General features: G+C 38.2%; 1 protein-coding gene across 1 annotated transcript; it reads left to right on the forward strand.

The window, feature by feature from the left end:
• The first annotated feature begins 4,773 nt into the window (after positions 1-4,773).
• Positions 4,774-10,328, forward strand: LOC149175153 (pectinesterase-like). The gene is made up of 2 exons (XM_089419534.1): positions 4,774-6,016; positions 9,513-10,328. The coding sequence occupies exons 1-2, from the start codon at positions 5,023-5,025 to the stop codon at positions 10,208-10,210; spliced, it is 1,692 nt and encodes a 563-aa protein (XP_089275660.1). The 5' UTR covers positions 4,774-5,022; the 3' UTR covers positions 10,211-10,328.
• The last annotated feature ends 61,761 nt before the right edge of the window (positions 10,329-72,089 follow it).

Consider the following 72,089-nt stretch of genomic DNA (forward strand, 5'->3'; position numbering starts at 1 on the left):
AAGGGCAACATGACCTTTTCTAGATTTGGTTGAAAGGGTAACTTCTAAGAAAAGATAAATGCTACACTCGAGATAAGGTGGAGGAAAAATTTCATCACCTCATTCAATTGAAGTTTTTGGGAACCAAAAGGCTCCCAAAATGGGGAGGTTTGATTCTCGTTGGATCGTTATATTTTTTTCCATCCATTGTGATTCTTTTACAGTGGAAAAGGTGGAGGAATCAGGTCACAAGTTCATTTTTACTAGTGGTCCCAGTTTGGAAAAATTTAGGTCAAAAAATTCAAGAGTCATTCTGATGCCTTAAATGAATTTTTTGGTGGTCTCATCCTTACTATGAACTCATATTCCATAATATATGCATCGCTACCTTTATAACGGTGCAAAAATCACCTTAATTAGAGATTGTATGAGAAAGTTATGCCTCCCGAAAGTTGACCTATCAAAATTGGCCACCATAATTCTAGAGGATTCCACATCAGCCCCAATTACTCATGGAAAAGGGGCTAGTCACATGATCATGATGAAGAATACTCTAGAAGAGTCCATATTGCAACTTTAGTTAAGAATTGAAGGAGTCAAACCTAACCACTAGTAGGCAATTGAGTTTTGTTATAACCAAAGCACTAGGAGGAAAAAGGGTTTCATTCCTTTCAAGTGAATTTATTCCATAGATGAGAAAAGTAGCTAAAGAGGGATAGGGATAGAGCACACATAGTGGATTTATGCATTATAGTAGCCTACAGACCACAAGTGTTCTTTGTACTCACAACAATTTTCTATTCGGAGAAAGAGAGCAGAGCAACCTCATCTTCCAACTCAGTTTTCTCGTAAAAGGGTTTCCCAGGTATATCTTGTGCTAATCATGGTCTATGAGCTTTTATTTCATTTTTCTCTATTTACTGCATAATTATAATTAACAAACATACACAATAAACAATAATTCTAAATCTACAAATCTAAAGAGAAATAAACCCTCATAGTGTATATTTTAGACTTCTAAGTATAATTTTATCATATCTGTTGTGACAAACTATCTAGTGGAATATCCACAACAATTTACAGATCAATTATAGACTCCGTGCTGTGAACATTTATATTCAAGGGGAGTTCACTAAGAATTTGGATGGACCATGTACACGAGGGATTTCCTATTATAACAACTGTTGCAGTGGTTACATACCCATGCATTCGGATGGATGGTTGTCCCTTTATATGGACGTTGATAGTTTGATGATGTTTGAATGATCAAGTTATGAGGTGAAAGTGCCAAGTTGGACTAGAGGTAAATTTTGTTGAACAAGAGGATCTTCAGTGGGGTGTGTGCTACAGAGAAGATATAGATGAATACCTTAACAAATGAAGATGGAAAACAACTAATCGTTAAGGGCGGGGGTGGGTGTTAGAATATATAACCATTACTTGTATGTGTGATCATTACTGGTACAATTCTAGGCTGTATAAGGAGTCTCTTCCTATTGTTTTGGAGTTTGTTAAGACTAACTAATTGAGAAATTCTCTCCAACTAGTTAACCTCTTAGTTTGGAGTGTGATAGTTAACCTTTTAATTTGGAGTGTGATTGAGACATTTTTTCAATAAAATAATTAGATCCAAAATAATTCTCATTATCTTAACACTAAATACTAAATTTCTTATATTGATATTTATAACATTATTTAATTAAATCAACATCCACTCCATATGTAATATTCTTCAGATTTTTCCCCGGATGCGGGTGACACGACTGCGGAGAATGGAACGCCACCTGGTTACCATGGGCGGCCCCAAGCAGAGACGAGCATTAACTGCGATCCACCGCCCTGGATTGCAAGCGTGAGTGCAGATGTGCGAAGGGACAGCAATTCATTGCCTTGTCTAGGCTTCAATTACAATCTCAGGGTGCAGTTATGGCATACGAGGATTGAGAAAGAGCAGAGGAGCATAAAAATGGCAAGAGTTTGGAATGTTTTGCATCGGGTCGAGTTCGGATTTTGGAATTGGGATTTTGGTCGTCGGCTCTCAGAGCTCAGGTTCAAGAGGTCCCTTCGGCAATTGAAGGTGGTCTCAGAGCTGCAAAGGCGGGTGACGGCAGTCTCACACCCCCCATCTCCTCTTTCCCAGCTCTGTTACGCTTACCCGCTTTCAGGGAAAACATGGTCAAGCCTCGACAGCGTCTCATCAGCCGTCGAGGCTCTGGCAGAGGCAGAACTTCACGCCCATCAGTCGCAAATCCACCCTCACGCTGCTGCCGTTGTCTATGCCACCAAGTTGCTGAGGCTCATCCCATCCAGTCGAGCCAATTTATGGATACTAGTAATCCTGCTTCGGGCTCTGCCCCGCTACCTGCGTTTGGAACCACGGTATTCTCCTTCAGCAGCGCCCAGGGCAACTCTAATATTAACGCTCATGTCTCGGTCCTATTTCTGGAGGAACCGAAAGAGGAGATCGGGGAGCAACCCCGCACACAAGTTCATCAGGCTGAAAGCTCCAGGGATGCGGAGGGACAGTCAGAGGGACGCCCAGAGCCGGACATCGTCCCACCATCGATTCAACCAGCGTCTTCTTCAGGCAAGGCCAAGGTCGATTGGGGCCCTCCCCCGGAAGGTGCGTGCTGGATCTATGAAGAAGAGCCGGACGAATAGTCGTCCGCTCGATCAGGCTCTTCCCCTCAGACAATGCTCAGGTTTTTCTTCGAATTGCTACTTTCGCTACAACAGCTTAATGTATGTTTTGGGTGTCCTTGTTTGGTTCGAGAATTATATAGTTCAATGTCTGTCTATGCCCCTGCAAGGGATCTTGATGAAGGTCTTCTTTTTCTCTTATATGCCCCTGCGTGGGTTGACCAATTATGCTCTCACTATTCCTCAATGGTTTAAAGCCCCTGCGTGGGTAACCTGTCTCAGTAATGGTACCCCTGCGTGGGTGTTCGGTCTCAGTGTTGTTGCCCCTGTGTGGGTGTTTAGTCTCGGTGGTATTGCCCCTGCGCGGGTGAAGTGGTGGAGGGTACCCTGCATGGGAGGTTTTTTTTATCACTGTCAGTCCAGAGTGCCATCCTCGGCCTCTGGCAACTTGAACTCATGACTGTAATTGTTTTCCTGTTTATGTAAATAATAGAATAGCATAGTCTTAACGAGAAAAAAAAATATATTCTTTAGATTTTTAACCCTATAAATTTTATTTTAAGATACATAATATCTTTCTCTTAATTCATTAGTCCCTTTTCACATATATAAACAAACATGGACAAGCTGGTAAACATAAACAAAATGCTAGATGTACTATCAAACATTAAACCAAAATTGGGCCATTATGTAATTGGTACCATTCTAACATGACGATGGACACATATTTAACTATATACATAATATTTGGGTATCATATATGTTAACTACATCACTACAAGTGTTTGTATGAGCCACATAGGTTTTAGTTTTGTTCCATGAACCTAATTCACAATTTAGATAAAAAAGAGCATGGTAAATTTATAAATATGTGATAGATATAAATGTTTTTTTGGGATATATTATGTGCAACTTTTTGAAACATGTATCACTATGCATTAAATGAATTTGAAATCATTTCAATCGAGTGTTTATTTTAAATATGGAATATTTCAAACAAAAATTATATAGTTTATTTTTACACAAATTATATAATATCACTATAAGTGGTTGCGAAAAGGCGTTGAGAGGCACAAAAGTAACGATAAAAACTTAAAATAATATAAAATTAGAAAAAAATTCGTATGAGTAAACATTTAATTTTTTTCTATATTTAAATATAAATTTATGTAAGATATATATATATATATGGGGTTAGTTTATATATATATATATATATATAATTTTGTTTATATAAAAAAATGAAAATAATGTTTAGTTGAAAGTTTTATATTTGGGATTTAAGAAAATAGATTTATTGTTTATAGTTAGAGGTATTTGATAGGAGCTAAAATTTGTTTTTGGAAATTATTAATAAATAGGTAGTTTAATTTTCTTTAAATAATAAAGATAATGTAATTTATAGATAAAAATCTATAATAGCCTCGGCCTGGGGTATGCCGTAAAACTGCTTCTGCTTGGCTAAGAGCTCGTCTTCCTCGGACGTAAGGAAACAGGTTAACGGCCCAAGACCCAGAGGCATCTGGCAGGAGTGAAAGCCTGCTCCCTTAAGGACCACCAGCGGGTTATTACAGGTGGCGTGGTTTTCCTTGATAACGGTGATGAGTCAAATCGACATTCGCGGATAGCAGCCAGAGATGGTTGTCCTCACTGTTGGTTTGACACCTGAGTTTGATAGGTTTTGCCACCTTTGGAAAAAAAAAAAAAAATCTATAATAGCCAATAAAACAAGTGAGTTAAAACAAGTTTTCGGCCATTTGGAAAAAATGAAACAACATTATAATAGATTTCCCACCGTTTAAAAAAGACTTATTTTGAGTGGAGGAAAACGGGAGAAAAACAATCTTTTGAGTGGAGGAAAAAGGGAGAAAAACATGGCGTTCTGACATGAAAGATGATTGAAACACGCGATGTCAAACACGTTGATAGGTGTATATGAATTTGGATCCAAAAACATCAAACCAAGTCCACACCGCACCCACCATTTGCGACAGACGAAATCATCACCATGTGCGGATTCACTGTTTGCGCAGATTTTTAATCCTCATAAATGCGTAATGAATGCGAGCACGTATCTTCTGTTGGTTTCAGTGCAGACATTTGTTACAGGCGTGCATTATCCTTATCCTTGATTCCCTCTTTGTCATTTCGGGTTTCATACAAAATCGTTGCTTTCTCGATCGCGTGGGGACAGAGGGGAAAACTTGCCCACAACTGGCACGGTAAGCCATTTCCACCAGGACAATGGCCGCCTTTGGAATTTTAAGGGTATATACTGAAAATCAAATATCGACACAGGGGAGACTAAATGTGAATCCGATTCAGAAAATAATAGGGGAAAAATCCTCCCTATTAAAAAGGAAAACACATCGACCGGCAATGGTCCCAAATCTTTGCATCTGAATGCCTTCCATAGCCATGGAAGGAGAAACAAGAAGAAGAAATAGAGTCACGGCAATGGCTTCCCTGGTGCTTGTGGCGATCATTATTTGTGCCGCTGTGTTGATACTCCCTTTCAAGAATCAAGCTGAAGGTGTAGCAGCTGTAGAGCTGGAGAACCCAATCGATACGATCGCATACGTTTGTAACAGCACTCTCTATCCAGACCTCTGTTATTCGAGTCTCTCGCCTCATCTAGGATCGTCCCCTGCACAACCCATGAAGCTCCTTCACGTTGCTCTAACGGTGACCATGGAGGAATCGAACAAGGCTTTCGCCCTTGTTTCTAGATTCGTCAAGCAAAGCATGGCTCTTCAAGACTGCGTGCAGCTCATGGATATTACAAGGGACCAACTTGACAGCTCTATCTCTCTTTTAAAGCGCCACGATCTAAAAGCATTCACTCGTGAACAGTCCGACGATTTACAGACATGGCTCAGCGCCTCTATCACCAACCAGGACACCTGCTTAGACGGAATTTCAGATTACCCAAAAAGCGTGGCCAGAGTTCTTGTTGAGAGCAGCGTGCAAAACTTGAGGAAGCTCGTGAGTAATTCTTTGGCAATAGCAAAGGCGGCGCAGGAGTCAAGAAGGCCCGATCCATCCCCCGAGCTACGCCTCCCGTCCGATTCCATCAAGGATGATTTTCCTTCATGGCTATCTGCAGGAGATCGGAGGCTCCTACGTTCCTTTCCAAACGACGTCGTTGCTGACGTGATCGTGGCTCAGGATGGCTCTGGAAAATTCAAAACGATTACAGAAGCCATAGCTGCGGCCCCGGAGAAAAGCTCTAAGAGATACGTGATCAAGGTGAAGAAGGGGACGTACAAGGAGAACGTGGAAGTGGGCAAAAAGAAGACGAATATCATGCTGATCGGAGAAGGCATGGAAGCCACGATCGTTACAGGGAGCAGAAATGTTGTAGACGGTTCCACCACTTTCAATTCCTCTACATTAGGTAAATGGCTCCACCACTTTTAATTCCTTTTTGCTGACCGTAACCATTCTTAGGGAAGTGATTTTCAGAAAGAGGTCTCTGACTGCACTGTATTAGAGTGAATAGATTTTAGAATAGTCTGGAAATATAATGATTAACTGACATGAGCAAAATCAAAGATTTTGAAATGTTTTCTGCAATATTGTACACCATACAATCAACCTAATGAAATGACTCAAATCTGCAAGTTGAAATAAGGATAGCCTCAAATCTACACTAGCTTGGTTGATTCCTCTACATTAAGTAAATGGCTAGCCAACTTTTAATTCTTTAGTAAATCCATTTTGCGGACCTTAACCAGTAAGGAAGTGATTTTCAGAATGAAGTCTGTGAGTGCACTGTACTAGTTTGTGATTTTCAGGCAGAAGTCTGTGGCGCACTGCACTAGATTTATTCACACTGTACTAGATTTAAATTTGAATAGGAATTATTAGAATATTTTGGAAATATAATGGATATGTCCAAAAATCAATGGACATGACTTATTTTGGAATATTGTAGAATCTATTATCAACTTAAAAATGAGATGACTTGTGCATCATATTTTCAACATATTTAGGAATCTGTTATCTGACAAATGACCTCAAATCTGTGCTGGAAATGTCACTGCACAAGTAACTTTGCAATGACTTGTTCAGGAATATTTAGGAATCTGAAATAGTGTAAAGGGTCACAATTTTTGTGGGAGAACTATAAAAATTTTGATAGGCATTTGAAAAAATTTGGTAGAATTTTTTGGAAATGTGGGTAAAAATTGTTGAATTTCTATATTTTGGATGCAATTCATTTTTACCATAAAAAATGATTAAACACTCAGAGAATTAGATTTCCAGGAAAAAAATTTGTTAGGAATTTGAAAAAATTTGGTAGAAATTTTTGGAAATGTGGTTAAAAATTGTCAAATTTGTATATTTTGGATGTCCAGAATTTTTAATGGAACTGAATTCATTTCTACCATAAAAAGGATTAAAACACTCAGAGAATTAGATTTCCGCCCAAAAAATTTAACCAAAAATTAATAGTTTAGACTAAATTGTGGCTTCCATAGACAACGCCTCAGGACGGCCTCAAATCTGTGCTGGATATGTCCCTGCACAAGTCAGTAAAACCCTCACATCGGGATAAGCTGTTTCTAGCAGAAACCCGTTATGAAACAGAAAACTCGCCTTTGGCTTGTGTTTCTGTTTTAGGAAGGTGAACTTATTACTGAAGGACTATGTTTTTTATTGCAGGACGGGGATCTTATTTTTCAAAATTATCAGCCTGGCTATTTCTGGCATGATTCTGGCCACCAAGAAAAGAATCCAAACAAAAATGCAAATTAAAGCTTACGTTCCTGGATTTTAAACTTTTTTTTACTTATCTCTACTCAAAATTGGTTCATAAACATGCCATCAAAATTGGGGTGATTATTCCTCTCCGCCATTGTTGGAAGAAAGCTGACCTTTGCAAACGTCAGTCGTACGTTCCCAGATGCCTTAGCACCTTGACTGAATGCTTTGTATAATAGTGTACGATGCCCACAATGATGATGTTGGCATGTAAACTCTGCAACCACAGGCATGAACCAAATCCTAAGAGGCCATAGATTGTAATATATTGTTCATATTTTTTTTTCAGTTGTCTATAATGAGATTTTTTGGAAGTCTTTCCGGTGGGTTTCTCCGGTCAAAAATCTAGTAGTAATTTATTGAAATCGCAAATTTGATAGCTAGTTTCTGTACAATCAAAGCGTCCCAAGGATTTTTCAGGGTGCTGAATCCAAATATGCAGTTAAAAAACCATTTTAACTGCAACAAATTAAGATTTAATCTCAATTTCTTCCACCGGATTCCGTCACCTGAATCTCCAAAAAATCGCATTATAAACAACTCCTATTCTTTTTATATTGGGTTTCGCAATTTATTTGTTTCCTAATGTTGATTATCTCACATTTCTTATATCATTGGATCTCTGTAATGTTGTTATGTTATTGAAAATTTGACCTTGGTCGAAACTTTGAAATGGAAACGCTTTTTTTGGGCGGGAAAGAGTGTCCATTTTAAATATTTGATTTCTTGAATCGGAATTCGTTTCGCAGACACTGCAATGAATAGGAAAGAGTTATTAGTTGCTGGTAAATGCTAAGTTTGTTTTTATAAAGTTATTATTACTTATCTATAAACTTCGAAATATCCAAGAATGATATGCATCCCAAACCTAATAAATTTCATTTCATATCTGTTCAAGGGTTCAGCTTTTGAGGTTACAATAACATGGCTCTGCTGTATTTAATATTAAAAAGTTTACATGCTTGCAATCATCATGGAGAAGAAGTGTAATGTATTATAAAAAATATAATGTGATATTTGATAGAGTAAATATTTTTTTGTTAGGTAATGTGAGTGTTGAGATGATTGGCAGGTTTAATCTGTGACTTGGTAGGCTTAAGCTGTGATTTGTAGCTATGAATCAGGGGCATCTAAGTCCTCAAAATCTCTCAGGGATAACATCTTGCCTGAGCCACACTATCCTTTAGCATGACTGGATCCTTACCCACAGAGCTTAATTTGTGATTTGTAGCAATGAATCAGGGGCATCTAAGTCCTCAAAATCTCCCAGGGATAACATCCTGCCTGAGCCACACTATCCCTTAGGGTGACTGGATTTTTACCCACAAAGTTTCACACCCTGTAGTTATGAACTAGGGGCATCTAAATCCTCGAAATCTCTCAGGGATAACATCCTGCCTAGGCCACACAATCCCTTAACATAACTAAATTTTTACCCACAAAGTTTCACACAAACCTATCAAAAGAAAATAGAGTAAACACTAACTAAATTAATCTTCTACATAAAATTCAAGTTCAAGTTCAGGTTACCCAAATGATAGATTGGTTTAATGATAGATTGGAATTAAAAAACTGCATAGAACATTTGTTAACCTATTCTAAAGTGTCAGATAGAAAAGCATAACAATCATACTTGTAGCTGAATGTGACCTTTTTCTGTAACAGAAACAATTAAACTGAACATAAATTAGTGATAAACACACTAACAGTTTCTTCTAGAAGACCAGTGTTCAAGGGTTTGCAATCAGGGATAGGTTCGAAATACCAGTGTTGAGGGGTTTGTTGTCAGGGGTGGTGTTGTTTGAGATTTCGTTGGTTTGAGAACTTTATATATGGGAGGCGGTGATGTTAGTGACCAATATTCTGGTAGAGAACATCTTTCATTGGGTTACGGAGGCATTTTGCTTATCGATTCAGTTATGGTCTGGTAGTACTTCAGTGGGGGATTAAACCCCAGTGGCGTATGTTTAAATCTCAGAAAATCCCCAAAGCCTCATATTGCAGAGAATGCACGCATCCTGACAAACGTAAAACGGGGATTTTTTCTTATAAGAAAAAATGGAACTATGCTTATGTTATGCTCTTGCGGCTTTAAATACTGATCTCCTTAAAACGTTTCAACGCAGCTGCTGTGGGGAAGGGGTTTATGGCACAAGACATGGCGTTCGTCAACACCGCAGGTCCAGATAAGCATCAAGCGGTGGCTCTTCGTGTAGGATCAGACCAATCAGTCTTATATCGCTGCAAGATTGCAGCGTACCAAGACACATTGTACGCGCATTCTCTTCGCCAATTCTACAGGGAGTGTAACATTTTGGGTACTGTAGACTTCATATTTGGGAATGCCGCAGTAGTGTTTCAAAGCTGCACTATGATTCCCAGGAAACCCGGTGCAAATCAGAAAAATGCAATCACCGCACAGGGCAGAACTGATCCGAACCAGAACACAGGAACTTCCATTCACAACTGCAAGATCACCCCCGATGCCGACCTTGTTCCGGTGAAAAGCTCATTCCCAACATATCTGGGGAGGCCATGGAAGGAGTATTCCCGAACGGTTTACATGCAGTCCTATCTAGACGATGTTATTCAGCCTGCGGGCTGGCTGGAATGGTCTGGAGATTTTGCGTTGAAAACATTGTATTATGGGGAATATTTGAATACAGGCCCAGGAGCAGCAACTGCTAAGCGCGTGAAATGGGCCGGGTATCGGGTAATCACAAGTTCTCAAGAGGCGAGCAAGTTTACTGTTGGAGAATTCATACAAGGAGATTCATGGCTGCAGTCCACCGGTGTCGATTATGTCGACGGATTAACAGACTAGTGAAGTCGCTTCACTAATGTTTTGACGATGTTTCGTTTTGCTGTTGAGTGTCTTGTAGGCCATCCATGTTCCACGTATATAAATATAAATAAAATCACATGTAACTTAGTTACACTCATTGATTTAGTTGAAATATTTTTATGGTATGTGATGTTAAAGAAGAGATAAAAAATAATTGAAAATCCATAGGGCATGGCTTACCATGCTCACTGCTTTAAAAAATCTTATGATAAGTTCAGATTTCTTTCTGGAAATTTTCAGGACTAATTTTTTTCAAAGAAATATTTAGGGTTAATAGTTTTTTAAAGAAATATCTAGAATTAATAAGTGGTTTAAGATATTTAACAATTAATTGTTAGAATGACTTGTTCAGGAAATTATGTTTTAAGGTTTTCTTTTTAATTTCAGTAGTATATTAAACAATGTTTCTCAATGATTTAGGGAATATATATGTTAGTTGAGCAAAACATGTGATTATAGGGATAGCGAGTGTTAATGTGTTTATTTTTTTTTGAAACACATGTTTTTTTTGGACAATGTGATTGCTAAATTATTGTCAAAATAATAGAAGTTGGCATATTTTCTAAATTTGTAAGATTTTTCAAGTCTTCTTAGCCATACTGCATGGCATGATGATATAATTGTTATTATTCTATTTCTTAGAAGATATTGAAACAATGGGTTGATTCATAGATGCCCCTTAGATCAAATTTGTGTCGAAATGAAAAACATATCAAGAGGTGTTTTTCTTATCATCAATAATACCAACAAGTCAATATTTGTGTATCGTTAATGTGTGTTGTCTTTAGAGCCTGTGTACCAGAGTCCATAATCAACGTACCTATAATAAAACTCAAAATTCTTTTTCCAACTTTCCAATGAGAGTCCATGGGAGATTCCATAAATCTAGAAATGTAACTAATTGCATACATAACATAAGGTCTAGTTGTAGTATGATATATGAGATTGGCTGCAATCCTTTTAAACAATGTTGAATCAACTACGATTCCATCATCTCGCTTGCTCAAATTTGTTCCTATTTCAATAGGTGTCTTTATTGGTTTGCATTTATCTTTTATGCACCTCTTTAAGATATCTATAGCATACTTTTGTTGACATATGAAAATCCCTTGTGCATATTGATTCACTTTAATTTCCAAAAAATGCTTCATGAGACCAAGATTTGTCATACCAATTATCTTTTCATAGCAGCTTTGAAATCATCTAACATCAAATTCCTTGAATATATCATGTCAGCAGCAACATAAATACAAACTATAATGATTTTACCTTAATTTAATTTTTAACAAAGAGTAAGTTCATTATTTCTCTTGATAAGCTCATTATTGAGTAAATAAGAATCACTCTCACTATAGTAGGCCCTTGGAGCTTGCTTCAAGCCATACAATGATTTCTTCAACTTATATATTTTGTACTCTTGGTATTTTATTTCAAATCCTGGTGCCTGATCTACATACATGAGTCTTCTAGTTTGTCATTCAAGAAGGGTGACTACACATCCATATGGTAAATTGGTCATTTATTATGGGCTGCAATGGCTAACACAACTCTAATAGTATCCAAACTTGCTACTGGAGCAAAGATTTCACCATATACAATACAAGGTTGTTGAGCAAATTCTTAGCCAACCAACATTGAGTTATATTTTTGTATCTCACCTTTCTCATCTAATTTTAACTTGGACACCCATGTAACACCAATATATAGTTCTACTAGCTAGGACTTCTACAAGATGCCATGTTTGATTCCTTTCAATAGCTTGATCTCTTCATTCATGGCATGCACTCAATGCTCTTCCTTCACTACCTTTTCAAAATAAGTAGGTTGATAGGTTAATAAGAGAAAATGGGCTTCCTTATCCATGTCATTGCACTACTCATATATTTCACACAACCTCCTTGTTTTTTATTTCTTACTGAAGTTACTAACTCACTACTGAAAGAAGGATTATTTCTTAATTTCTCACTGAATTTGTTGACTCTCTATTGGAAGATCTATTTTCTTGTCTCTCCACCTATAACCTCAGCAATCTTGGTGGGAGGACTTTCCATCTTAAATTATCCACATACAAATCTACTGGGAGAGATGGATTTCTACCATCCATTGCCTCATTCTCTTGATCACGCCAATATTTTTCCTCCAAGAATTTTACATTTTCTCACCACAAATTTCTTAGTGACTAGGTTATATAGTTTGTAGGCTTTGGGATGTTCATCACACCAAATGCAAATGCATATTTCACTTTTGTTGTCAAGTTTCCTCAGTTTTTTTGGGACATGTGCATAGGAAATACAACAAAAAACTTTGAAACGAGAAAAAAATGACTTTGTGCCACTCCATTCTTTTTGAGGTACTTTACCTTTTACACTATTTGTTGGAAATCTGTTCAATTTGTAGGTTGAACAAGCAATAGCCTCAACCCAAAAGTCCTTGGGAAAATTTATAGATTTTAGCATACTCCTTGCCATGTTCATGATGGTCTAATTATTTTGTTTAGCCATTCCATTTTGTTGTAGAGTGTGTCTGGAGGTGAATTTCCTTCTAATTCCCTATTGTATACAAAACATTTTGAACTCCTTTGAGTCATACACTCCTTCATATGATATGAGCAATATAACATTTCCACTTCATTTTTTTGTTATATCCTCAAATTATTTGAACTTTGTGAGTTTATTTGATATGTTCTTAAGGAAATACATCCAAACTTTCCAATTAAAGGAATGAATAAAATTTAGAAAATAAAGACTACCACCATTCAAATGATCTTTAGTTGACATAGATTTGTGTGGACAAGTTCTAGATGCTCCTTGGATCTACAAGAGGCTTTTGGAAAAATCACTTTGATGCTTTGCAAGAATGAAAATTTCACATGTGCTAGTTTTCTCATTCAATATGGGTCTTCCCTTAAGAATTAATTATTTCTATAAAAATACTAAATCTTCTAAAAGGTCCATATCCAAGTCTTATCTATGGTTGAGACATTGTATGCATACGATTGTGACAAATTTACACTTCTAAGATTCAATGGAAATATTCTATTCTTGGTCATTTGGACTTTATCAACAAGTCTTCTACTAGTTGAATTTTCTCAGATCGTGCAGGTGGATTCCTTCAATATAACATCATAACCATGTTGACTCAATTGTCTAATACTTAACATATTATGTCTAAGATTTTGTGTGTAAAAGAAATGAAGAATATATTTTTCTTCATTTTTCTTATTCGGGACAAATACAATACTTTCAACTATGTCCTTGACTTGATAATTATCTCATTATTGTTTTTTAGATTGAATAGAGCTATCAATACTAGAAAACAACTTGTTGTCACCTATCATGTGATTGTTGCAACCAATATCCAATAACCAAAGAGCCTTGTTTTGGTCTTCTTCAATGATTTGACATGATATGACCATTGACCTATATGTCCCTTCTTATTCTAATATGAATATTTCTTTCTAAATTCACTTTCACATTGTCCATACTTTTTGTAGTAGTAACATTGTACCTTGGACTTGTTAGTCTATCTTTTGTCTATCTTCCTTTGATTCTAGGACTGTTTAGGCCATTTTAGTTGTCCTAGTTGTTTTAGTATTTTTTTCCTTTTACTTGTTGATTACCTCTATCTCTTTGACCTCAGTGATTACCTCAACTGATGGTTTCTTGATTCTTGAAATAATTTTCTAAGGAATCCTCTTCAACATTGATTCATGATTCATTGCAACAAATGAGATCTCATCAATTCTCCCACTATTAGTTTAGATATATGTTTGGACTCCTCGATTGGCAATGAAAAACACATCAAACATCTTAGGTAGGCTCTTGAGAAATTTTTCCATATTTTTTGATATTCAATCATCTCTCCATGAATCTTGATCTAATTCACAACTCCCATTACTTTGGTTATGAATTGGTCAATAATTTCTACCTATGGATCCATCACATAGGGTTTTTGTTTCTGTTCGACATTTGAATCATCACTACCTTCATCCCGATTAGGAGCCTTATATGATTGTTTGAAATTTCAAAGATAAATAAAAACCTTACAATGAATTGAGAAGCATTTCAACATAATTCATATCACAAAAGTCTCAAATCTCAAAAGATTCCCCCCTCCTTCATCTTTAATGCTTCAAACTCTCTCTTGAGGGTTTGAAGCTTCAAAATATTCACTTTTCCCTTACCTCAATATGATAACTCTAGAATATCATAGGATTTATTGCACTAAATATTCCCATTATGTTCGGAATTAAGTCATCTATTGAAATTTAGATCCAAACCTTGTCCTTGTTCAATCTTTTCTTAGTTCTGGAAGTTTATTTTTCTGGGCATTAGGCAAGACCTACATAGTTGCTTGATCTTTCTTTGAGAATCATTCTCCACTAGTTCCCAACATTCCTATACTTGTAAGAAGGTTTTGTTGCATTGTTGAGTTGGCCAAATCCCAAAGATAGAATTTGAGGGAACAACCCCCCATCCCCTCGTCATTTTCTAAGAAGTGGTTATCCTTTGTAATAAATAATTACATGTCCAACAAAAAATGAAGAAAGAAGCTTGAGATATGGTCATACCTCATAAATTCAAAATAATATGCTTAATGAATTCTAACATTGGCACCACATTATTTACACATACCTTGAATAATTCATCTTCATTGTCTTTGGAATCATAGTGAAATTTATGAATAGAAAAGTCAAATAAATTTCAACATTCATGACTAATAAATTTTCATAGATTTTCCAACATGACTATAAATAAAAATATCAAGAATTTGGAGTAGATAAAGAATTCATGGCACACATTTTGAAATAACTTTAAAATATACTTCCATTAAAACTTTTAAGGATTGAAACACCTTTTCATTCATAGACTTAAAACTCAAAGTTCAAAGTTCAAGAAATGTAAATGCATTTGTCCTTTTAAGGACAGGGATTGGGCTCCTGCAAAAAATATAACTAAACTAAATATTTGGAAGAGGAAAGAAAAAGGAATTAGGAATTAGCCATAATTCTTGGAAGAGTCCACATTCAAAAGGATGGATGATTTCTAAGTGAGAAAAAAATGGGAAAACTAAAGCTAGACAATCTACTTACAGTGATAGACTCAAGTCCTTCATTATGTTGAATTTTCTCCTTTTAAATGTAGGGTGCATGATGGAAGTGGAACCCTCAAAACCATTGATTAGTTATTTTGAGGTGGATACCTTCTCCAAAATTTCTTTAATCCAATGCTTAATGAATTCTCATATTGGCACCACATATTTACACATACCTTGAATAATTCATCTTCATTGTCTTTGGAATCATAGCCAAATTTATGTACTACGTCCAATTATTCTTCATTCTTAGTAATAAAATAATTAACCATTTACCAATCATCTCCTTGGGGAAATCAACAAGTTGATTGAAGTCATTTCGCCATGTGACCCATGTTGACACATTCTTGCACTTTCTATCTCTTTAATAGCATTTCATCCATGATAAGAATGGGTCCTTCTAATTCCTTTGTCACGTTAATTAATTTAAAGAAAATTTCAATTTATCCCATCCTTATATTGTCATATTTAACAATTAATTCATGGACTACCTTTATTCTTTCTTTCCAATAGGCATTTAATTGCTCGATTCTCCCTAGTGATGGAAGTTTGTGTTCTTTTCCGCGTGATTCATTCATATTCTATACTTACATGATGAATGTAGTTAATTTTTTCCTTGTAAAACATTTCATCATTCTCTCAGTAGTTTTGCAAAATTTAATGAGTGAATTAATTTTAAGAGATAGCCACCTCCCACACTTCCAAAATCATATCAATTCTTTTATTAAATTTAGTCACAACATTTTGGAATATTTTGACAAGTAGACTAAACACCACTTTAATCCTAGAATTTCATTGTGATACATCTTGTGAAGCTAAATTTGGTCTGACTCTAGAGATGGGTTCAAGAAACAATGGCTTTGATGGTAAATCCATTTCCAACTCTTCAATCCTTTCCTTCAATGTAATTTTTTTAGCTTCTTTCTCCTAGATTAAGTATGCCAGCATGCCTCCAACAACCTAGTAAAATTCATATAATTTTGAAGGCTTTGTTCCTTTGATATTAATATCATTGCATTAACTTTTTTTTATATTCCTTTCATCTTAGACTGGTTCTTTCGATGCTTTCCATTATCATCAATCTCCATAACTTATATGTTTGTATTCTTGGGTGTTCCATGGGTGTTACTCTTCTTTCTTTTTTAATTAACTCTAACAATATGAGACCTTTCAATGGTAAAATTTGTTGATTCCCATCATGAACATATCTAATAGTATTACTAATTTTCTTCTTAAGATCCCTTGCTTGAGATTGAACCTTATGCTAGAAGCTAGGATAATACTGAGAGGGGAGGGGGGTGAATCGGTATTATGACAATTTAAAATATTTCTTTCGAAAAGTAAAAAATACTTAACACCAATATCAATAATCAATAACACATCAAATTCATAAATCAAGAAAAAAGATATAACGTGGAAACCCAACTCGGAAAAACACCAATTGTGTTTCTTATTATGACGAAATCAAAGCTATAAATTCAAGTACATCAACTTGTAGGCTACAACCCACTTGAAGGCTTCAATCCCATTTATTATTGCAAGCACCAACATGTTGGGTTCTCAAGATTCAACGTGAAGGAAGCTCCAACTCCCTCACTTATCAACAGGTACTGAAAGGAAGCTCCAACTCCCTATTGTACAAGCACCGACTTGCACAACCCGATCTTAATCATTCTTTGATAAATTTTTCATACTTAGACCATGAAGGCTTTCCATCTTCAATTATTTTTTGTCCTGCTCATGGAAATCACCTGTCTCAATACACCTATGATCCCTTACATCAATTCTGCTCATTCTCTATTGCCTATAAAGAATTAGGTCTAATAATTTTACTCTTAAATTTTAGTTTACTACAACTCAACAAATTCATTAATTTATTCATTATCTTTTTGTTCACTTGTTGTTCTACTTGTTTATATCTGATCTCCAATCAACCTTTATACCCTGCATATTGCCTTGAGGTTTTTTATGTGTTTAACTGTTGATTTTAGCCAATTCTAGTATTTGTACTGAGGACTTCCAACTTTAATTGGCTAACATATATGTCATAACTACGAAATATAGTACATTCTCGCCATTCATGTTGAGTGTTTGATTTGAAGGAAAAATCAAGACTATAGAATGGCTTTAGTTCATATTCTCGAAGGTCTATCATATTCTTCAAGCCTTTCCTTTTAAGCATGAGACCATTCATGCATGGAGTTTGGACTGGAAGCCAATCAAGACTGTAGAACAACTTGTGTAATACTGTTTATGCCTTAAGCCACAAATTTTATGGACCATAAGCTTAACATCTCTAATGAATACTATAGACCATGCGCAGTGCCTGCATCCTTAAACATATGTCCATATTGCTTGTCAAAGCTCTAAAAAAACCACAAAGGCCCGGTCATGTGCTCCAAATAAAAACCATAAAAAATGGGCCCTTGGTGCTCCTTTCAATGCATCGACAGATCATTGATTGATGTGAAAGTTATCGTTCCTTGGTTGTCAACCTCGGCCTATTTCCTAGTTGTGCCTTCCTCTCCACCACTGAGGCAAGACATGAATGTTCTTGTCAACTGATGGAGTCATTCTCATCCCTCTATTTCGGCCTCTTGGTCTCGATTCTCCATCTCTCAATCTCTACTTGGACCACTGATGGGAGAGATGACATCATGCTTGCATCACCATCTACCATGTGTCCTTCAATGGGTGGTGCCACGTGTCATATGCTTTTTACCCTCTTGGCCACCTGAAAACATTGAACCTGCATGCCATGTGTCCTCCACTAGGTTGCCATATTATCTCTGGTGGATGTCATTCTAACATCGTCATTGCCATTTCACCTACCACATATAATCCTTGTCATCAAAATCATGTGATCTGAATTGGATCATTATATTTTTTTTCATCCCTCTCGATGCATTTGGAGTGTAAAAAGGTGGAGGAATCAACTCATGGGACCATTTTTACCGGGGGGACCCAGTTTGGCAGAACGGGGTCTGAAACCTTCAGGGAGTATTTTGAGGCATCAAACAACATTTTTTTGGGGTAAAATTTTTCTGCTTCAGCGTCGCACCTTTTCATGCTATTTTACACATAAAGATATTTCCAATGACACAAGAAGCTCTCCAACCAGAGTTCGTACGCAAAAATTATGCCACTCAGAAGTTGACCTTCCTGTTTTCACACCTATAGTTAGGGAGGATGTCGCGCCAGGCCCCATTATTCATGGAAAAGGGGCTCACCACATGATTAGGATGTAAAAGACTCTATAAGGGTTTATATTGTAACTGTAGTTAAGAGTTGATGTAGTCAAAGTTAACTACTAGTAGGCTATCAAGTTGTGTTATAACCGAGCTACTAGGGGGAAGAGGCATTCCATTATTTCGAGAGAATATTATGAGATAGTTGAGAAAATATAGCCAGAAGAGAGAGGAGGTAGAGCACATAGAGAGGATATGTGCACTATAGCAACCCATAGACCACATACATTACTTCTTTGTACCTATAGCCATATTTCTAGAGAGAGAAAGAGAGCAAAGCGACCTCACCTTCTAGTTGGGTTTTCTCCCGAAAGGGTTTCCAAGAGAGCATATCTTGTGTCTTTTGTGTGTGTGTGTTCTTATTTTGTCATTCTCTACTTTTCTATATAATTTACATTTGCATGCATACATTAATTACAGTAGAATCCAGAGAGCTTAAAGTTTACTAAAACTGTAATAGTGTAGAAACTCAACTTTTTAATATAATATTATTAGATCTCTTATGATGAACTATCCAGTGGAATATCCACAACATTTTATGGATCATTTGGTATCAGAGAAGGTTTCTTTGGTTATTTTTGGAAATTTGGAGGTGATCTAGCTCAGTGGGGTAAAAAATCATAAAACCCTAATCGTTGTTGATGATTTTGTAAGTGAACCTAGTGATCTTGTAGAGGTGAGGCTTTCACTGCTCGAACAACAAGTCACAAATAAACCTCCTCATGGTGGCCTTGAGCAATAAGATGGGGATATTTGGAGAAGATGGGGGTTCAAATGCAGAGGAAAAATTAGAAGGGGGGTCGGGAGATAGGGAAGACACAAAGAACCAGCCAAAGAAGGAACTCGGAAATGATCAACCCAGCTCGAGTGCTGTGAATGAGTTCATATTTAAAATGGAAGCAAAATTTAATATCAAGTCATATCATGGTGAGATCGACGCTCTGAAGCTAAACCACTATTTGGAGTAATTGGAAGTTTATTTAAGTGTCCATCAAAATGAGGAAGGGAAAAAGATCTCATTTGCGTGAATGAAATTAGAAGGCCATGCATTGACTTGGTTGGAGAGCCACACAGAAACCCTGAGGTTGGAGGGAGAACCTCCAGTGAGTAAGTAGGAAGATTTCAAAACTCTCATTAGGTCACAGTTTTATCCCATCAGATACATGGAGGAATAGTGGATCTAGTGCCATTACTTCAGAAAAAAGTCAGGCCAAAGCGTGCAGGAGTACATGACGGAATTCGGGAAGATGGCCATTACGTTGGGTACCTCTTCAAAGAAGAAATATGTACTCCTCAAGTATTTTGGGGGCTTGCACCTCCATCTGCGTGAGAAAGTGATGATGTTAAAGCCAAAATTGATGGACAAGGCTTGTGTATAGGCACAATAACTAGAAAGCATAAGCCTGAAAAAAGCACAATCAAGTGGATGATTGAAGCAAAACGAGAAATAGGAAGCTTCTAAGGAAGGGAAGAAGAAGCAAAACGGGGGGAAAGATAAAAATATGATGGCCACATCATACCAGTGCAAAGATCCTAGACACCATTGCAATTCCTACAACATTAATGGCCATACAAAGGAGCAGTGCTTGAAGTTGCATTCAGACCTAAACCTGAAGAACAAGAAGAAAGATAATAAGAAGAAGAATATCATGGCTACGGATTCAAGCAACCAAGTTGAAAGTATCTCATATGTGGATGCTAGTATCATCTGCACGTCAGTGCAGAAGGAGTTGAGTCTTAGTAGCCTTCAAGAATAGGAAGAGAAAGAAATGACCAAACTCTTCCATATAAAGATACGAGTCAAGAAGACAAAGATTGATGCTGTGTTTGACTCGGGATAACAGGGTAATCTCATTGCAACAGAGCTGGTCAAGAATTTAGGGCTGGAAGTTTGTGATCATCCAAACCCATATCCACTGGGATGGGTAAATAAGGATGCAGAGCTGAAGGTAACAAAACAGTGTAAAATTAGATTTTCTATCAGTGCTAAATTATTGATGAATTAGATCTAGATGTGGTTCCCCTTGATCTATGTGAAGTCTTGTTTGGGAGTCCATACATGTACATGTGAGATGCAATATTCATGAGGAGAGCCAATTAGTACCGGCTCATCAAGGATGGAAAATTGTTCATCATTAAAGCATACAAAGGCAAGTAAACAATTTCACTAGTAAGTGCCAACGAAGCCAAGAAATTCAGCATTTCCAGCAAGAAGTATGCTTTATTATTTTTAAGAGAAAGTTAGTCTAAAGAGGAGTCCATAATAGGTAAGTCATCCCTAGATGGGTGTATTAATAAACAGAAAAAACAATTGGAGGAGTTATTATAGGCATACAGGCTAGATTAGTTTCAACAAGCAAAGTACTTCACCAATATGGACTTGACGTCTGGATATCACCAGGTTCGAGTCAAAGAAGAAGATACATGGAAGACCACCTTCAAAACCAAGCAAGGTTTGTATGAGTGGTTAGTTATTCCTTTTGGCCTATGTAATGCACCAACTACATTTATGAGATTAATGAATGATGTATTACACACTTTCATAGATTCATTTTTCATTGTCTATTTAGATGATATACTAGTATATAGTGCTACATGGGAGGAGCACATGTCAAACTTACGTAGGTTATAGAAACATTGAAGAAGCAATAGTTGCTAGCAAATCTCAAGAAGGGTGATTTTGCATAGCAGTCTTCGGTGTATCTTGCGTATGTGATTGGTGGAGGAGAACTAAAGATAGATTCTTCCGATATGGAGGCCATCATGAAATGGTCGGTGCCTACTAATTTTTATGAGGTTGGGAGTTTCATTGGGGTAGCACAATACGTGAGGAAGTTCATAGCCTCATTTTCAGCGGTAGCAGCAATGCTCCATGCCATAACAGTAAGTGGCAAGATTTTCTAGTTGGGAAAAGGTCAGCAAAGGGCTTTCAAAGAGTTAAGGAAGAAGGTCAGCGAAGCACTAGTTGTAGCATTACCAACTTGCAGTGACCCTTTGAAGTGGAGATAGATGTAAGTGGGTATGCTATGGGAGTTGTCTTGATGTAGGGAGGAAGGCTTGTATGCTACCATTTTGAAGTATTTCAGGGGGCAGTCCTTAACCACCCTACCTACAACAAGGAGGTCTATTCCATGGCGCAAGAGGTGAATAAGTGGAAGCACTATCTAAAGGGAAAGGAGACAATAATCCACACAGATCACCAGTTGTTAAAATACTTTCACGCCTAGAGTAAGCTACAACAGAACATGAATTATAAGTGGATGGGGTTTTTACAACAATTTCATTTGGTGATCAAGTATAAGAAGGGAAGCACAAACAAGTTGGTCCACATGCTTTAAAGGCCACACACACATCAAATATCATAGCTCTTATGGACGTGGAGCCATTCACCCATGATGCATACAGAGAGGCTTATTTAGAAGATGAGGACTTCAAGGAGGTGTATTAGTAGTTGTAGAGTCAGAGCCATGTGCATGATGGAGATAACACCGTTGACTACCATCTCTAGGATGGGTTACTCTACAGGCTGGATAATCTATGTGTTCCTAAAGGTGAGCGATTGTAACTGATCATAGAGGCTCACTCCTCCAAGGTTGCAAGGCACTTTGGTGTAGGGAAGATCGTGGCTAACTTGCAGAGGTATGTTTATTGGGAGAAGATGTAATAACAGGTAACTAGGTTCATAAGAGGATGCATTTTTTGTTGTACGAGAAAGCTTAGAACCAAGAAATAGGGTATATATCATCCCTTACCTATACCTACTCATCCTTGGGAAAGAAGTTCCATGGACTTTGTGGGAGGTTTACTGACAACCAAGAAGGGACATGGCTACTTGTTTGTGGTAGTTGATAGGTTCAATAATATGTGTGTTCTGATGTGCTGTAAAAAGACCATCAATGGGAAAGAAGTAGCAAACTTGTTCTTTGGACAGGTCTGGGTGCACTTTAGGATACCAAGTTGCATCGTTTCAAACAGGGATACAATAGTTCTTAGAGCATTCAGGATTACATTGTGGGAGAAGATGGAAATAACATTGAAGAGATCTACAACATTCCATGAACAGATAGATGGGTAGACATAAGTAGTCAACGATACTTTGGTGCAACGTGTGAGGGGATATAACCAGAAGCATTTGAAGACCTAGGATGAAAATCTAGTATATATACAACATTTTTACAACAAAGTAGTCCAAACTTCTATGATAAAGTCCCCATTTGAGACTTGATTTGGATATTTTCCACCTTCACCTTTGGATATTTCATATGGGTAACAAGGAGGAGTGAAGGAATATCTTACAAGAGATGCTTTGAGGGCTGAAAAATTTATAGAGAAGATCAGGCATATCCACTTATAGGTACAAGAAACACTATAGAAGTCACATGAGAAGTATAAGGCCAGATATGATCAACACAAAATAGAGAAGTAATTCAAGGTGGGAGACAGGGTCTGCTTATAGTTGAACAAGGAGAGGTTGCACGGGCCTAGTAAGAAAATTACTGCTCGAAGGTATGGTCCCTTCGAGATACTAGAAAAGGTGGGTGATAGTGCCTATAGACTCAATTTACCACCTTATATGCACATTTATTCAATTGTGAATGTAGAGAATTTGAAACTCTGTGAGCCTTCCATGCTAGATCTGGAAGAGGAACAGGTCCTACCTTCTGTGGAGGATTTGGCACCAAATGCTCAAGCAAAGTTGATAGAAGATACAATTTTGCAGAAGAGGTATAGAACTAAAACACATGGGCAACATGACCTTTGACATATTTGAATGAATGGACAACTTCCAGGAAAATCTAAATGGTACACCAAAGAGAAGGTGGAGGAAAATTTTCCTCACCTCATTTATTAAAAGCTTTTGGGGACCAAAATGCTTCAAAAATGGGGGGTTTTGATCCATATTGGATCATTATATTGTTTTCATCCATCTCGATGAATTTGGAGTGGAAAAAAGTGGAGGAATTAGCTCACAAGACTATTTTTACTGGCTGGACAAAGTTTGGAAAAACGAGGTCTGAAACCTTCAAGGAGTGTTTTAAGGCATCAAATGACTTTTTTGGGGTAAAAATTTTCCACTTTAGTTCCAAATTATTTCATTATATTCTACACACAGTGATATTTCAAATGATGTAAGAAGCATATCAATTGTAGTCGACATGCAAAAGTTATGCCACTAAGAAGTTGACCTTCCTGTTTTCACACCTATAGTTTGGGATGATGCCATGTCAGCCCCCATTATTCATGGAAAAGGGGCTCACCACATGATTATGATGGAAAATAATATAGAAGAGCCTATTTTGTAACTTTAGTTAAGAGTTTTTGTAGTCAAAATTAACCACGAGTAGGCTATCAAGGTGTGTTTTAACCGAGCCATTGGGAGGAAGAGGCATTCCATTATTTCGAGAGAATCTTGTTCCATAGCTGAGAAAATATAGCGAGGAGAGATAGGAGGTAGAGCACATAGAGAGGATCTGTTCACTATAGCAACCTGCAGGCCACAAACATTACTTCTTTGTACCTACAACCATTTTTCCAAACAGAGAAACAGAGCGAAGCGACCTCACCTTCTAGTTGGGTTTTCTCCCAAAAGTGTTTCCCAAAGAGAATATCTTGTTTCTTGTGTGTATGCACTTATTTTTTCATTCTCTAATTTTATGCATAATTTCCATTTGCATGCATGCACTAATTACAGTAGAATCTACAAATCTTAAAGTTCAATAAAATTGTAATAGTTTAGAATCTCATATTTTTAATATAATATTATCAGATTTGTTGTGATGAACTGTCTAATGGAATATCCATGGAATTTTATGGATCATCGTGCCAATGACGTCATTCTATCTATCTTCATGCCATGTCATTAGTACGGAGATAAGGGGCATCATACTTTTGTCTTTCATAAAAATCATCCAATCTTACAAGTGGTGGGGTGAGATTTATATTTTAAATCTCATTTGTAGTTAATAATCTTTGTCTATCTCGCTCCTTCTATCTTAGGACCTCAGGACCATTGGCATAATGCATCAATGAGTATAGGCTAGGGAAATATGCCAATGTTTACAGTAGTTTCTAGGAATAAAAGCCCATCTCTCCCCCATTAATCTTGTGATCTCAAGACCTTAACGTAACTACACTAAGCAAAGAAAGAACACAACAGGATATGAATTGTTGCTATAGTTGGAAATTTTTTGTCTCTAAGGTCTGTTAGGCTCAGAGCCTTGTGCACATATGTGTTGATAATAAAGGGTTGGGGTGAGATACATGTCCCCTAGTGGGACCGAACCCCTAGGGTGTGGTAATCTGGATATCAATCTACTATGTAAAAGAGGGTCCCTCCTGACCTTAGAACATAGACTATTATGTTAACAAAGGAATTCTTTATAAAACACAAGGTTTTTAAGGAATCTTGAGGCGTGAAACCCTGTCAAATTTCAAATTGTAATAACTTTTGAACCCTTGGACAATTTTCAAGCTTCCACATATTGTTGTAAAGGTATTTCTAAGAACTATCCATCAGGGAACTTTGTAAGGGCATCTAAGCTAATATTCTATACAAAAAATTATTCCAAAGTCAGGCTTCATTATAGACCGAAAAACAACTTAAACATATATGTCCATGCACTTTGACATCAATGAAAACACTATCACAACATTCTCCCCTTTTGGCATTAATGGTAACACCAAAAACATTGCTACCAATAATTAAATTAGTAACAAATTAAATCCATATGGGACAAAATGTAAGCAACTCTTAAATTGGAAAGTCCTTATGACTATTTGTTTTATCCTTCTCCTCTTGGTTCATTCTCCCCCTATGGTTCTAAGGAGAACTCACACCTTTTGCCTCAATTTCCTTCAATTCTTCCTTTTATGTTTTCTACTTATTGTTTGTTGATTTCTCCCCCTTTCTGAATAATTATCCAATGTTTATGTTTATTTCTCACCCTTTGACATTGATGGAAAAAAATTAAATGCTCCCCTTGCAACTAATAGCCCCCCGCAATTAGTGCAGTCTTGTGGACTTGGCAGCTACTTCTTATGCTAAATTTTTTACTAAACTAGAGCGCTACCTTCTATCCCTGTGGAGAATACCTAGATGAGAGGGGAGAGTTAAAATGCTCCCAATTTATACCTTAAGTACTCAAATGGTTAACATGATAGGGGTTTGGTGAAGATATCAACTATCTGCTCCTTTGTGGGAACATATTCCAGTCACGCAACTTGATTGTCAACCTGTTCTCAGAGAAAGTGGTACTTGATAGGAATTGGATTAGTCTTTGAGTGCATAAAAGGATTTTGGACATGCTAATGGAACTTGTGTTATCATAGATAATAGGAATGTGATCTTCATATATTGCCATATATCTTGCAAAGTATGATTCATCTCAAAATTCTGAGTGCATCATGAGGCTATTGCAATGAACTCTACCTCAGAAGTTGAAATAAAGATTTTTTTTTTCTTTCTTAACCATGCCACAAGTCTCTCACCATCAAAGATAACACTTCCAGTTGTATTCTTCCTTTCATTTATATTTCCTTCCCAATCTACATCTATGTATGTTTTCAATAAAAATTTCTTACCTTTAAGACACCATGATCCATAGTCCATTGTGGCTCTCAAATATCTGAGAATCCTTTTTGCTACAAAGAGATGACTTTCTTTGGGTCCTGCTTGAAATATTACAACAACATCAACATATTTCATAATATCTGGTCATGGGACTGTTAAATATAAAAGGTTTCCAATAAGTGACATGTATAGAGTCGGATCAACCTCAAGTGACTCATCATCTTTGTTGAGTTTCCATCCGCTGACCATTGGAGTGCTTACCAACGAGCATTCTTCCATCCCAAACTTCTTCAAGACTTATTTGAGGTAATTTCCTTGAGAAATAATTATTACTCTTGTTGATTGTGCAACCTGTAAATTGAGGAAGTAAGATAGTTTCCCAAGCATAGACATCTCAAGTTCAGACTTCATATCATCTACAAACTTCTACCTAAGTTCATTTTCTTCATTGCCAAAAATTCTATCATCAACATAAACAACAACAACTAACAGTTTATGGTTCTCAATTTGTATGTGTAATTTTTTTTTTGTTGTGCCCCTTTTAAATCTATAGTGAAGCAGATATGTATCTAGCCTTGAATACCAAGCCCTAGGTGTTTGTTTAAGGCCATATAATGTTTAAGGCATCCCTTGTTTTCCTTGCATTATAATCTTAGTCCAATAATATCATGTGCAACATGAATTCCCACGGAATTTTACATGGCAAAAAATTAGATGGAGCCCACAAGATTATCGAATTCAGACAATTGAATAGGCGAATCATTGTTGAATATCAAACATGACCCATACATCAACTTAATCTATAGTTGATGAATCATATTTCTCATGAAACCTTTCTCATAAGAATAAATTTGATCTGTGCACACCCAATGACATTCAATTTGGTAGCTGGAGTACGACATGGTCTCGGTTTCATGTCTTCTTATGAACAAACTCAGCCCTAATTGTGTACCATCCAATCTCCTCGAGTGAATCCCTTGGATCCGTCCCATGGAAAATAAAATTGTGACCATAAGAAAGAAATGGTTAGCTGGCGAGAAATACCAAAGAAATCAAATGCCTCAATTTCTCTTATGTCAACACTTAATTGTAGAACTTAGTTGTATATTAACTAAACAACGGAAATGAAAATTATAGATTACATGAACAACACGTCAGATTGGAAACCTAGAAAATTTGACAAGAGGGAAATGTTTCCTTACTCGAAATGATATCATTGCAAACTCAGCCTTGGTAATCACTTTCCTTTAGTAATAGTTTGATGATCTCAAATGATCACAAATCCGACCCAATATAAATCGGTCTCAATATAAATTTAACCTCTTTGAAGATATTCAATAAACTTGATTTTATAATGATGAACCCTTTCTTTAGTGATCTATTTCAAATTATTTTAGACTCAACTGTTTCAATTGTTTTCATTGAAACAACTCATAATCTTCTCAAAATTGATATGTAACAAACCCTTAGGCTAATAAGAAAACCAACTCTCATACCAATGCAATATCCCTTTTTCTATTTTTTGAAAAATAACCAAAGATTTTACATTGGCAAAATTATTTCACTAATTCCATGGAGAGCACCATACCAATTTACAAAATTAAACACCATAATTGTTGCTGCAAACAAATCAATAAACCTACAAACAAATGGAAATGTTGCGGAAATAATTTTACCACTTCACTTGTCAACTTGAAGTTGAATACAACTAAAATATATTCTAAAGGGAGTTGTTGGATGAGGAAATGATGGATTTGGAGGAGATGAAATGGAGACCAGGTTTGGGTTAGGGTTTCGATTGGTCATTGAAGTCTGTAGCATCATCGGACACTTGCGCCTGCACCTCCCAGCTCACTTGTACGATAGCCCCATTCTCTCTTCACAATGTCATTGCGCCATTATGGTTAACCTTTCTCACTTTTACTTCCTAGGATTTTACTCTCCTCCTCCTTGACCCTTCCCCGCCTACTCCCAGTCATAACAGTGACAGGGATCTCTAGGTCCTGGAGGCAGCTGGCGCGGGAAACTCGTGACGGTTATGGATGATATTGTCGACTACTCGGAAGACCCATTAGCGGGTACCTCCATTTGGACTATTCCCCAAGTAAATCCGACAAGCATATTCACCTGCGGCTGCGAGTTCTCCGACACCGTTGCTTCGCTGCCCTCGATCTCAGGGCCTTCATTTTCGGTGGTTACCCTCTCGAAGGTCTCCCCCTCCTTGTTAGACCTCACTACTCAGCCACTGTCACCTTCCACCCTCAATTTTGTGGACCAAACCCTGGAACCTAGTTTTGGAACCTCCTCAGTGGGCCTCACTTCTTTTCCACCTTCCGATGGCTCGCGTGTCCCCTCAACTGCTCAATCCAGCGAGCCTATCACTACCTCACCAAGGCATCATAGAGTGCCGCCCTCACACGCCCCCCATCTGGAAATTTTACTGAGATCCCCCCCATATCTGGTGTTATCTCATCTGAGCCTCATTTGGAAACCCTAATTCCCATGACAAACCTTCCCCTGAGCGACCCCCACCCTGAGGTCTTCCTGCGTTTAGGGGAGGAATTTTAGTGGAGTGAAGCCATGGAAACTTCTGATCGAGTACTGGTGGGAAGAGTCAAGGGCTGGTTCTACAGTGCTTCAAGGCTGAAGCAGTGGGCGATGGAGGTCTGGGGTCATCATCTGGTCGAACCACCATTTGTCCAAACCTTTGTTAGGGGATGGTTCGCGCTTTGTTTCACTAGGGCTGAGCATACCAATTGGGTACTCTCAACGGTTTGGCATCTAGAACAGGCACCAGTGCTCCTTCACAGGTGGACTCCCCTCTTCGATCCAGAACAGGAACAACTTGGAGCAGGCCCTCTTTGGGTTCGACTACCTGGCCTACCATTACAGTTTTGGTCTGAAGATATCTTCAGATGCATAGGGAACACCCTGAGTACTTACCTGGAGCACGATAAATCCTATCTCATGACAGGCTGGATGGCATATGCAAGAATACTGGTACACTTAGATACCAACGATGGATTACAGGAGTACATCACAATTCAATGGCAAAATTTCTCTCGGAGGCAGAAATTGGACTATGAAGGGGTTCCCTTCAAATGTAGAATATGCTACAAGGTTGGGCATCTCTATAGGGACTTCCCTCTTAACAACAAGAAATCAACAAGGGATACAGGAAGGGAAATTCCTCTAAAAACTATACAAGATCAGGGGGAGCAGCCCCCCAGCAGAGAAGTTGGGACTCAAGCGGATCCGACACCTATAGATAAGGCCCCCTCTCAGGAGGTGCTAAAGAAACATGGCAGGCATCCTCTTCGACCTCCCTCTCCTCCTCTCACCAAGGCAAGGGCGGCTGTCGGGGCTGTGTTATCTTCGGGTATGATTTCCTCCTCCCCTAGCCCTCCTCATTTGTTTACTTGTGATGATTTTAATGCACTTTCTTCAGCTGGTAAAGATAATGGAACTGTTGAAAATTCACTACTGCCCACGTCTCTACCCTGTCTCCTTCGCTCCCTTAGTTCCACTTTCTCTATCACCGCCCCCATCACTCCCGAATCCCCCCCGCCCTTAATACCCCGATACCTGAGGCAAGACCTTCCTCCCCATGTTACCAGACCCAATCTAAGGCTAAGCATAAAATAAATATCTCTGATCATATCGGATTAGACCTTATTTTTACCTCCATCCCTCCTAAGTTTCCTCGAGCCCGACCCACCTCCCTCTCAAAAGCATAAATCTAGGCCAGAGATGAAATCATCTCTGGAAAGCAATCAACCATCCACAGGACACTTAAAGCATCGAAACCCCTATCTAATGCGCCGCCCCCCCCCCCATGAAGATTGTCTCTTTGAATTGTAGAGGGTTAGCTAGGCCTGATAAAAAACTAGCCCTTCGAAGGCTGATCTCTGTTGCTCCAGTCCATGTTATCTTCCTATAGGAAACCTTAGGATTAGCTGAAACCATTACTCATCTCCTTGAATCAATGTTCCCTAGCTAGACCTCTATTGGCCTTCATGCCAATGGTAGATCGGGGGGCATTGCTCTGGGTTCAACAAGCATTCCATCAATCTTCGTAACTGTTGGGGAGGCCTAGGGTATATTGGGCTAGACCTATTTTCAGCTGATCTGGGTATAGAGATGTGGACCATCAACGTATATGGGACGACCCAACACATGCCTGCTTTTTGGGACCATTTCCTAAGTACTGATTTATCGCAAAAGGATTTCCTAATCATGGAGGGGATTTAAATTTCTCCATAGGCCACTCTAAATCCTGGGGACACCAAGCTCAATTGGACCCCCTATCTACCTATTTTGAGAACTTATTGGGATCCCATAACCTGATGGATATCCCCTCAGCTAAATTTCAGCCCACTTGGAGGAACAACAGAGTTGGGGAAGACAGTCTTGCTCGAAGACTTGACTGTTTCCTTATCAAGGAAGGCCTTCTTAACTTGGGTCTAATCCATAGACAATGGGTGGGACCGGAAGGCATCTCTGATCATCTGCCTATATACTTGGAAATTTGTACGTGGCCTAGGAAACCCAAGGTTCCTTCTAAGTTCATCTCTTCATGGTTAAAGGAACCAAACTATTTTCGTATGATTACCGACTTATGGAAATCGCATCACCCAGCTACTGGAGGAAACATAGCTGAAGGTTTTGCTCACAACCTAATAGAGATGAAGAGGCTCTTCAACTTATGGGCACATAACAAGAGAATACATGACGATCAATCCCTAAGGAATGCAGAAATAGAAATTGCTAATTTTGAAAATAACTCGGGAGGGGTTTACAGATCAAATGAACAAAAGGAAAAACTCACTTCCTTATATGCCATCAGAGGAAAAATTCTGAAGCACTGTGAAGAGGCATGGAGGTAGAGAAGTAGGGTGATCTGGCTACATGAAGGAGATGACAATACAAAATTCTATCATAATTATGCAAATGGCCAGAAAGCTATTAATACCATTTGGCAGCTCTCGAATGAGCAAGGCCTCCCTATTAACACTTTCCCTCATCTAGCATCAATGGCATCCTCACACTTGAAATAAATTTACAGGGCTCCCCCCGATGTAAATCTCATGGAAATCATACAAGTCACCCAACTTTTCCCACGATTTATGGAGCAGGAGGATGGCAAGGAATTGACTAAGGAAGTCACCCTAGGCGAATTGGAAGCCACTCTCAAATGGTTCAAGAAGGACAAGAGTCTAGGGTTGGATGGATGGTCAATTGAGTTCTACCTAGCCTTCTTTGAGACTCTAGGGGTAGATCTCCTCAAGGTAATTGAAGAATCCAGAATAAATGGCAAGATGTATGAACCCTTCAACTCTACATTCATCACCCTCATTCCAAAGTCTGACAATCCGTCCACCTTTGACGACTATAGACCTATATCATTATGCAACTGCATCTATAAGATCATGGCTAAGATCATAGCCAATCGAATGAGGCCCATTCTATCCAACCATATATCACAGGAGCAATTCGCCTTTCTACAAGATCGTCAGATCCATGAGGCAGTGGGAACAGCACAGGAGGTCTTGCACTCATTGCACTCCAAGAAAATCAAAGGTATGATTCTAAAGGTCGATCTCTCTAAGGCTTTTGACAGAGCTAATTGGTTGTATATAAGAATGCTTCTAACCCACCTAAGGTTTTGATTCGATTTCATTAAATGGATTATGAGCTACATCACTAACATACCATTCAATGTTCTGATCAATGCAATGGCTTCACCCTTCTTTCATTCTGAAAGAGGTCTCCATCAGGGCTGCACCCTATCACCACTACTTTTTCTCCTAACCATGGAAGGGCTCAGTAGGCTTGTTAAAGAAGAGTTCAGAAGGGGCAGATTGTAGGGTATAAAAATCACATAAGGATGCATATTGACTCATCTGCTATTTGTGGATGATGTTTTGATATTTCTCAATGGAAGCATAGGGGATTTGACCAATATGAAGAACACATTCTCACTATTCCAAACGGCCACTAACATCACTATAAACTATAACAAGTCCACCCTAACAACCGTTGGATGTTCCTAATATGAAATACAGTTTGCACTGCAAAGATTCCAGTTCACCTTACTAAGATTAGAGGATGGCCTTCGATACTTGGGTTACAAGTTGAAGCCTCTGGGGTATAAAATAGCAAATTGGACATGGCTTATTTCCAAGATGGAGAAAAGACTCAATATTTGGTATTACAAATACCTTTCTAGGGCAGGCAGACTCATCCTCATTAAAGCTGTTCTGGAGGCCCCTCCGGTCTATTGGTTGTCACTGACAGGAAGAATTTTTGCATGGGTCAAGTGGGAGGCACTCAATTTGCCCAAGAAATGGGGAGGATGGGGCACAAGAAATTAAGACTACTCCTCTGCTTTGGCAGCCAAACTTGGATGGTAGCTCGTTACATTAAACGACCTATGGAAAAGGGTGGCTGTATCAAAATACATCACCCCTCTTAACTTGATGGACTGGCTAAGACAACCTCAAAGATACCACACAGGGGTATCAATCATATGGAAGGCTGTAATTAAATCTCTGGACATCATCAGAGCTGGCATCACTTGGAAAATTCAGTCTAGAATGGTTGTGAGGATTGGAGTAGACCCTTGGATTGGCTGCAGGAATGCCCACAGGCTTCCAGACGAGCTCAAGAACTTTCTCAGAGATATCAACATTACCGATATCAGCCACATAGTGGACCCATAGCACACCACTTTATTTCAGCAAGCATGGAAATTGGCCCACAGAATAAATATTCCACAACAGTGGACACAACAGTGAAATGCATATATTGAGGCTCTTACAGAATGTCACATCCGGATTGGTGAAGGTGAAGATGAGGTAATATGGGCTCTATTGAAAGCTGGAAAATATACCCCAAAGGAAGGATACCTTGTGATAGCCGAAGCTCATCGTCCACAAGCCATCAAGTCATGGTGGAAGCACTTGTGGAAGCTCAAGGCACCCCCCAGGAACAAACTTCTCATGTGGACCATATTGAAAAACAAAATTCCCACAGGAGATAACCTTCTCAAATGAGCACAACACGACCCTTTTTGGTGCTGCCTTTGCAAATGCAACAACAAATCTGTCACACATCTATTTATTGAGTGCTAGATCACACAAGACCTCTGGCAATCGATCTTAACAATGATTCCATCTCTGACCAGGTGGTAAGGTATTACTGTAAAGGAGGCCTAGCCATCATGGTGGTCAAGCGATGTTCCAACAAAGCTCCGGAACCTCCTACTTCTCATCAGTTGGGGCCTTTGGATTTCCCGCAACAAACTCATATTCCAGAACACCTGTCCACATTAGCCTCCCATTACTTCCTATGTCCTGACCGCCTACTCTATCATCCCTAATGATGATGAAACCTCACGACCATGAACCATTGTTCCTGAAACCATTAATCATTCGAAGCCTTGGGTCTTCTTTGATGGTTCCGCACAAGAGGGAGGTTGTGGTGGAGGGGCCATTTTGTATCGCACTAATTCCCACTATTACCATATTCAAATGGGATTAGGATGGGGCATGAATAACTTCATCGAACTATCCACCTCAAAACTTGTCTGTGACTGCTTAAAAAATACAACTAGATGTTCTTCATATAATTTGAGACATATACTGGATGAGTCTTGCTGACTTATTACATCTTTTGACTCATTTTCATGCCATTCCATTTTTAGGGAACGGAATGCAGATGCTGACAGATTATCCAAAGAAGCTGCGGATAGGCCTTTCAACACTTGGATGATTCAGGAACATAAGGAAGGGGCCCATTATTAGTACTACCATTGGCATTTTATGGACATAGCTATGTAGCAAGTTTGGAGGGAGCCTGCCTACATGTTATTTATTTTTGCATCTTAGCTTCCATCTATAAATATTCATATGTGTTTTTTTTACAAACCAAGAACAATGCAGTCACTCTACATGACTAGAGTTTTTTTTTTATAAAACATTATGCTTAATACATTTGGGAATGATGCCTCCCTGCATGGACACAAGGTATCAATATTAGATCTATACTGGAGAACTTATTTTTTCTGAAAGGTAATGCCCCTTTTACAACATATGCATCATGCATATAAAACATGTAATTTTCTCACTTAATGGAAATTACGTTTTTTCCAAAGGGGAAAAAAATGAAAATTTTGCAACTCAATAACACGAGGAATGGAAATAAAATAATTTTTATTATATTAATTGGAATAAGGTTTTACACGTTAATGCAAACTAGGAAATATCTGAGACTACAAATGCGGTCTCCAAAAATATTTGTTGCATCAATAAACATGGCCTCCAAAACTACAACTGAAAATCACGACCAAATTTGGAGATTTGTGTGATCCCCTGTCCAATCTACTGATAACACTAAAGCTCTATCTTAGTTTCGAATGAAGTATCATGAAGTAGTGTTGGGGTTTTGTCCAATACACATAATTTAAATCCAAGGGTTTTCGTCTTGGGGCTTGTTGAAGTTGGGTACTTCATTCTCCAAACCTCACTATAAAATTAGACAATGAGACCAAGATGTCCCAAATGATCTCCTCGTCCTCCTTTTAAAAACTCCATAAATAAATCTAGAATCTTCTAGAAGTATTTTATTTTAATTATTTTAATATTATTCTAGAAGGTCTCCCTTAACTCCATCTAAGTGAATTTTAATTTTATTTTATTTTACTTAAGTCATTTTTGGCCTTCTTCCTTCAATTAAATATCCCCCCTTCTTTTGTTCAATTTAGTGACTAATTAAAATCACTTTTAATCAAGGAAAATGGTAAATCACTCACTATACTTTCTTTGGCCGCTTGAAGTCACTTCTCATCATCTCATCTTGTAGATATTCTCATTTTGGTTCAAAAAAGATACTACACTAAGGTGTTCCATCAAAAATTCATCCCACAATGCTACCTTAAGCGTAATTAATTAAGAAAGTCTCAATAATAACCCTATTTCACGAGATCTATCATAATGCAACATAACCAAAAACAGGTTGTGCGAATGATAGAATATGCCATGTGAACACTGCCGGATCACATAGAATCCCTCAAAACCCCTTTGGGACCCTTGATGATGTAATCATGCTCCTATGTCCTAGCGATCACATACCCAATAAATCGATCCTAGTTGTACTATAGAGGAAACTGAAAATGGGGACATTACAAATTCTTTGACTACACATCCTTTAGATCTGAAAATAACTTCATGCCCTTGGTCCTAAATTTGGCTGACACTCAATAAGTTATTGTTTAAACCATCTACAAAAAAGACATTTCGAGATTTATTTTTATCCTTTAAGACCACAGATCCTTTTTCTTTGATAGTAGCAGGTGAATTATTACGAAAAGAAACATTTTTCCCTTTCTTAACTTCATTAAAAGAAATAAATTTATTTATGTCATCTGTCATATGTCTTGAGTAGTCATTCTCAAAATTGCATAGGTTATCTTAATCCCTTCCATATCGAGCTACACCACACTTTTTCTAAAGAGGCAAGATTTATTTTCTAAACTTTAGGAGGTTATGCCTTTAATTCATTCTAATAACAAGGAATTAACCTTCTTCTGCATTCACTCTCCTCATGCCCAAAGGTATTGCATATATAACATTCAACTTCATCCATAAGAGGAGAAAATGAATTATTATTAATGGACTTCATACCCTTTACTGATCTATTTAAATTATACCTGGCTCTTACTTCTCTCGTCTTCATAGTTTCATATGCTACACAATAAATAGATTTGTGACCAAAATTATGACAAGAAAAGCAGTAACCATAGAAATATGAGTACCCGAGAATGAATAACCTCCTTAGATCTTCATTTTAGAGAGTTTGTTGCCTTTGCTTCACATCTGCATGGCTTGATTCATTATGCTTTTGTTGAGCCTTGTTGAGTTGGTCAGTGACTCCCTTTATTGCATTTGCATAACATTTTTGACCTATTTCGATAGGCTATAGGTTTTGAAACATTATTTTGAGCTACATTGTATCCAAGCCCTATCTTGATTGCCAAAGAATGTTGAACCTTAATGATTTCTTCTAATGTTTTAAATCCCTTTATAAAGTTGGTATTTAGATTGTCTGAGCTTTTGTTGTTTCAAGTTCCTTCCTTAGTTCTCTTTGTAGCTGCTACAACCCCCATCCAAAAATTTTCCCATGCCTTGATATTGGAGCCTACATTCTTTTTGTAAGAACTTATTTTCCAAGTATTTCATTTGATTATGAAGACTTATCTTCGCATGCAGTGCTTGTCAGGACTTGATTAGCTTGTCTTGATCATGAATAAGTCTTATCGATGATAACTAAGTACTTCTAACATAAGCCATCTCTGGCCTTGATCTTGCACCTACTGCTAGTCTTCCCTCTAGGAACTATGCAATCCACTATCTATAGAATCTATGCTAGGACTTGAGGATCAGAACTATGCAATCCTTGAAGTCAGGTAGCCATTGAGAACATAAAATGCGCTAGCCCTCTCTTTCAGCTGGAAACTGCACAATTCACTGAGGTAGTGAATTGTGCAATTCCTTGTTGCTAGGAATTGTGCAACCTTTTCTACTAGTGTGAATGTGTGTTTTCTTGTAATAGCTAATTCCTCATCCCTAGATAATAGGGAGTGCATAATTAATTTCATGCAAGTTCCACAAAGTTATTTTTTTCGATCTTAAGATAAGTGTCGTTTTTTCTTGATTTTAGGCATGCGGTCATAAACCATAACCTGGGAAAATATATATAATATGTGCTCTTAGATATCATTTACACATTTGAAATTGGAGCTATTGCCTTCCCAATGAGATCAAGGAGCTTTTGACTTAGTTTGCAACATTTTTCTGGGTAAGTTTTGCATGTGTTGCTTTTTGTCACTTTTTCTTTTATGAGCGTTATTTTTCATGTTTCTTTTTATAGTAGTTGGAATTTTAACTATTATTATCTTGTATGGGTGTTGTTTCAGTTTGTCTTTCACTTTTTACAAGTGTTGAATAAACTTCTTGTTTTTTGCCTACTAGAAGTTGCTGCTACTAGGTCATTTTCTGCATGTATGTTTTTACTTTTGCATGATTATTTCTAGTCCATGTATTTCAGTAATATAACTTACCTTGAGGTTGATCTACATTTCTTCCTACCCCGACACTCAAATATGAATATTTTCTCTCTACTTCCTGGGAATATCTGCGCAATATTGAGCAACTACTGCCCCTCCCAATTGTGCAACTCACAAGCTCAAGGCTCAAGTCTCACCATTGGCCTCTAAGATTGCACAATGCATAGTCATTGGCTTGTCCAACTATGCATTTTGCAGTTCCAGATCTCAAGCCTCAACCTTGGCCATTGAGACTGTGCAATGCACAATATTTTCCCTCGATCTACCCAACTGAGACTGTAGGTTTTCACCCCGTACAGAAATTACCTACATATGAATTCTAAAACATAGAAAATAAACAATGCAAGAGCATAACACATAAAACACATATACACAGAGATTTTCCCCTGGATTCTGAAATCGGGACTACTAGCTTGATTTTTCATTATGTTCCTTTCAATGTTACAATACATATTTATACATGCCAAAGCATCCAATACCATGGACCGAAAAACCATCGCATCCAAAACCATCGACCAAAAACCATCGCATCCAAAACCATGTGTGATGCACAAAACCATAGGTAGGTCCACCCAACCTAATATAGGGTCCAAAAAAAAAAATTTCCGGGTGCTGCCCCAGACCCCATATAGTGGGGTTACCTGCACCCCTCAAACCCCCTGTTACTTCCCCTGCTACGCAATCAGCGCAACAAAGGGGGGTCTCCACCCCCCTTATAACCCCCCGGTTAACTACGTGGGCTAGTTGTGGAAATAATATAACACAACCCAACATTCTCCCACTTGTTGTTTTCTTTCCACAGTGGGCCACAAGAGAGCATAGTCATTTATCCAGCCCTGCAATGCTCATTGTTTCTCTACACCAAGAGAACTTCTCAAAACTTACAAATTTTGTTAATGCATCTGTAGTATTCTTCAAAGTGTCCACCTTTACAAGCAAAAAATTTTTGTCTGCTATCATATCCCTCACAAAGTGATACTGAACATCAATGTGATTTGTCTTTGAATGATATGAAGGGTTCTTTGCCAAGAAAATTGCACTTTGGCTGTCACAGTCTATCCTTATATCTCCTTGTACTAACCCCATACTTGAACAAAATCTCTGCAACCAAACTGCTTTTTTGCTTGCATGAGTGGCTGCCATGTATTCTACCTCTGTAGTTGATAGTGCCACTACATATTTTTTCTTACTCATCCAACTAACTGCACCTCCAAATAGGTTAAACACATACCCACATGTAGATCTTCTTTGATCCAGATCTCCAGCCCAGTCTGCATCAACAAAGCCATGAATATCCAACACTCTATCCAATCTTGGTCTTCCTTGGTAGCAAAAACCATAACCACTAGTGCCACGAAAATACCTAAAAACCTGCTTCATTGTTGTCTAGTGCTCCTTCCTTGGTTTTGACATAAACCTGCTCAATACTCCCACTACATGTGTAATTTATGGTCTAGAATAGACCATTGCATACATCAGGCTACTGACTACACTTGCATATGGAACATGGGACATGTCCTCTTCCTCTTCTTGTGTCTTGGGACACTGTTTAGTAGATAATCTCACACCTACAAGAATAGGAACACTGTCCTCTTCCTCTTCTTGTGTCTTGGGACACTGTTCAACAGATAATCTCACACCTACAAGAATAGGAACCTTCATTGGTTTACTATCCTGCATATTAAACCTATGCAGTATTGTCTTGACATACTTCCTTTGGTTTAACCAGAGCTTCCTCTTTTTCCGGTCTCTTTTCATTTCCATGCCCAAAATATGGTTTGCAAGACCAAGATTTGTCATGTCGAATTTGGAGGACAATTGGGTCTTCAAATCCTGGATAATTTCTTTGTCATTTCCAACCAGCAACATATCATCCACATACAAGACCAGATAAATAACATGGTCACCAATTAATTTAAAATACACACAGTGATTTGCTTTGCTTCTGGTGAAGCCAAGTCCCCGTATAAATGTATCAAATTTCTTACACCACATCCTTGGTGACTTTTTTAACCCATACAAAGACTTCTTTAACTTTCATACCATTTCTTTCTTACCCTTCACCGCAAAACCTTCAGGTTGCTTCATGTAGATCTCCTCTTCCAGATCCCCGTGAAGAAATGTTGTCTTCACATCCATCTTTTCTACCTCAAAATAAAAAGAAGTAGCAACATATAAAAGTAATCTAATAGAAGTTACCTTGGCAACAGGAGAAAAAATATCACCAAAATCAATTCCTGGCACCTGGGAATAACCTTTTGCTACCAACCAAGCTTTGTATTTCTCCACCTCTCCTTCTGCATTTGTATTCTTCTTGAATACCCATTTGCTGGCAATGAGTTTCCTTCCATCCAGAAGCTCCACTAGATCCAAAGCCTCATTTTTGTGCAAAGATGCAATTTCATCAACCATGGCCTCTTTCCAGATTTTTCCATCCTTTGAATCTACTGCTTCCTTCACAGTTCTGGGATCATCATCAGTAATAGATAAAGCAAAATTTGAACAGAAAGAAGATGGACTATACCTTTCTGGTTGCCTTCTTTCTCGAACTGATCATCTCACACTTGGAGTTTGTGGCTCTTCATCTTCTAATTCCTCCTCTGCTATAGAGTCTGATTCTTCCTCATTTAGCTCAAATTCTATCTTCTCAGGTCCCTTTTGTTGGACTTCATGTTTAATAACATCTTTTACCTCTTTGAACACCACATCTCAGCTGTACACAACCTTCCTTGTTACTGGGTTCCAAAGATTATAACCATTTAAACCATCCTTATACCCAATAAAGATTCACTTTTCAGATTTACTATCCAACTTGGTTCATTTCTCCTTTGGAACATGTACATATGCATCACATCCAAATACCCTTAGATGTGAAAGAGAGGGTTTCTTACCAGTCGATAACTCTTGTGGAGTCTTATCCTCCAACGCTGATGAATGTGATTTATTGACCAGGTAACATGTTGTCTCCACTGCCTCTCCCCAGAATTCATGTCCTAACCTGGTACCACTGAGCATGCTTCTTGCCATTTCCATCAACATCTTGTTCATTCTTTCTGCAACTCCATTTTGCTGAGGTGTATATGGAGTAGTCTTCTGTCGTGCTATACCAGATTTCTTATAGAATTCTTCAAATTCCTTATTGCAAAACTCTCCACCGTTATCTATCCTCAACACCTTTATCTTCTTCCCTATCTGGTTTTCCACTAGAGCCTTAAATTCTTTAAACCTCTCAAAGACTTTCGATTTCTTCTTAAGGAAATATATCCATGTATTCCTTGAGAATTCATCTATAAATGATACATAGTACATAGACTTACCCAGTGATGGAACCTTCACAGGTCCAAACACATCACTGTGCACAAGCTCTAATATATGTTTCGCCCTCTTATCACTAGAGGGGAAACTCACCCGATTCTGCTTCCCATATACACAATTTTCACAGAAATCAAAATCTAGAGAGCTTCTACCATACCTTTACCATGAAGTATTCGAAGGCCCTTCTCTCCAATATGTCCAAGCTTTTGATGCCACAGCATGGTCTTCTCTCCACAGACCACTAGATTTTGTGCTCCACTTTCAGGAACCACAGAACTGTTGCACCCACCAATAACAGTGCTACCTTGCAACTTTTACAGAGTTCCAATCCGAACTCCCCGCATCAATACCAATGCTCCTGGAACCATCTTGTAGGTATCCTTCTCGAACATTGTTTTTACACCTACATCATCAATATTGCTTACAGAAATCAGATTTCTGGCCAATGTAGGAATATGTGGAACACCTGGAAGTTTTCTAACCCTTACACCTTGCAACTTCAACTTTACTTTTCCACGACCAATAATTCTAGCCTTCCTATCATCCCCTAAGAAGACATCACCACCATTGTGTTTCTCATACTCGCATAACCACTCTCTATGGGGAGTGAAGTGAAAGGATGCACCTGAGTCAATCAACCACACCTCATGATATACATGTGTACCTGAAGAAGCCAAGTAGACATCCCCACCTTCATCTGAGGTGGTTTTCACCTCTGCAGAAGGAGCATCATCATATCCCTTTCCTTTGTTAAGAGCTTTAGATTTACAGTCCCTTTTGTAGTGCCCTTCCTTTCAGCATTTCTAGCACACCACCTTTGCAGGTTTTCTTGGAGATTTAGATCTTTGTCTAGATTTAGATCTCCCACTCGATGAATTATTGTTGTTTCTGTTCTGGGACCGTTGTTATGAAACCAGCTCACAAAAAGATAGAAAAGAGAGATCCACGCCTTAGAATTCAGCCTCTTCAAGGGGGCAACCTCCTTTACATTACATAAATGAACAATTCTTGGATGATACAAATGATAAAACCTCCTTTCTATATATAGGAGTCTAAGGAGTCACAATATAATCCAGCCGACCTAACAATAATAATATAAAGCCACAAAAATAACAATAGAGGGATTCTATGGGGCACAGAAATAACAATATGGGGGTAATAGGGGCACAACAATATAAATAAGGGTATAACTACAATAGTAATGGGGTAATCACTAGTATTATGGGGACCCAACATGCCCCTCTCCTTCAAAAAAGTGTTGTCCTCAACGCTTGAGCAGTTATGGATACTTCTGCATAAAATTCTCATCCTCCCATGTGGAATCTTCAGCGGATAAGTTCTTCCACTTGATAACATACTCTGAAATTGATCGATTTCGTAGCTGTCGAGTTCTTGTTTCTGTCACTGCTTCTGGTTCCAATATAATTTTTCCTTCCTCGTCAAGTTCTGGCAATATTGTTTGAACTGGGAGCTTGTCGCCTATAACCTTCTTTAAACATGAAACATGGAAAACTGGGTGCAATCGAGAAGCTGCAGGAAGCTCCAATTTGTATGCCATAGTACCAATCTTTTCCAACACCTTGTATGGACCATAATACTTTGGTGATAATTTATTATCCTTCTTAGCTTGCTTTAGGGACATTTGCTTATATGGTTGTAGCCGTAGGAATACCCAATCACCTACATCAAAACTTCTTTCACTGCGATGTTGATCTGCCTGTTGTTTCATTCTATTTTGTGCCAACACGAGGTTATCCTTTAAGAGTTGGAGGACTTGTTGTTGATGTTCGATGTGATGTTCCACTGCCTGAACCTTAGAATTTTCTCTTAAATATGATGTGATTGATGGTGGTTGGTACCCATAAAGTGCCATAAATGGGGTCATTTTTGTTGCTGTATGGAAGGAAGTGTTATACCACCATTCAGCCAGAGGCAACCATTTGACCCATTGTGTCTGTTTATCAGATACAAAGCAACGAAGATATCCTTCCAAACATTTGTTTACTATCTCAGTTTTCCCATCAGATTGAGGATGATAAGATGAGCTATGAGCTAACTGAGTACCAAGACAAGAAAATAATTCTGTCCAAAAATTTCCAGTGAAAATGGGATCTCTGTCACTTACAATAATCTTTGGGTTTCCATGTAGCTTTTGAACTGTCTCCATAAATGCAGTAGAAACTATACTGGCTTTAAATGGATGTGATAATGCACAAAAGTGTGCATACTTGGTAAGTCTGTAAACTACCACCATGATGACACTCTTTCCCTCAGACTTGGGTAAACTTGTGATAAAATCCATTGAAACCTCCTCCCAACGTTGGCTTGGAATGGATAAAGGTTGTAATAGACCCGGTGTCTTAATTGTTTCAACTTTATTTTGTTGGCAAACCAAACATTCCGCCACAAACTTTTGAATATCTGATTTAAGGCCATCCCAAAAAAATTCCTTCTTAACCCTGTGGTAAGTTTTTAAAAATCCTGAGTGCCCTCCTAAGGGAGAAGTGTGCAATTCCATAAGAATCTTTTGTTTTAGCTTGGAATTCTTACAGAGGTATAAGCGATCTTTGTACCATAACCAATCATTTTGCCAGCTAAATGTATCAGAAGTACTGGAATCTTGTTGTAGCTTTCGAATAAGTTCCCACACTTCTTCGTCATTCTTCCATTCCTCCTTTGCTTCGTTTATCCAATCTGGTTGGATAATAGAAATGGCACACAACAATGCTTCTATATCCTCATCCTTTCTTGAGAGTGCATCTACCACCACATTTTGCTTCCCTTTTTTGTAGATGATTTCAAAGTCATAACCCAACATCTTTGTGACCCACTTTTGCTGCTCTTCAGAGGATAATCTTTGTTCTAAAAAGTATTTAAGGCTATCATGATCCGTTTTTACCTTGAAGTGTCTTCCCATTAGGTAGGGTCGCCATTTCTTAAGTGCATGGAGTATTGCCAACATTTCCTTCTCATAAATAGCTTTGCTTAAAAACTTTCCCTTGATTGGACGACTTTCAAAAGCAATGGGTCTTTCATCTTGCATTAGAACAACACCAATTCCATTTCCTGAAGCATCACATTCCACAATAAAGGTTTTTGTGAAGTCCGGTGTAGCTAAGACCGGTGTCCAAAACCATGGACCGAAAACCATTGTGTCCAAAACCATGGACCGAAAACCATTGTGTCCAAAACTATGTGCAAAAAATCATGCACAAAACCATAGGTAGGTTTGCCCAACCTAATATAGGGTCCAAAAACAAAATTTTCCAAGGCGCTGCCCCGGACCCCATAGAGTGGGGTTACCTGCACCCCTCAAAGCCCTTGTGACTCCCCCCACTACACAATCGGCAAAACCAAGGGGAAGCTCCGCCCCCATTCTAACCGCCCGATTAACTATGTGGGCTAGTCGTGGAAAGAATATAACACAACCCAATAGAGACTGCAGATTGTGTAGCCTCAAGCTTTAATCTCCTCCCTTGCCTATCGAGATTGTGTAGTTCATAATTCATGAGCCCAGTTTCCCTCCTTGAGCCTAGAAACTACGTAATCCTTCTCTCTAGTGAGTGAGCTGCTACTTTAATCTTGATGAATGAACCGATTTTCTTGAATTGATTTGTCTTTCCTATGAATGCATCTTATGATAGAGGTACTGTAGGTGTTTGAGCTCATCTATCTTTTATCAGTTGTTGTCATCATGCCTCCAAAGAGATCGACCTCAAAAGACACTACAAAGAGTATCACTGATGAAGTAGTTGAGAGAATGTCTTTCACCTTGCCTATTCTGTTAGATACTCACACTCTTCATTAAGGAAGATTCATATATCACAACATATAGTTAAAGATGCATTCACAACTACTAGTTGTAAGGCAAATATGGAGGACAAAAATGTATACATAAATGTCTAGAAGTGAGGCTTTCATAAAGTTGCATGTAGATTCCCTGTCTTCCCTTGTGCAACATCACGTGGGTCCTTTCACACGTAGATACAAAGATCATGACCCTTAGCATTGTCAGTGGAAAATGACTTGCCTCATACATGGCTCATGATTTTAAGCTCTTGTATCATTTTCCCATGTCATAAGCATACATGGATTCTCATTTTTATGTAGTCACCAGTTATTTGAGCACCAAGGATGTCATCAAAACTTGGGTGAAAGAGCCATCAAAATTCTGTCAAACACTAGTAACACATACAAGACCCAATCCCTTAGAAAGGTGTTCTAGTACTTGGTTTTTTGCATGTTGTCAGATAAATGGTCAAAAGAGTACTAAAACCTTCCCTAAAGGTTGGGTGTATTTATTGCATCAGCTTGCCAATGAGGGGAAGGTGTTCAATTGGTCAGATTTTTGGATTAGCAACTTAAGATCCATGTGCCTAATGCAAAGAACCCTCCTATGGGTAAGACAACTAGATTTTGTATGTCCATATACCTATTGGATGGGATTTGTGCTTAGAATTCTTTCCCTAGCATGAGTTGGACTTGGAAACCAAAAGAGCTTGTTGTTCATATTTATTGCAAGTTGCTTTCCGAGTGTAATTATAAGGGAGTCATGGAGAAGTTGACTGATCACTTCTTCATATTATTGTACCAAATGATCTTAGAGGAAGAAACACCTTACGTGTCTTGTGAGGCTATGGATGCAGTAGCAGAGCTTGATGATTGGTTCGCCTCACCTGATGACACTTAACTCAAGGTTTTTAGTTGTCAGAAGTCATCACATCTATTACAGAGGTATGCCACTGATAAATTTTTCATGTAGAATATTGCTTACCATCTTTCCACATGTTTATTAGCAGTACTGCAAAGGAAGAAGAAAGCACCTTGGCACGATCTCCCTTTACATGTGGGATCATATGAAATTAAGAATATGAAAATTGTAGAATATGAAGGTACTGAGTTGGAGAAATTCATATTTGGGCTTATGGAGTGCCACCCGTATGATCCCAGAATTGTTTGGAAGAAACACTATGCAAAGATACATTTCAATTGGCCAAGTGGGACATATTCCACAATAGAGGAGGAAAAGATTAAAAACTATTATAATGCCCCTAGGCCATGCATGCAAGTCAACCATGCAAGTCCTTCACATGTGACTCCACAACATGATGCTACTTTGGAAGCATGGCTATGAGATAAGAACAACTCAGTAAGCACAAAGACTAAAAGGAAGGTTGCACATAGTCCAACATAGAAGCAAAGCCATAAATACAAAGAAGATCCATCTATCTTAAAAGCGTCTATGGCAGTAGAGAGAAAGAGGAAACATAAAATTCAAGAAGAGGAAGAATAAATATAGAAGGAAGAACATGAGAAGAAAGAACGAGAGGTAAGCCAGATGCAAGAAGAAGAAATGAGGAGAAAAGAAGAAGAAGAAACAATGTTGAAGCAAGCTAAAGAAGAAGAGGAAAAATGACTACTAGAAGAAGAAAGAAAACAAAATTAGGTTAAAGAAATTTTCCAGGATATTGAAGACTTGATAGTGATTCAAGACATGGAGGAAGAGCCAGAGTAACATAATCAAGATGGTGATCTCATGCCTTGCACACAATAGATCATCATTCAGTCTCCAGCTCCTCCTGCAGAAGGGCAAGTTGTAGATTATGAAGAGAGAATTTCTCCTCTTGATGAAGGTATGGCCATGGATATTTGTAGCTTAACTTTAGATGAGATTCAGAAGAAAATTGTGCAAGAAAGAAAGAAGCATTTTCTAGATGATGTCACACATCATGCTTTTATCAAGGAGAAGGTGATTGTAATGGACACTAGGAATAATACAAATTTATTTCCACAACCAACATGGTCTTTGTAGGAGCTTCTAATTCAAACAAAAAATATTTGATAGCCGAGAATAAAAAAATGGAAAAGAATTTAGAAGTTGCAAGGCAACAGATTGAACAAATCTAGGAAAAGGTCCACAAGCTAGCTCCTGCACAAGTGTACATAGAAGAGCTTCAGGAAGCTATACTTACTGAAGTACTAGTATTGAGAGAAACCATGAGGGACGTCAATGAGGAGTTAGTCACCATGCACAAAGCAATTTTCCCCTTGCATGGCATCCAAAAGAAATGAAGGGAGAATGTAAAAGCTCTCAAAGTTGGTCACATAGTTGTCACTACAGTGCATGAATGGGGAATGTAGTATAGAAGTGCACTACCTGAGTTGATCAAGAAAAAAATACAACAAGTTGAGCATGAGAAAGTTGAAGTCTAAATGATTATGAAAAGCAACAAACAACTTGACACTTGCATAGCCAACATCTCATCCTCTTACGCACGGTTATAAAACAACGTATATGATATGGTGAAATGACATAAAATCCCTTCAATTGGCACATTATTACAATAAAAAGGTAGAAATGTGGTGAGACAGGAAGTCTCAGAATACTTGGACCATTTGAAGAAAATCGCCGCCAAAGAGGACCTGGATCACTGATTTCGGATTGATCCCCTTTTGTCCTCATTTCATAAGCTATCAATTTTGCATCTAGAGCCACAATTTTGGATGCATCTAGTCTCTAATTTCGGATTGATACCCTTTTGTCCTCATTTCATAAGCTATCAGAATCCCATGGAGTCTTTCAATAGATAACTCATTCAAATCCTGCATTTCCTCAATTGCTGAAACTTCGGCATTTAAACTAAGAGTTATCAATCTTAATATCTTCTCAACAATTGTAGAATCCTCAATCTTATCACCAAGACCCTTCATAGTATTTACTACTTCATATACTTTTAGGAAACAATTTATAATACTTTCATCTTCATGCATTTTAAGAGATTCATATTGAATTCTATATGACTGTAACCACGAAAAATTTTAAGGATGGAAATTTATCTTAAAGTTTAGAAACCTTGGCAAATTCCACTGGTCCATAATATGAAATCTATAAAATGTTTGGAGATATTTTTGTAAAAATATTCAAATTTATAATATTTTTATATAGTCTATATATAATTTTTTCTCGACTTTTAGGGTAAATAATTTCATTCTATAAAATTTGGGCGAATGATTTTTACAAGAAAATGGAAATTAGCGAATCTTTTTTTTTTTGGAAAAAGTATAGAAAATTAGCCCATTGGCGAATATTAGCCCCTAAAATTTTTCCTGACTATAACTTAGCACCTGTTACCTTTGTATCACCTTCATAGTTGTTGACCAATTTGTGCCACATTACTTTTTTGGCGTTGAGTTGCATCACCTTCACGAATTCCAATTTTGCAAGTCGTCATAGCATAGCATTAATTTCTTTGGAACTGTTTCTGTATTGTTTCTTTTCTATATCATTTGATGGAATGGATCTCAGGTATTGATAACCCCATTTCAACACCTACCCAAACATCATCTCCAAGATATTGCAAGTAGGACTTCAGTTTGATCTTCTAAAATATGAAGTTTGTTCCATTGAAAAAATGTGGCTTTTATGAAAAAGCTTCATCTTGCGTGCTCATTTCTATTGAATCTTCCATTTAGTGATCAAGCTATTTCCTTAAGGATATGGATCTGATACCAATTTTATAAATACTGAGGTGGGGAGGGGGGTGAATTAGTATTTGTACTTTTATTTTGCAATGTTAATGAATAATTGAGTTGAGCATTTCCATGTAACATAATAAGAGCATATAGTCACAAAGCGCATCAATAAATCAACAAGCACATAATCACATAGGACACTTGATTTTTAGATGGAAAATCCAATTGGGAAAACCACCACTGCTACCGTCTGCTTTGACTTCAATTATTATTAAAGATTTTTTTTACATCTTTCACAAGCGCAGGATTTTTCTAGTGCACAAGCTCCTACATATGGAGACTATTATCATTGTCCACTAAATTCTCTAAATGGTACTGAAAGGAAGCAACCACTCCCTTTGACCTCTTGTAATCCACGTTTCAATTTTTTTCACACTCTACCCACCTATAAAAATGATAGATCTAGTAGGCCACACCTCAAAAAGTTTCAAACTAGACCCAAAAACACTAAAACCAACCTAGATCACTAAACATGCAACTTCAATTCATCAGTGCATCAAAACAAACACACACACACACACACATAGACATGTATATAACTTGTCGAAATTTTTCATTAGTACGAAACAATCGCAAGAGACACATCAAGCACAATCATCAAACAAGTGACTCCAACCATGAATTTTGTCATAGCAAACAACAACCATAAAGCTAATCTTTGTTTTCACTACAATAAATATTCACCATAGAGCCAATCCCTGCATTTTATCATGATGATGTTGAACATGTTATCTCTACAAGACAAGCAACACCACCACCCATAAGTCATATTCTTTTGTCCACGCAACACCGTATATACATTTATTCCCTTTCTCAATAAGGCACTAAAATCAGGATAACTCTCAACCTTAGAAATAAGCAACTATCCCCGCTCTCAATTCATAACCATATATATTTCAGCTTTGCAAACAATATCAAGGGACAAGTAACCATATTATAGTGATTGGCACACTAGATTCTACCCTGCATACAACCTCAGATGACAAGGAACATCATACACATTAGATGATCAATAAAAAATCCTAGTTAATATAGTCCTTTAAGCAAGCAATATCATTAATATATGAAATTCAATCAAGACAAGAAACAAAAATATTTGTTAAAATATTATCTTTGCATACATAATACTCTATCTTTATTTCTCTTCCTTAGTAAAGTGTTGATGTCTGCTCAACCTATAGATCTCAACCCCTACAAAATATCAACACAAGTTATTCTAAAAAAGGATCAACAACATAAGGAAATCTCTGCAAAATCACTCAAGAGAAAAAATATTTATCAATTATCTACAACGATCTAACTCTCACCTCTGCAATCAATCCACTAATATTACTGAAAAGATTAAACCATACTAACAAATATTTTGGGTAGTAATGCATAGGATAACATGTCCTACACAATGGAAGCTTCAACAAATGAATTCATTCTATGTATTCATGGCGTAATCAAGCACAAACTCAGGAAATGTATTACAGTGTTCTCATTTAGTGAAAGTTTCATATCCACCCAAAATATTTTTGTGTATCTTCCTACAATAAATGATTACCAAAGGCCCAATCAACTATAGATCACTAGAATCACTTAATCCCAAACAATGACATCCTTTGTTTATACAAAATACCACATTGATCTCACATAGTCGATGCTTCATCTCTCTGCATAAAATATATGACAACTAATGCAATTATAATAGTTTTGTAACAAGTTCCAAAACACCACTAATCTCAATGTTCAAACATTTATCAATACCATGCTTAGTGAATAGATCTGAGAAGAAAAATATCAAGTATTTGGTGCGCATAAATCTTCATCAAGAATGTGGTATGTAAAAACGTGAAATATGAAGTTCAAAACAAAATGAACTTCCAATATTAAGATATAATGCGCATACAAAGAGAACAAGAGGAATATCAAGAAATCATGAGATCTTTAGAATTTCTACAATCAAATCTTTATTGTTTAAGATAGTAGATTATGGTGCCTACCAGAGTTCGACAGATCAAGGATGACCCTTTCATTATACTTGTTCTAGAACACAAAGAACATAAAAAAATAACAATTTCATGGACTACCTTTCTCCAGAGAATTCAAAGTATGCACTTAGCACAGCACCAGACCCAATAGATCTCATCCAAAAATTGAACATATTTTTGATCAAGCTGTTAGGTTTTTATAACTTTTTTTTCCTTGTGAATACCATAGCAAAATCCATGGGATTTGTTGATGGATTTGTTGACCATTTCAATTACACATTGAATCAACCTTACATGAACAAAATCCATGGGAAATTCCTTTGTTTTTTCCATGGTTTTTAATTTTTTTTTACCTATAGGCATTGTCGCTTGTATAACACATCATACGAGAGAAGATCATCACATTGTTGGCATGGTGCTTCCAGTGAAAATGAGGAATCCTTGCACTGTGTACAACTGAATCCCAACAAAAGTGGGTTAGGTTGAAGAAAAACTTAGATCGTCTGCCTATAACTCTATAACACGTTTTCACTACTTCACCAGACACCTCCATACCCTATTCAACCTCTTGCAACTCCTATGCAACCATCAAGACATCGTCATAAGTTGTCATCTAGCCAGGCACCTCTGTAGCCTCCTGCAGATGACTTGTTGACATCAATGCCAACCAAGTTTCCAACATATTCCTTAGCCAAAAGGGTATCTTCCAGCTATGTAAATTGGTTAAAATGGGATAATGTGGCGATTTGACTCGATATCTTTTGGTATATAGCTGAGACTTTGCACATACGATGGAACCGCATCTAGGTGATCTTGTCAAGAAATTCCTTGAGCTGAATATGGAAGACCACCACTATATAAAGGATTTTTGTTGATGATCAAGGGTTCAGTTGGTTAGATGTTATTCATTTGGTTGCACATGGTCAATAACATTTTGATTTTCTATGTTCTATTCTATTAGGTTTTGTATTGCCACTATTGTCTAATATTTTACTTGTTTTTAAGTATGGGGGATTTACACAGTGCATTATATTAGATATCATTTTTGGGATTCAACTGCGTTAAGTAAGTCATTCAAACGTATGACCATTTCCATGAGAGGTAGTCGTAACTGACTAATTTCTCATGATTTTTGAATAGTTCACTTAGCACTCATTGCATCGGGTGATGCTCACAGGGGTGAAGAAGTGGGATTGAAACTAGTGAAATGTGGAGAACGAATCACATAGCATCAATCATCACTTCCGGGGCTTGCACCCGGTAACCAGGACTTCCCAGGAGGTCACCCATCCCAGAACTCCTCTGGCTCAAGCGCGCTTAACTGTGGAGTTTTTCCCCACAATCAAGCCCACTTAGCTTGCTACCCCATTTGCAAAACCTTAGCAAGTATTGTGCCTCATGAACCATTCAAGTAGAGATCCCTTGACTCTTTTTGAATTTAAGTATGGGGGATTTACACAGTGCATTATATTAGATATCATTTTTGGGATTCAACTGCGTTAAGTAAGTCATTCAAACGTATGACCATTTCCATGAGAGGTAGTCGTAACTGACTAATTTCTCATGATTTTTGAATAGTTCACTTAGCACTCATTGCATCGGGTGATGCTCACAGGGGTGAAGAAGTGGGATTGAAACTAGTGAAATGTGGAGAACGAATCACATAGCATCAATCATCACTTCCGGGGCTTGCACCCGGTAACCAGGACTTCCCAGGAGGTCACCCATCCCAGAACTCCTCTGGCTCAAGCGCGCTTAACTGTGGAGTTTTTCCCACAATCAAGCCCACTTAGCTTGCTACCCCATTTGCAAAACCTTAGCAAGTATTGTGCCTCATGAACCATTCAAGTAGAGATCCCTTGACTCTTTTTGAATTTAAGTATGGGGGATTTACACAGTGCATTATATTAGATATCATTTTTGGGATTCAACTGCATTAAGTAAGTCATTCAAACGTATGACCATTTTCATGAGAGGTAGTCGTAACTGACTAATTTCTCATGATTTTTGAATAGTTCACTTAGCACTCATTGCATCGGGTGATGCTCACAGGGGTGAAGAAGTGGGATTGAAACTAGTGAAATGTGGAGAACGAATCACATAGCATCAATCATCACTTCCGGGGCTTGCACCTGGTAACCAGGACTTCCCAGGAGGTCACCCATCCCAGAACTCCTCTGGCTCAAGCGCGCTTAACTGTGGAGTTTTTCCCCACAATCAAGCCCACTTAGCTTGCTACCCCATTTGCAAAACCTTAGCAAGTATTGTGCCTCATGAACCATTCAAGTAGAGATCCCTTGACTCTTTTTGAATTTAAGTACGGGGGATTTACACAGTGCATTATATTAGATATCATTTTTGGGATTCAACTGCGTTAAGTAAGTCATTCAAACGTATGACCATTTCCATGAGAGGTAGTCGTAACTGACTAATTTCTCATGATTTTTGAATAGTTCACTTAGCACTCATTGCATCGGGTGATGCTCACAGGGGTGAAGAAGTGGGATTGAAACTAGTGAAATGTGGAGAACGAATCACATAGCATCAATCATCACTTCCGGGGCTTGCACCCGGTAACCAGGACTTCCCAGGAGGTCACCCATCCCAGAACTCCTCTGGCTCAAGCGCGCTTAACTGTGGAGTTTTTCCCACAATCAAGCCCACTTAGTTTGCTACCCCATTTGCAAAACCTTAGCAAGTATTGTGCCTCATGAACCATTCAAGTAGAGATCCCTTGACTCTTTTTGAATTTAAGTATGGGGGATTTACACAGTGCATTATATTAGATATCATTTTTGGGATTCAACTGCGTTAAGTAAGTCATTCAAACGTATGACCATTTCCATGAGAGGTAGTCGTAACTGACTAATTTCTCATTATTTTTGAATAATTCACTTAGCACTCATTGCATCGGGTGATGCTCACAGGGGTGAAGAAGTGGGATTGAAACTAGTGAAATGTGGAGAACGAATCACATAGCATCAATCATCACTTCCGGGGCTTGCACCCGGTAACCAGGACTTCCCAGGAGGTCACCCATCCCAGAACTCCTCTGGCTCAAGCGCGCTTAACTGTGGAGTTTTTCCCCCCAATCAAGCCCACTTAGCTTGCTACCCCATTTTACTTGTTATAATGACGAATTCTATGGAGTTAAGTGTATCAAGGCTATGACATGGAGTCATTCTATGGATATTGGTTTCTTCGTATTGTATAGCATTGGCCAATAGCATAATATGAATGACACATTTTTGAGTCTTTATTGTCATGTTTATGGAGTTAATGTGCATTTTCCTTTTGTTGTTTAATATGAATATAAGCTATTGATGGGCTCTATTCCATATTTATGGTTTTGATGTGTAATTATTTATGTCTATGGTGCATTCTATGAAGGAATATGGGGTTTGAGAGACATTTATGGCTATCATTTTTGATAATGCTTTATATGTTGTAAATAATTGTGTCACTACATAATGAATAAACCTTATTCCTTTATTATTTTCATGCCCAAGTTAGTTCTACACATATGATCAATGCCTATAGGGAAATGACATTTCTATCTAAACTATATATCATGGGCAACCAATTTATGTTATAATTACTAGGAGTACTTTATTATGCATAGAAAGGGTTTATGAATGCATGTTTGATCTATAGGATTGTTTGTGGCATATGGAAATTGTGCTAGTTTGTGTTGGGTTCCTTTCAGCCAAAACTATCTCCTATTCCCCTATTTCTTTGTACTACCTCCAAAGGTTCCTTAAACCTATCAGCATACCTTAGATGAGACCTCTTTTGTTGCAGACATTGATAATGCTGGTATTTGTGGGGGTTTTGTTGAAAAATTCTTGAAACTTGGGTCATTTCTCTACTGTGTCAACACCAAGGTGAAAACAACACTCTAAAGCTAAATTATTGGTTTCAACAATTAGAATTTTATTTCAATTTTCATCATGTGGAGGAAGAAAACAAAATTTTATTTGCGTGATTGAAATTGGAGGACCATGCCTTGACTTGGTGGGAAATCCACATAGGCACCTTGAGCTTGGACGAAGATCATCCAATGAGTAAGTGGGAACACAATTTTTTGTTTGTTTATCAAGTTGTATGTGATCCTCCATGCTTGACCTGTGGCTTAAGAAACCGTGAGACAGGGGAATCTAATCTGTCAAAGTCACCTAGGGATCACACCCAGCCTGAGCCACATCATCACTAAATTGACAATGTTATTTTAGTGTGTCTCCTCCCCCTAGCACATGCACAACAACCTCAGTGAGGTTTGATCCTGGGTCAGCTTGCTAACGAGGCTGATCCTCAGCCGGTTGTGCTAGTGGGACTTCAAAAGTGGGAGGACATTAAAACCATCATAAAGTGGATCTAGTGGCACTACTTTGGGTAAAAGAAAGGGTAGAGTGTATAAGAGTACACCATAAAATTTAGAAATATTTCCATGATCTTGGTTATCTCTCCAAGGAACCCAGATGAACTCCATAAGTATCTGTGGGTTCTATAAAGTCACTTGCAAAAGAAAATGATGTAATTTAAGCCCAGACTGTTGGCTAGTTGAATTGTTTATGAATTAAACATTCAAGTACCACATTAATTGTCAACCAGGGAAAGTCTTTTTATTTCAAAGGCTACTGCGTACTGTATGTACTCAAAATCTAAAAGCATCGAAAAGCTGTAGTATACGTAATTCTTACGCTATTTCATTACAGTACTTGTTAAGATGAAAGCAATTAATTAAAACTACGAATCTGGAAAGCGAAGTAATGGACGCTCTGTTGGCAGAGGATCAGGACCCTATCCTCCAGATGGGGACGTTCAGCACCTGCCCCTGTAATCAGATTTACTAATGCACACTGCACTCTCATTCACCGGTGAGAAACAAACTCAAGTGATTAATGAAACAGAGTACTAGCAAAACAAAGAATACCAGAGGTAATGCTATCAAATCCAAACAGAGTACCAGAAAGAAACTACTGCATACTTACACGCTTGACAAGAAAGTAAATGGGTGAATCTTGTGAGGAAGGTGGGCCCAGTCCCTCTCACAAGATTCCCCAGGAAAACGAAGACGGGATTAAGTGCTCAAAACAGTTTTATATTCATCTGCCAAAAAGATTAAATACAATAGAGTTCAGACTTGCTGATGTTCTCAGAATCTCGCTTACCGACTGACCATAGACACCGACTAATCCCTTTTTCATGTAGATGTCTCCTCTTTATAGAGGAGACATCTATTACAATAAAGTATTACAGCCTATTCAGTTAACCCATCTTGTCAAAAATAAGCAATTCAGAGTGCTGTTACAATAGTATGATAATACATTCTTTTCTTGAGCTTTAGCTGTTACACAACGGGTAACTGAATTTGACCGTCTTCTCGGGATCTTCATATTCCTTCGCCATTTCCCCATGTTGTTCATGCCGACTGTGTTCTTCTTTCTTTAGACTTCCGCTTGATTATGCCACGTCAAGATTCTTTAGATAGCTGCCGTCTGTTGTTCGTGGCTGTTACAAAATAGCTTGCTTTAGGTAATTGCTGTTGCTGACTGTAGCAACTACGGAGTTGCTGCTTCTGGTGTTGCAGCAACTGCATAGTTGCTGTTTCTGGTGTTACAGCAACTATACATTATAACTCCTGCAAGCTTAAGGCAATTATTTGACAATTTAGTCAGCATTTCCAAGGATAAGTATAAAGATATTCACGAATATGAAATAAACAATTAAACATAGATATGCGGAAGGTTACTTCATACCTTGGGGTCAATATATCATTATAAAATAAAAGATTTCAACTTATGACTGCAAAAGGGTAATAATACGGTAAAAGATAAGGTCAAAAATAGGTCAATTATGAGTCCCAACATCCCCCCCAACTGAAGAGATTGCATGTCCCTATGCAATGTCTACTCTGAGTCTGAGTCGGAGAACTGGGATGAACAATGCAGATTACTAAGACAATAGCTATAGGGAGTAACATCAAACTTGTCTCTGAAACCACAAATAGTTCGTATATGTTTCCACGCTGCTGCCTCTTCTCTGTTAGAAAGTCCAAACTGGCCCTTATACTGATCACCTGGCAACCATAAAAGTGGGAACTTGAATTTGTAACCCATCCAATTCTCAGCACAACGTTGCACGCATTCAACATACCGAGGTACCCTTGATAATGCTACTTGCAGATTTGATGGGTTATACGGGTGATATTCCTTCCTTTCTGTGGGGCAGTTATCCCAAAATAGTTTATTTGCTTTAACAGCCAATGATGCTTTGGTCTTTACATACTGCTGACAGTCTGTTAGGACCTCTGCTCGCAGTCTCATAACATGATCCTTCATATCATCATTGCTTATCATTTTTAAGTGTTGGGAAATGAAAGTGGCAGCATTCTGTGGTTCAGACCAAATCCACAAAAGACAATTCTGTTCGTTTTGGAGGCCTGAGACATAGGCGTTTTGCTAGGTAAGTTGATTCGCCAAAAAGGAGATGAGGGCTCTTAATTGAATGTCACCTACTACAGGTATCATATTCATGTTTCTTTCTTCAGACACAGCCTCATTATGGAGGTACAATTCACATAGCAGGTTTTGGTCGCTTTTGGGTGCCTCTGCAAAAGTCTTCATAAACTGATCTGCTGTGACCACTTGATGAGGCCTCCCCTCTTTGATAGCCTTCAGCTGAATGAATGCAAGCCTTTCCCTTAAAAATGTGGCATAGTGAAAGGAGGGTTTCCTTGTGGCGAGCATCCTTTGACATAACTCAAACATCTGGGACATCCTGTGTTTCAGTTCCTTAATTTCTTTATACTAGGCCCTACATTGTTCCAGTGCTTCCCTGTTCTTATAAGCATGGTCAAACCAGGTCCCTTTTTGTTGTTCGAATGCTTTGCCTTGGGACTGCTGATATTCTCTCCACCATCTACGTTTCAATTCCTGAAAGCTTTCTGTTTCTATACATGCATCACTAACAGTGGGAAGCTCTGTTTGCATACAGGCATCAATCAGAATCATCTGTTCTGTTGAAGTGGGCTGGGATGATCCAGCATCTTTCTCTTCATCTTTAACCCGAGCTTCTTCCTCCTGTTGGGCTAATTCATTGTTCTCCAGATTGATTTTGGTGGTCCAGGGTGAATCTGTCTCTTTTTCTTCTTCTGCTCCTTGCTTCTTGCTAGGTGAATTCAATTCTTCTTTATTCCCTTCTGAAACTGTTTGCTCTTCTTCCATAGTAGTCTGGGCAGGCCGTGATGAATCTGTATCTTTCTCTTCTTCTTCCATAATAGTCTGGGCAGGCCGGGGTGAGTTCTTGTTTTCTTCTTCCTTTTCTTCCTGCATAGCGTCGGGAAGCTCCTTTGTTTGTTCCTGTGCAGCCTCTGAGGAACTTACTGGTTCTTGTGTGTCAGTAAGTTCTTGATCTTGTGCAACTTCAGGTGAACTTACTGGTTCTTGTGTGTCAGTAAGTTCCTGGTCTTGGTCTTGCATGTTCTCTGGATGACCTGTTGGTTCTTGTGTAGCAACAGGTCTCACTGACTGCACTTCTTCTGAAGCTCCTGTTGGTTCTTGTGTATCAACAGGGCTTTCTGACTGCACTTTTTCTGAAGCTCCTGTTGGTTCTTGTGTATCAACAGGGCTTTCTGACTGCACTTTTTCTAGAGATCCTGTTGGTTCTTGTGTAGCAACAGGTCTTTCTGTCTCAGCAGAGAATTGTGGAATTTTTACTTCAGCATCAGCAGACTCCTTTGTTTCATTTTCAGCCTCGGGGGCTTCCTTTATTGGTTCTTGTACTAACCTATATCCTGCCTGAGCATATATCTCATCACAACTTGTACACAGATATTCAATATCTTTGCTTTTCTCTGCTGCCGACGCTGCTCTTGCTAAAACATGCAGGCTGAATTCTTCTTGATATGCTTCCCTGATCCTTATTATCTCTTCCTGGTAATCCTGAATCTAAGATTTCAGAAACTCAATTTCTTCTTGCAGGGCGGGTATAGTAGGCTGATCCTGTGAGACAGTCGATTCCAGTGGGGGCAGAGGTTCTGCTACGTCAATTTGATCAATATTTCCCACAGGTGGTTCTTGTGTGTCACCTGGGGTAGTGGCTGGTTCTTGTGTTGCAGCCACTTGCTCACTATCATTCTGGGTGTCGGCAGCTGGTTCTTGTGTATCAGCTGTCTTAAGATATGATGCCACGAAGCTATGAATGCTCTGCATCTCAGCCTCTGTGGGTGAGGGAGAAGGGTTTCGAGGAGTGGCTGGAGTGTGGGGTTTTAAAGCGATGGATGGTAAGCTAGAGGAATTAGGGGATCCAACTACTACCGATTTTCGTTTTGGTAAAAAGGCAGGAAATTGAGGTGTTTTTCTCTTCCTTCTAGCTCTTGAGGTCGGAACAGTAGTCGGGGTGGTGGGTGCTTTGGTTGAAACCCTCGTTCTTCTTCTTTTTACTGGGGTTTTCTTTGCCTGCTGCATTTTTCGTTTAAGCTGCGTAATTGGGATATTATCATCAGAATCATCAGTAGAGATACTGAGTATGGGGGCGGGAGAATTGGTTCTTTTGGGAGACATGGTTAATTCCGCTGCTGCTTGTTCATTTTCTGTAACATGCAGAGGTGTTTGCTGGGGTTGTTCGGGAATATGCTCTATTTGCTGAGGGTTTTCCAAAGGGGTTTGCTCAGGGGTGTCGTCCGTTTGTTGAGGAGGCTCCTGGTCTCGCTGAGGTGTGTCCTCAGCTTGACGAGGAGTTTCCTCTTCTTGATGAGGACTACCCTACACAGGCTGTGGAATTCTTTCCTCCGGATGGGGATTAATGGGGGGTGGAGGGATGTTTAGAGGAAGAGCTCTGTTAATCAGCAGTTGGATTAGGCGATGGTGTTTTAGGGAGAGAGCTGGATTCTTCGCTTTCATAGCATATCGTGCCATATTTTTAAGACAACCCAGCAAATAATATGGCATGTTCAATAATTGACCATTTCTTAAGTGATTTAACAGGACGAAGTCGTGCTGGTAGATTACCTGGTAATGACCTTCGCATGTCAGATATTGCTTGACGAATTCAGCGACTCTTGGCCATGGTTGAGGTAATGACCGCAATGCTACACCTCTGCCCTTGGTTTCTACTTCCTCGCCCGGACGGAGAAAGTCTCGCTGCGCGTTCAGAATCAGGTGCTTCCTGCTGAACCACCTTGTACCAGTGGCTGGGAGTCCGGTGACTTCGGTGATGAATTCTTCCGTAACCGGAACTTGAATTCCTTGGACGACAGAGAATCCTCCTGTCAAATTGCATGTGAATTCCAGGACTTGCTGCTCGTCAAAGTCCGGAAGTCTCCTGAAATATTCTATCCATCCAGCTTGCAAGAAAATTTGGTAAATTTCCGGAAAGAGCTCCAGAACTGCTGTCGTGCCTGGTTCATGAGTGATGAGGGTTCCTCCCATGGCTGTTGTCTCGGTAAATCTTCAGAATTCAGGGCCGAGCTACCGATTTCAACTCAGAGTATACATCACAAATGGTAACATGCTGTAGTTTTTACATACAACCGGGAGAATTAAGGGTGGCAGTGGTTGGCGTGGTTTACCATTATGGAAATTGCTTTGGTAACCCCCCCCCTTCCTACGTGTGAATGATATGATTGGGAATGCAATCATTTGATGGACCTATCAACCTTTTTCCGCTTATCTATTATTTAATGCTTATTCATAAACGTGCGTACCTTCGTCCTTTACCTTTTTTTGATCGCTGCGTCAAAAAGTCTTTTCTCGTCTGCTGTCAAATTATAATCATTACCGCGGATCTGAAAGCACGGGAATATGGGTGATTTATAATGATAATGACGGGAAGTGACGGTGAGGTACTGTAATCATCACGAAAGGTGGTATATTTCGTGTGGAAAGGATATTTCGGATCAGGAAGCAATATCGTGGCACCGAGATTGGTGTTGCAGCAACAGAGAATTACCGTTGGGGCAACTTGGATTAGGGGAAAACGTTTGTAAAAACGGGGAATGTGCTGGAGTAATGGAACTAGTGTTACAGCAACAGGAATAATGTTGGGACAATGGGAAGTGGTGTTGCAGCAACGGGGATAATGCCGTAGCAACATGGTGTTGCAGCCACGGGAAATGGTGTTGCAGAAACAGGAAATGGTGTTGCAGCAACAGGAAATGGTGTTGCAGCAACAGGAATTCGGAGTCCGCCCAGTAATTCCTTTTGAAGCCTTTGCTCTCAGCTACTACCCCATGCTACATCTGCAAAATCTCGAAATATAATATTGCAATCCTTGGCAGGATTTATTAGTTCCTAAAAAAAATGTCTAATCCTAAAAATTACATAAATAATAGAAATTCAAGTGCTTTGAGGGACAGCAAGTTCCCCTGGAAAAGAATACTGTTTTATTGCCATGCAAGTGGCTTTAAAGTCCTCTTTGGAAACCGGCCGCTGATACAACCGAAGTCGGTAGCCATTCACTAACAGTGGTGTTCTGCTTCCATCAATTGTTAATAATCTAACCGTTCCATTTGGGAAAACAGTATCCACTTCATACGGTCCCAGCCATCTTGTTCTCAGCTTCCCTTGAAAGTTCTCGAAACGTGAATCATAAAGTAGAGCCCAGTTACCTTTCTGGAACTGCTTTTGCTTAATGGTTCTGTCATGCCATCTGCTCCTTTGTTGCTGTATCATAGTTGTTTGGTGGACGGCATCCAGTCTTTTCTCGTCCAGTTCCTGCAACTGCTGCAACCTGGCTGTCTGTGCATCAGTTAAATCAAGGTTAACAGCTAAGGCAGTTCTTAAGGTTTTAATTTCAAATTCTACAGGAAAAATAGCATTCTTTCCAAAAACCAATTCATAGGGTGAAAATCCTGTTGTGTTTCTCCAAGTGGTTCTGTAGGCCCAAAGAGCCTCGGGCAAACGCTGAAACCAGTCCCTTCTATTCTCCTTTATTGTTTTTGTTAAGATAGCTTCTATGACCTTATTTGTGCTTTCCACCTGCCCATTTGCTTGGGGGTGGTAAGGTGTGGTCATCTTATGCTTGATATGATATTTCTGAAGCGTATCTTTGAAACCGTGAGAATTAAAAGGAGGTCCTCCATCAGTGACTAATTCTCTGGGTAGTCCAAATCTAACAAAGATTTCTTCAAATAAGAATGTTAGTACTGCTTCTTCATTAGCTTTAATGAGTGCTTTGGCCTCTACCCATTTAGTCATGTAATTTGTGCATACTAAAATGCAAACTCTTTGATTGGATGGAGGATTAATGGGACCTACAAAATCTAATGCCCATTTCTCAAAGGGTTCGAGAGTTACCTGAGGGTTGAGTGGCATTTCATCCCTATGGTTGGGCTGGCCCATTCTTTGGCAGCTGTCACAAGCCTTCACATATTTTCTAGCATCTTTAAAAAGTGATGGCCAGTAATAACCCATTCTAAGCACCTTGTGAGCTGTTCTTTTATCTGCAAAATGTCCTCCACAAGGACCATCGTGACAAGCTTTCAATATATCGTAAATCTCATCTTCCCCAATGCATCTCCTGATTTCTTGATCTATTCCTGTATGGAACAGACACCCGCTTATCCAGCTGTACCTAGCACTTTGCTGGATGATCTTCCTTCTTTCCCTGTGTGATAGGTGTGATGGTAATTTTCCTGCAACTAGGTAATTGGTAATGTCTGCATACCAAGGTGAGTGAGCAGATACTGCAAATAGATACTCATCAGGAAAAGAATCATCTACTGGAACATTTTCATTGGTTTTTAAACGAGAAAGAAAATCAGCAACTACATTTTCTTTTCCTGGCCTATCTACAATTGTGATATCAAATTCCTGTAATAGTAATAACCACCTGGTGACTCGAGCATTAGTAATTGATTTATTCATTAAATACTTGATGGCTGAGTGGTCAGTATGCACAAAGGTAGTATAGCCAGTAATATAATGCCGAAATTTATTAATAGCATAAATAACTGCTAAAAATTCTTTCTCAGTTACTGTATAATTTAACTCAGCTGGTGTCATGTTTTTGCTAATGAAATAGATAGCATAGGGGAGATTGTTTTCTTCCTGACCCAGGACAGCTCCAATTGCCGTGTCTGAGGCATCAGAGGAAATGTGAAAGGGTAATGCCCAGTCAGGTCCTCTCAAAATAGGAGCTGTGGACAACTGATGCTTAAGTTTATTGAATGCATTCTCACAGTCATCAGTCCACTTGAATTCAACATTTTTCATTAATAACACAAACAAAGGAGAAGCTATTTTAGAAAAATCCTTAATAAATCTTCTGTAATATCCGGCATGTCCTAAAAACTTCTCACCTCCGTTTGTGTTTTGGGGATAGGAAGGTTCTGAATCACCTGAATCTTAGCTGGGTCGACTTGGATTCCTAAAAATGAAATGAAATGACCTAATACAATGCCCTGATTCATCATCATGTGGCACTTTTCAGTGCTTAAAGCGAGGTGTGCTTCAATGCACCTCTTAAGTACTTTTTCAAGGTTTTGCAGGGCATCTTCAAAGGTCACTCCATAAGGAGTAATGTCGTCCATGAATATTTCTAATGAATCGTTTAACATATCAGAAAAGATTCCTATCACCGCTCTCTGAAATGTCGCTGGAGCATTACACAACCCAAATGGCAGTACTCTATAGTCAAAGGTTCCCCATGGGCTGGTAAATGTGGTTTTGTCCTGATCCTGGGGTGCAATCCTGATTTGGTTGTATCCACTAAACCCATCCAAGAATGAGAAGAATTTCTTACCTGCTAAATTATCCAATACTTGATCAATAAAAGGTAAAGGGAAATGATCTTTTTGGGTTGCTTTATTTAATGATCTATAGTCTACACATACTTGCCATTTCCCATTCTTCTTTGGTACAATTACGAGTGGAGAAACCCACTCGCTGTCAGATATTGGATATATGAATCCTGCATTTAAAAGTTTTTGGAGTTCCTCCTTCACAATTTCTCTGAGGTTAGGATTCATTCTTCGTTGGGGTTGACAGACTGGTCGGAATCCCTCCTTAATGTATATACGATGAGTACATAATTCAGGGGAGATTCCTTTCATGTCTGTGTAGTCCCATGCGAATGCCTCTTTGTTTTCTTGGAGTAACTTTATTAATTTCTGTTTTTCATCATCAGTCAAATCAGGATTTATATTCAGCGTTTTACCAGGTTCAATTTCAACTGTTGTGCTCTTGGAAGAGTTGCCTAATGCTGTCTGGCATAAGTTTTCATCTTTCATATTCTGCTGGGATTCAGGTTCCAGGATTGCAGCGAAGTGATTAAATGTTTCTGAATTAACCGAAGAGGGTTCGGAAATAAAACTGCTAATTAGTTCATCTTCGGTGGAGTCTTTAAAAGTCAAAGCTTGCCCAATAGTTAATATCGGTTGGGTTTCCTCATCCTCATAGTCTACCCATATAGAATTGTCACTGTTAATCATGGGAGTGGCATGGGGATAGAGGGTCAGCTGTTTAGTCTCTTGTCCATTGGAGATGGTCATTGATCCAGATCTACAGCTGATGAAAGCATCAGCTGTAGCCAACCAAGGTCTCCCTAGAATCAACGGATGACCCCCCAACTTTGTTTTGGTTTGTAAAACCACAAAGTCAACTGGGTAGTTCCAGGATTCTACAGAGATTATAAGGTCTTCAATGACCCCTTCAGGTTTGATCGTAGAACGGTCATCTAATTCTAAGATAGTAGGAGTTTCCCTGATAAAGATTTTCAGCTGGAGCAATTGAGCTGTTTCGAGGGTCATGATATTTATTGCAGCTCCTAAGTCTACTAAGACTTTAGAGATAAAGGTTTTTCTGACCTGGACTGTTACTGTAGGGTGATCAGGGTCACCATACTTGACAGGATAATCTTTTTCAGTCATTAAGGCTGTTAATTCCCCCATCACATGAACTGTGAGGGGGTCCTTAGCCTTCCTTCCAGGTTTCTTTACACAGATATCTCTAATAGTTCTAGCGTATATAGGAACATCCCTTAATGCTTGCAATAATGGGATTTTGACATACAAGTTCTGTAACTCTCCTAAAAGATTGAAGGTAGGTTGTTCAGGTGCTTTAGTGAGAGTCAATCTTTCAGGGAATGGTGGATCTACCATTTGGTCATTATTGTTAGGTGTTGATTCTACTGTTTCAGTACTATGGTTAGCTGGTTTCACTTTTCTAGTCTCTTCTTTGTCAGAGTCCGTAATATCATCTATAATAGGTTCAACTATTCTCCCTGAGCGAAGGTGGATATCATTACACTGCAGGGGAGAAATAGACTGACTTTGAATGTCAATAACTTGCAAGGCTTTATTATTATTTGGATTGGGGTTAGGTTGTACAGGCAGCTGTGGTCTCATTGCCTGATTATTCAGAGGATTATTAGATGGTAAGGAAAGAGATTGTTGTTGTTGAGGAAAGGGTATCTGTTGGGCTGCCCAGTTTGGGTTCCATTGATTAAAGTATGGTTGCTGGGGAACCCAAGGATTCCACATAGTAGGGTTAGGAAAAGGTATATTTGGTTGCTGCATAAGTGGAAAGTTCATTGTGTTGAAGGGTGGGTATTGCATTTGATTCATGGGTGGGTAAAAAGGAGAATTATTATTCCAACGATTGAATGTTGTATTAGAGCTCGTACCTTGTCTTTGCGGCCATTGCCTCCTCTGAGTCATTAGGTACACTGCTTCAGCTTCTTCTTCAGTTGTCTGCAGTGCTGCTTTGATTCCAGGCAGAGAGGGTCATTGCTGTGTTTCATGATCCTTCTCGCAGATTGTGCATATAGGCATCCTATCCAGTGGGCATTCTCTAAGTGGATGTTTTTCTCTGCATTTTGAACAGAAAATTGCCAGAGCAGCTTCTACTTCTGCCTGTTTCTTCTTGACCTGCAGAGCATCAATCTGTGAAGCAAAAGAACTTAGCATTTCAGTTTTAAATTCCTCTAATAAGTTACCTATCTCAGCTCTTGTTGCTCCTCCACTGGCTGACTTCTGAACCCTTGAATACACATTATCTCTGCTTTTCGATCTCCCTGCCGCTCCCCTTGAACACCGCATACAGAGCTTAATAATTTCATCAAAGGGTTCTTTAGAAATGTCCCCTTTTCCAAGCATGTTCAGCATGTCCAGGCAATCATCTCTTACCCCTTTCAGCAATATGGTCTTCAAAATGTCTTTGCTCATATTAGGATGATCAGACCGCTGCAGATTATACTGTAATCTTTCCACGAAATATTCCAAATTCTCGTCCTCTTTCTGGACCATTTTAAACAATTCTTCCTTTCTTTCTCTTGTCCGGCAGTAGTCTTGATACTTAGCCAGAAATCCCTCTTTCATTTGGTCCCAGGTGGTGATTGCCTGAGCTCCCAAGTTCATAAACCACCTCAATGCGTTCCCTTTTAGTGTTGCTGGAAACAATTTCAACTTCTGATTAGGACTTATGTAATCATAGCTTCTACACAGTATGTCAAATTCAAAGAGGAATTCGTCCGGATCTTCGGAGGACAACCCATGGAGATTGGGTAATGCCGAGAGTGGAATATTTTTCATGGGGGTTGTTCCTCTCGGAAGTTCCCCAATAGGGAATTCCAGGGTAGAGAGCGAGTTTTCCCCTCTCCCTTCTGTTCTGTTATCCTCCATCGGTATTTTCCCTGAATCACTCGCTTTATTTTCTGTGTCTTCTGTTTCTTCAGGTTCCTCTACCGGTTCCTCGGTGTACTCTGGTGCTTCCAGCTTCCTCTCAGGTCCTATCACTTCCTCCGTCTGTTGGTCTGTTTGTGAGGAGTATTGGATCTGGGGTCTCCGGGAACTCGTCCTCTGTGATGCTTCGGCCTTAGAGATGATTTCGTCGATGTAAGTCTTCCTTCCTCCTTTGCCGCCTGTAAAATTAGGTTTCTTGCGTCCTCTCATACACCTGTTATTTTCACAAAGAAACCATTAATGCTTTTAGAATTCTTTAGTTGCCTTCCCCGGCAACGGCGCCAAAATGTTGGCTAGTTGAATTGTTTATGAATTAAACATTCAAGTACCACATTAATTTTCAACCAGGGAAAGTCTTTTTATTTCAAAGGCTACTGCGTACTGTGTGTACTCAAAATCTAAAAGCATCGAAAAGCTGTAGTATACGTAATTCTTACTCTATGTCATTACAGTACTTGTTAAGATGAAAGCAATTAATTAAAACTACGAATCTGGAAAGCGAAGTAATGGACGCTCTGTTGGCAGAGGATCAGGACCCTATCCTCCAGATGGGGACGTTCAGCACCTGCCCTTGTAATCAGATTTACTAATGCACACTGCACTCTCATTCACCGGTGAGAAACAAACTCAAGTGATTAATGAAACAGAGTACTAGCAAAACAAAGAATACCAGAGGTAATGCTATCAAATCCAAACAGAGTACCAGAAAGAAACTACTGCACACTTACACACTTGACAAGAAAGTAAATGGGTGAATCTTGTGAGGAAGGTGGGCCCAGTCCCTCTCACAAGATTCCCTAGGAAAACGAAGACGGGATTAAGTGCTCAAAACAGTTTTATATTCATCTGCCAAAAAGATTAAATACAATAGAGTTCAGACTTGCTGATGTTCTCAGAATCTCGCTTACCGACTGACCATAGACACCGACTAATCCCTTTTTCATGTAGATGTCTCCTCTTTATAGAGGAGACATCTATTACAATAAAGTATTACAGCCTATTCAGTTAACCCATCTTGTCAAAAATAAGCAATTCAGAGTGCTGTTACAACAGTATGATAATACATTCTTTTCTTGAGCTTTAGCTGTTACACAGCGGGTAACTGACTTTGACCGTCTTCTCGGGATCTTCATATTCCTTCACCATTTCCCCATGCTGTTCATGTCGACTGTGTTCTTCTTTCTTTAGACTTCCGCTTGATTATGCCACGTCAAGATTCTTTAGATAGCTGCCGTCTGTTGTTCGTGGCTGTTACAAAATAGCTTGCTTTAGGTAATTGCTGTTGCTGACTGTAGCAACTACGGAGTTGCTGCTTCTGGTGTTGCAGCAACTGCGTAGTTGCTGTTTTTGGTGTTACAGCAACTATACATTATAACTCCTGCAAGATTAAGGCAATTATTTGACAATTTAGTCAGCGTTTCCAAGGATAAGTATAAAGATATTCACGAATATGAAATAAACAATTAAACATAGATATGCGGAAGGTTACTTCATACCTTGGGGTCAATATATCATTATAAAATAAAAGCTTTCAACTTATGACTGCAAAAGGGTAATAATACGGCAAAAGATAAGGTCAAAAATAGGTCAATTGTGAGTCCCAACACAGACTAATGGATGAGGCTTGTGCATATGCATAGTACTTGGAAAACATAGTTCTAAAGAAATGGAAATCAAATGGATTGAAGTAGAAGGAGCACCGGGATGCTTTTAAGGAGGGAAGAAAAAGTTATAAAGGGGAAAAGATTAAAAGAGGGTAGCCACAACACACCCATGTAAAGATACTAGAAACTTTTGTAACATTGTTTGTCATAACTAGGAGAACTGCTAAAAGTTGTATCTGGAGCTTAACTCAAAGAAAAATAAATAAATATAATAATAAGATGAATCTAATGGCTATTGATTTGAGAAAACAAGTTGAAATAATCTCAACATCGATAAGAAGATCATCTGTACAGTAATGCAGAAGGAGATGAATTTGTGTAGCCTTTAGTAACAGGGAGAGAATAGAAAGACCATGTTCTTCCACATAAAATACAAGTTAAAAAGATAAATATTAATGCTCTATTTCACTGAGGATCAAATGTGAATCTCATTGTAGCATATTTGGTTAACAAACTGGTATTGGAATTTTGTGATCATCCAAGCTCATATCTATTAACATGGGTAAACAAGGATGTAGAGATAAAAGTAATAAAATGAAGAAAAATTATATTGTCTATCAATGTTGATGTTATTGATCTAGTATAACTAGATGTAGTACCTCTTCTTTTGAAACCTGAATTATAATAGATTTTCCTAATTAACATATATATAAACGTAAATGTAATCTAAACTTTCTATTTTTTTGATATATTTCTCCTCAATTTTATCTAAAATTTCATAAGGATTTCTTAAAATTGTAAATTTGAAGTTTGTAATTTCCTAAAATTGTAAATTTGAACTTTGTAATTTGTAAAATTTGAAGGCCTTAAAAAAATTTGGATGCATTTTATATCAATCTATTGAATAAATATATTCTCGTCTTTTTTTTAGTATATTTTATCTATGTTTTATGAAATAAATGTCGTTAGAATTAATCACATCATTAGGATTTGGTCGACCTTTCAAACCAACTAATGTCTTCATCCTCAGGACAAGATGAAAAAATCAATCAATCTTCAAGAATAAATAACATGGATGCATCATTGTCTTCATCCTCAGGACAAGATGAAAAAATCAATCAATCTTCAAGAATAAATAACATGGATGCATCATTGCCCATATTCATTTATCTTGTAGATAGCCACATTAGTTGGTTTGAAACATCGACCAAATCCTAATGATGTAATTAATATGAAAGACACCTATTTACAACATAGATCAAAAAAGTCTTACATCTAAAAAATGTAATTTAACTATTGAAAATTTTAGTTTTTTAATATATTTATCTAAATTTTAATAAAAAATTATTGAAATTATAAGTTTGAATTATGCCATTCGTAAAATATGAATGTATAAAAAATTTCCAAAACTCATATTTATTTATACATTTAAAAGCAATAAAAATAACATAGTAAGCATTTAAAAAATTTACAATCTCACTCAACATCATCACCAAATAAAGAAAATATACATTAGCATTAAATTTTACATCAAATTACATGTCAGATTATGTATTCAAGCATAATTCCTTGATTATCTTTAAATTTTAACTTTTAAACAACTATACATCAGCATCAAAAGCATTTTAGTTTCCAACTTTTTGAACTTCTATTAATAACTTTTGGAATGCCGGTTAAATATTATAATTCCGTTGAGGGAAGAGAAAGCCAAGGCTGATAATGTAAGTATATATGGTACTATAGGCAGGTAAGGTAAGACAGTAAGAGTAGAGGATAATGAAATGGTGGTTAAATATTCTAATCCCGGTAAGGAAAAAGAAAGCCAAGGATGGTAATGTAAGTATATATGGTACTATATGCCAGTAAGACAATAGAGGATAATGGCGTAGCCTTTGAAATTTTGCTATGGAATGGTGTTAGACTCATAATTTGCAAACTGGATTGGAACATAATATTCTCTCTATTTTTCATAAAATGTATACGACTTCATATACTTGGATAGGGTAGACGCTATATCACTGTTACCTCCGAACAAAAATTTAAATGTGTCTTATGGGTATAATGAATTCAATCATTATAATCGAAAAAATACAAACAGGGGCGCAAGACTGGACACACATCTTCATAATAGTATTTACTTGAGGAGTTGTTTTTAGTGGAATTTTTTGGATTTTTTGGTGTCGGAATTTTGTTAGCCAGAAGCAGTTCATTAACCAAGAAAGAAAGGCAAAGAAACTAAATGAAAACTGAATGCAAATAAGTGAACACAAGATTTGCATGGTAAAACTTGATAGGGTGTCAAGGAAACATCCATGGGGCAAGGGATTGGAGTTTCTATTAAACAAATAATGATTTTCCTATATTACAATAGTCTGGGCATTCATTAGTTATATAAGAGCCTCCTCCGTTACATAACTGTTGCTTCGGTATAAAACCAACTTGGTAGTAACTAATACAATTTACACATATCTACATAATTAGTTGTCAAACTCCAACAAACTCCACCTTGACAACAATTTTCCTAATCCCTTGCCCATGCCCATTCATCATCTCTTCTGCAAGCCAAGAGAAGCTAAACACCATCACAACTTCTCTACTGTAATTGGCTTCATGAATATGTCTGCACAATTCTCCTGTGTATAGACCTTCTTGAGAGCTACTTTTCCGCCATTGATCACATGTCTTAGAAAATGATACCTTACATCAATGTGCTTGATCTTGTTGTGATAAGCTAGATTTGTAGCCAAGTGAATAGCACTCTCACTGTCACAGAGTACATTCACTTTCTCCTGCGTCCTTCCAATCTCATCAAGTAGACCCTTTAACCAGATTGCTTCTTTACTGGCATCTGAAGCAGCTATATATTCTGCTTTGGTAGTGGACAACGCAACTGTTTCTTGAAGCTTTGACATCCAACTAATTGTTCCACCTGCAAAAGTAAAGACATAACCTGTAGTAGATCTCATTTTGTCCAAATCACCTGCATAATCAACATCTACATATCCGCAGAATGATCCTTCACTACCATTAAAGGTGATGCAATGGTCACTTGTGCCTCTTAGATATCGAAGCACCCATTTCACTGCTCGCCAATGTTCTTCACCTCGATTTTCCATGAACCTGCTGACAACTCCAACTGTATGTGAAATGTCATATCTTGTAGATACCATCTTATACATTAAGTTGCCTACAACATTTGCATATGGAACATGAGACATATACTGCTTTTCTTCATCAGTTCTAGGACTCAAAACCGAAGAAAGCTTAAAATGGGAAGCTAATGGAACTTTAACAGGTTTCACATTGTTCATACAGAACTTTTCAAGCACTCTCTCCACATACTTCTGCTGTGATAACCAAAGATTACCACTTTTTCTCTCTCTATGTATCTCCATGCCCAAGATATGTTTTACTACTCCAAGATCCTTCATATCAAACGTCCTAGAGAGTTGAGCCTTTAACCTGTTGATCTCTTCCATGATTTTGCTTGCAATAAGCATATTGTCAACATACAAAACTAAGATAATGAATATGCCACTGGAACGCTTGAAGTATATACAATGATCATACTCACTTCTAATAAAGTCCTGGCTCACCATGAAGGAGTCAAACTTCTTGTACCATTGCCTGGGAGATTGCCTCAGGCCATACAATGATTTCCTGAGCTTGCAAACTAATCTTCTGTTGCGACCTTGTACAAAACCTTCTGGTTGTTCCATATATATCTCTTCATTCAAATACCCATGTAGAAAAGATGTTTTAACATCTAACTGTTCTAACTCAAGGTTAAGTAATACAGTGAGTGCCAACACAGTATGAATAGAAACAAGTTTACAACTGGTGAAAAAATCTCATGAAAGTCAATACCTTCAACCTGAGAATACCCTTTTTCTACCAATCTCGCCTTATACCTTTCGATACTTCCATAAACCTTCCATTTCAATTTGAAAACCCATTTGCATCCAACAACACTTCTCCCTTCAGGAAGTTCTACAAGATCCCAGGTATTGTTCTTGGCTAAGGAATCCATTTCTTCTTCCATAATTGTTTTCCATTTTTCTCTATCTGTATCCTCTACTGCTTCTTGATAACAAGAAGGTTCCCCATCTTTAGTAATCAAAGCAAAAGATGAAGCAGAATCTTCATACCTTTTGGGAGTTTTTCTTTCCCTTGTAGACCTTCTTAGAGTGAATGGTTGTTGAACTAGTTCAGAAACTTCAACAGCTTCCTTTGTATCTTCAACACCTTTTCGTCCATAAGTCTCTTCTTCCTCTTGACTTTCACTGAAGGGTCTAGCCTCTAACTGAATTTGTTGATTTGGCGATACCTGTCCCTGTTCAATTCTTTCAACATTTGATTCTAAAGAAAATATTCATCAAATGTTACATCTTTGCTAATGACTATCTTTCATGACGTAGGATCCCACAACCTATACCCTTTCACCGCATAGTCATACCCAACAAAGACATAACATTTCGATTTTGGATCTAATTTTGAACACTGATTTTTAGGAATAAGAGCATAAGCATCACAATCAAATATCCTTAAATGTGAATAATCACAAGACTGAATTGACAAAACTTCTTCAGGAATTTTACATTTAATTGCTACTGAAGGTGATCTGTTAACTAAGTAACAAGCAGTGGATACTACTTTTGCCCACAACTCCTTTTGTAGGTTAGCGTTGTTGATCATGCTTCTGGCTCTTTCCATA

This window comes from Pinus tabuliformis, chromosome 4_1 (assembly GCF_031772625.1).
Source record: "Pinus tabuliformis cultivar Carrire ecotype Pingquan chromosome 4_1, CPIR1, whole genome shotgun sequence".
Taxonomy (NCBI): domain Eukaryota; kingdom Viridiplantae; phylum Streptophyta; class Pinopsida; order Pinales; family Pinaceae; genus Pinus; species Pinus tabuliformis.

Bases quoted from the DNA above. Each gene is read 5' to 3' on its own strand.
- LOC149175153 (XM_089419534.1), top strand. From the start codon at position 5,023: ATGCCTTCCATAGCCATGGAAGGAGAAACAAGAAGAAGAAATAGAGTC. The intron at 6,017-9,512 runs GTAAATGGCTCC...GTTTCAACGCAG, and splicing joins TTTCAATTCCTCTACATTAG to CTGCTGTGGGGAAGGGGTTT.